We start from the raw sequence: 72,089 nt of genomic DNA on the forward strand, positions 1-72,089 counted from the left end.
CTTGAGACATGCATAGACTTGTGCCTATATATCTTCCCACTCTTTATTATTATTATTTTTTGCTAAAACGAGCTCAGTAAATGTAAATCTCCAAATGTAAAGAGATTTTGAGCTACAAAAGCCTGTAGCACATACTATTAATCGACTAGGGAAAAGGGAAAGCGACCAAAAATAAAGTGTATGATTATTTCAAAAAGCCAAAGGCTATCCCATCAAGGTGAAATATCAAACATCATTCTCACAATGAAATGTGATTGTTTCAAAAGGATCAAAAAGATCAAATGTTATGATTGAAATTAGAGCCAAATGTAAAGCTCCAAGTTATGTAATCAAGTCTTGCGGAATTTAATCAACCATCTTTTTGGCTTTATTCCGTGCCAAATTTGCTTGTATTTCAGTAATTAGTAACCTTGTATTTAGGTGGGATTATTGTAAGGGTAGTGAGTGAGATAGTGTGAAAAAATGCTCAAGAGTGTGCAAGAAAAATAGGGACTCACGACTGGATCTCGCGGGTGACTCGCAGTTTCAAGCCGCCAGAAGCTACACACGTGCCAGGCATGCCAGAAGTTGAAGCGTCATGCTAGCTGGAGCACTACAGGACAAAATAGGACAACTGGTCGTTTGGTTATCTCGCGGCTGGAACACGCGACTCAGTCAAGCAGCGAGGCCAAGCCGCGAGCCAGCCCTGTTGTGAAAATCCTGACTCTTCACATTCCATTCTCACCCTAGTATAAATACCCTTTATACCCACGAAAGAAAGAGAGCTTGTGGAGAGAATTTTGAGAGAGAAACCCTAGAGAAAAACAAGATTGATTCATCCACAATCTTCACATAAGAGACTCTTCAAATTCCTCTACTCTCTTCCTCTTCATTGTTAAATCCTTGAGAGGTTTTTTACCAAAACCTATTCTCACTATATCCATTACTATGAGAGAGCTGTTTGGTGCTTTGGGAAATAGTTAGAAAGGAACCAATTTCACATTGGTTGATGCTATGGTCAAGTAGCGGAATCCGGGAAGCTAGAAAAGAAATAGGTTCGATGCAACCTCGTTGGAGTAAGAAGTTTGGAGGGCTTAGGTACACTGGGTAAATTTGGCTTGGAGGGTCTATTGTTGTTCATGTATCCTAACTATATTTTCTAGTGGATTGTTTACCACTTGGAGGGCAGCGGAGAGGTTTTACGGCGAGAGCTTCGGTTTCGATAACACATCGTGTGTTGTCCTTGTGTTTGCATCTCTCTTCCCTTAATCTTTGCCATTTAATTTCTGCTGTGGATGTGATATTATTTTGTTTAGATTGTTTATCAATTCTGTATTAAGCTTATGTTCATATTTCGTACATTAATTGTTTGATATTAAGCTTGAATTGGTAATTTGTAAATTGGGGGGTCTAAACGTTCAATGGTGTTTTATACATTATTTGAACTTTCACATGGTAAACAACTCGCCCTATTTTCCATTATAAAAACCTAAATCAGGAATAGTCATGCCTAATTGTAGGAATTAAAGTTGGGAAACCTTGAATAATATGCCTAATCTCTTCCTCAAGCCCTATATTGTTACAATTATAGGTATATGTATCATACGTATTATATTATTAGTATATATACGAATAAGAAACTTTAACTAATAGAAATAGCTTGTACATATATTTTAGTAAGAACATGCGTATATTTGATATGTAACAATTATTTTAAATATCATATATTGCCTTAGCTTTCAATAAGTATAAGGTCGAAAGAGTGAAATTTGTGAATTAACTTAATTGGTGGCGTTCCCATAATTTTTTTTTCAAGTGTCAAGTTCCTTTTGTGAGTGCTACTACTCTTCCTACAATTCTGCACTTTATGAATTTATTTTCTTAATTTTCCTAACTATTATTGAATCCAAACAATTTTAGTGTTTTAACATAGCCAACCAAAACCCCATGAATCAAGATTCCTAAGCAAATGAATTAAGATTCCTAAGCAAATCTAAATATCACCCAAAAGAATGTATTAATTCCCAAAAAAGATGCCAACTCCAGCAAGAAAAGGAAAAATTGGAAGAAAAGGAACTTTAATTCGAAAAGGAACTTTAATTGGAAGAAATTTGTAATGAGATGGGAGGAAAATATGGAAAAATAAATAAAAGCCATATGCTAACCTCTTTGACCATCATAAACACCAAAGAAAGAGGTGGAACTGTCCAAATTTGGATAAACTGCATGCTACAAAAGAAAAAGAAAACATGGCAAGATAGCATAATCTATAGAAAATTATTGAGATTATGAGTCCACTCAATAGACCCACTTAAAAGGCAACCCAAAGAAGTCATCGAAAAATACAAAACAGATTTTGTTAGGCAATGTTTATGAAATAGAAGCAAAACAAACAAAATATAAAAAATAAAAATAAAACTCAAGCACTAAACAATTGATCACAAGAACACCCAAAGTCCTTTTCACATAATCACAAAAATCAGTATCTTTGTGAAGAGAGGCCAACCCCATCACCATGAATAAGAAAAACAATGATTAAAAAAGAGAAAATTACAGAGACATTGAAACCTGGTGATTGAAAAAAGAAAATTACATGGAGAAAAGGCCATGTCAAATTGAAGGAGTTTTTCCCCTCACTTTGATGGTTGATTTCTGCATTGCCTTACTCCTTACGTACAGGTTTAGGTTTAGGTTTTAAGAGATTTATATATTACTACTTACTAGCTGAATTTCCTTTAGGCTTATGTAATGTCAAAAAAACTAATAAATAAATTAATTAAAAAATTATGTATAAAATTGTGGGACTATCAAAGCTTTTCCCCTCACTTTGATGTTTGATTTTTGCATTGCCTTACTCCTTACATACAGGTTTAGGTTTAGGTTTTAAGAGATTTATATATTACTACTTAGTAGCTGAATTTCCTTTAGGCCTACGTAATGTCAAAAAAACTAATAAATAATTAAATTAAAAAATTATGTATAAATTATGGGACTATCAAAGTTTGTGGCAAAATATAAGAAGGTCAACAAATAGTCAAATATCTTCGGTTTTATAGTGTACTAGCATTATGCCCGTGCGATGCACGGCTTAATCAAAATTCATATCTAAATAATTTTTTTTATTAATTTACTTAAATAAATAATAAGAATAAATGAATATTTTACTTTTAAGTTACATAATGAATGCATGTTATGTAAGACTAAGGTATCATAAAATGCATATAAATATATATATATATATATATATATGTGTGTGTGTGTGTGTGTATATAATTGATTGGAAGATGGTAGAGGTACCTATATATATATATATATATATATATATATATATTTATATAAATGATTTTCAATAAAGTAGGAAGAAGGCACTAAAACTTGAGTGAGTTTCACCCTACTAAGTTTAAGTCAAGTGTGTTGCACACTATGTGTGTGTGTGTATATGTATGAAAACTAATCTGAATTTAACATTTATTATAGAAAAAAGGTGGTGTAGTCTTAGTTCTGTCTAGCTAATTCTTGTTATAATCCATTTGTGTAGCGTGTGTATATGCATGAAAAATTATTTGAATTTAACATTTATTGTAGAAAAGAGGTGGTGTAGTCTTACCCCTGTTTAGTTAATTCTTGTTATAATCCCTTTGTTTTGCAAGGACAGAGAGAAATGCATCTTTGGAAAAAAAAAAAAAAAAGTCAATGTATAATGTAAGGACAATTTTTGGATTAGACCCACTATGGGATTGGGTTTAAACCCAATAAGTCCAAACAATGAATTTATAGAGCATGGGTGAAAAAACTAGTTTTACTCTAAAAAATGGATCATAAAAGTTGCCGAATTAAGATTGTTAATCACAAGTAAAGTAAGAAAATCGGTCCTTGGCACAGCCTGAGAAGCTTATCTTATAATATCTTGTGATGAACAAAGTTACAAGAATCTACAATGTTATTGCCTAGATCTTATGATTTTTTCCGATCCCTCCTTTAGGTCACCTTCCCATGCTATATATATATTACAATCTTGATGTTATCCCTACCATACACATGTAGGTTGGATTTTAGGAGCTCCTTCTTGTCCCATCCAACACCTTCCAGAACCATCAAATAGTAGCTGTAAGGCTGCTTGGTCACTGTTCAGGTATCACCTCCACATTAATGTGGCCAGAGAGTTAGTTGGGAGGCATTTAATGTGGAGGTAGCAGCTTTTGAAGATATTTTTTGCCTCCCTTTACTTACCCCTTGTCCAACATCCAACTCCTAGTTGTGATGTAACTTTGAAGAAGGTCCAGGGTGATATGACACTCTTACTGACCTCAGATCCTTGTTCCCGAGATGACTTTTCTCCTCGACGTGTGTTGGACTTATCTCATGCTATCTTTATTTTTCTCTTTATACCATTCCCATTATAACCTCATTTGGCCATTCTCGGATTAGTTAATGTCCTCAGATTGGGCCATAGGTCCAATTCATACAGCCTTAATAATATTTCCTGACTAACTGGCCCTCACAATAGCCCCTCAAAATCTTGCTTTTCGACTCCTCAGGAGGAAAGGACGATTTTGATGTCCTCAGCCCATCCTATTTATGGTTTTATTATGTATTCCTGATTTCCTAAATGCCGTTTTACCTGTTCTAGGCACGCTCTTGATGCTTCGACGTCCATAGCGTGCCATCATTAAATTTGGCAGCACCTTTGTCCCCCACGTTCAACGGTAGGATGTAAATTGAACGGTGCAGAATTTTTCTAGTTTTACGAGCGGGAACTTTCTTGCTTGTAACTTCTGCGCCACTATAAATAGCTTTTCAAATCAATTCCTTTTCCTACTTTCAACAATCACACAGTCCTAGAGCTCATACACTGAACCTGTCTCTCTCTCTCTCATCTCTCTATGCATCTACAAATACTAGAAATTTGTCCAATGACCCTTTTTTTAAACCTGTAAGTTTTCTTAAACCCTCTTAATTTTCGTTTTAAACTTGTTAATTTTTCTTCAAAACCTCTTAGAAAAATGGGTAAGTTCAAACGTTTAATTGAATCTGAGGAGGGTATGGAAAGTTTTAGGGCTAAGTATAGGATCCCACTAACAGTGGGCATAAGATATGCCACCCAAGGGGAATGGGTAGATGCTAGGAAAACAGGAGAGGTGGTTATACCCATGATCGCCTTCATAGAGGGACGGATGACCATTCCTATGGGCCCCATTACTAGGAACTATCTTAGGTTCTTTAGATTATCTCTCACCCAGTGCGTCCCAAATATGTTTAGGGTATTGGGAAGTATAGAAGCTCTAAACGAGAGAATGAACCTAAATTTAACCCACCATGACGTGAATTGGGTATATAACTTACACCAACTAAAGGGACAGGGATACTACCTTAAGTCAAGGCATCCCGAAGTAAGGTTATTCCAGTGCCTCCCCACTTCAAACAAAAACTTAAAGGAGGATTTCTTAATTTTTTCTAGGGAATGGCACGATGGCCTACCCTGTCCGACTAAGGAGGGAAAACCAGGTGGGGGTATAGTTGTAGATTTATGTGTCTTAGTTTGCATTTCTCTTTTGTTTCCCAACATCCCTGTCTCTGACGAAATTTTATTCTAATTAGATGATTTTGTAGATAAGAGTTCTACTAAACCCAAGCTCAGTTTAATCAACAAAGAGAGTTTAGATAGGATCTTGTGGGTTGAGGTGTACATAAATGAAGCTGACGGTCGAGCAGCACACCTGATTCTCGGGTATACACCCCTTTCTCTTGCCTTCCAAGCCCCAAAGTACGTGATAAAAGCCAACGATCCTCGGCTCCACTGTATCAGTATTGCCTACCAAGGGTTTGTTGTTCTAGAGGGTACTTTTTGTTTCCATCCTTTCAATAGGAGCATCCTCATCTCAACTCACTCTTGAAGAAGAGGAAGAAGAAAGAGAAGAAGAGAAAGAAGACTTAGAGGGGATCGTAGACGTATCAGACTCCTCGGATGAATTCGAAGTGTTCAACCAGCCTTTATCTCCCGAGAATATACTAGACGAAATGGGTATCCAGAGGAAATCCTAGAGGAGTTTGATGGAATTAATAGAAGATCAACCCGAAAGAGGTGGACCGGGGAAATCCACCCAGTCTAAACTTCCTCCTCCTCCTCCCAAATCTCCTTTCCCTCCCTCTCAGCCATCTCTGCCTTCCAGGCCTGAACTTGCTGATCCAAAGAGGAAGAGAGAGCAGAAAGGCAAAGATGTGGTGAGGACTGGAAGATCTCGTCCTACTCGTGAAGACGAGGCTCAACAAGCTGCGAAGCAGCAAAAAGTTAGCCATGCGTCACAACGAGGCATGGAGAGGGCAGATACTTAGCCTTCGGAGTCTTAAGCTTGGCTCTCAGCACCCATGCTCGGTGATGAGCCCTTGAGAGATGATGCATCACTCAGGGACTTCAACGGAGGTATTAGGTGCCATGTTGCTACGGCCGTGGAGGAGGCCCTGTTACTTCCAAAGGATATGGCCGAGTTGCGGAATATCAGGAAGAACAAGGTTTTCCTCAATGCTAAGAGATACTTGGGCATGGTATGATGCTAACCCCCTTCTTCTTCTTTTTTTACTTATAATTATTATATATATATATATATATATATTTTTTTTTTTATTTGTTATATTATTGACCCTTTTCTTTTAGGCTATCCAAGCCACTTTCAGGCTTGAGGAGATAACCAACTCCTGCTACTAGCAACTGGAAGATGAAAGAAAGAGACGAGTAGCAGTTGTGCAAACGCTCAACATTGCTAATCAAAGCAATGTGGAGTTAAGGAAAAACTAGCTGATGAGGAACATGCCCGCAAGAGTGCTGACTCGGCTCTAGAGAGCGCACAAAGACAAGCCGAGGACTAGAGAAAGCGCCTACGTGAGGCCAATGATCAGTTGGCTGCTTCCAAAGAACAAATGGCAACCCTTAGGAAACAACTAGACGAAGCCCAAAGGCTCAAAGATCAGGCCGAAAAAGAAAAAGTCGAGGTGGAGAAGGCAAAGATAGAGGCCGAGAAGGCAAGGGATGAGGCCGAACAATATGGCTACGACATTGGAGTGGCCGAGGCCGAGGATACCCTGCGAGCAGCGGTCCCTGTCGTATGCCGAGCCTATTGTGCTCAAACTTAGGAAGAAGCTCTCAATCGAGCTGGGATTGAGGCTTCTTCTGAGCTGAGGAGGCCAAAAAACATCTATTTCCCTCCAGCCATACGAGCCTCAGACCTTCCTTCCAACCAAGATGAGGTGGCCTCTAAAGTTGTTAACCCCGTCGAGGAAGCTCAGACTCAAGATCCTCTTCCTCCCAGTCAACAGGAGCAGTCCAAAGGGCCTGAAGTTCCTAAAGATACCTCCTCTGACAAGGCCGTAGAGGCTCCTCAGGATGGGGCACCTTCCCAAAGTTTTGAGCAGGCTTTAGCTTCAATCACCATACCTGCTGGAGAAGTCGCCAAAGAAAAAGTGGTTCCTCCTGAAGCAGCTGACAAAGCCTCCAAGAACAAGCTCCAAATAAAGTTAAAACCATAACTCTTTATTTTTATATAGGGTAGCTACAGTTAATATAATGAAATTTCCCATTCTTTTGTTTAAGACAAGTTTTAATGAGATGTACACTGTTCCTTTCCCAATTCACATGGGTTATTATTATTTTGTCTTTTATTTGTGCAATTTTCACTTTGACTGTTATTTGTTCGTACATAACTATATGTCATAGAAGAGCGAAGTTTGCTAATATGAGGGAAGACACAATTTGACATATTTTAACTAAGAATCCGAGTAGATTATGACTATTAAATCTACAGCACTATCAAGACATGCTTTTAATTTATCAATTCTAATAAGTTTCCAACTCGGAGAAAATATCCAAACGTTTAAATAACAGGCAAGTCCAGGGTACCTTAAAATGCTTTAAGTGATGCTCATGGATTTTACTTTGGCTTATAAATTTGGTTATAACTCAGTTCAAGGAGTATTAATTTTCACTAAGTTTGTGGTCTGAGGAACCTCACATAACCTAGTTTCTGCTTAATACTTCAATAGATGTCAAGAGGTATTAATTTCCACTAATTTTATGGTCCGAGGAACCTAACATAACTTAGTTTCTGTTTAATACTTCAATAGATATCAAAGGGTATTAATTTCCACTAAGTTTGTGATCCGAGGAACCTAACATAACTTAGTTTCTGTTTAATACTTCAATAGATGTCAAAGGGTATTAATTTCCCCTAAGTTTGTGGTCCGAGGAACCTGACATAACTTAATTTCTGTTTAATACTTCAATAGATGTCAAAAGGTATTAATTTCCACTAAGTTTGTGGTCCGAGGAACCTGACATAACTTAGTTTCTGTTTAATACTTCAATAGATGGAGACACACATGATACATGATTGGAATGAATTAAAGAGAGACTAAACATGACTATATTCATTAATAATAATACCTCTATAGGTTGTTTACATTCCAAGGATGGAGTACAGTTTTCTCATCTAGATCTTCCAGAAAGTATGCACCTATTCCTGCCACCGAAGTGATACGATACGGTCCTTCCCAGTTAGGCCCTAATTTTCCCCAGGCTGGATTCTTGGTAGCCCCCAAAAATTTTCTCAACACCAAATCTCCTGGAGCCAATGGTCTTAGCTTTACATTGGTGTCATAACCATGCTTGAGCTTATGCTGGTAGTAGGCTAGTTGGACCATTGCGTTCTCTCTTCATTCTTCGATCAAGTCTAGATTCTTTTCCAGCAACCCATCATTGCTGTCCGATGTAAATGCATTTGTTCTTAATGTCAGAAAACCTGTTTCCAGAGGGATTACAGCCATGGCCCCATATGTCATTGAGAAAGGGGTCTCTCCTGTTGACCGTCGAGGCATTGTTCGATACATCCAAAGGACATGTGGTAGTTCCTCTACCCATTTTCCCTTTGCATTGTCCGACCTCTTTTTAAGTCCATTCACTATAACCTTGTTGATAGCTTCACCTTGCCTATTTTCTTACGGATAGACTAGAGTGGAATATCTATTCTTTATCCCCAAATCGGAACAGTACCGCCTGAAGGCTTTGCTATCAAATTGAAGGCCATTATCCAAGATGAGGGTATGAGGAACCCCAAATTGAGTAACGATATTCTTCCAGATAAACCTTTTGACATCCATGTTTCTAATATTAGCTAAAGGTTCAGTTTCGACCCACTTGATGAAATAGTCTGTGCCGACCAACAGATACTTTTTATTTCCCAGTGCCTTAGGCTCCGTTTGGGAGTTCATAAGGGAAGGGAATGGAATGGAATGGAATGGAATGTATTTAAGCAAGAGAAAGGAATGGAAAAGAATGGAATGGAATGGAATGAAATTAAGTAACCTTGATTGGATGTTTTAAAATGAAGGAATGGAAAGGAATGGAATGTAAGTAATTTTGTTTGGGAGCAATATAGAGGGAATGGAATGGATTCATTTTATAACAATATTACTATTAGACCTTTATTTTAAAATAAATAATTGAATATATAGAGGTATTTTGGGAGTTTTAGTAAAAAAATCATTAAATCTAATTTCATTCCTTCCCATTCCTCCCAATTTCGGGGGGAATGAAAATTTGAGGTTTTAAGGGAATAGAGAGGAATAAGTGTTCCCTCCTACTCATTCCATTCCCTTCTACTTAAACTCCCAAACAAGGGAATGAGCTTTCCATTCCCTCCATTAAAACTCCCAAACAAGGGGAAGGGAAGAATATTCTAAAATTATTCTTTTTATTCCTTTCCATTCCATTTCATTCCCTCCTCCCAAACGAGGCCTTAGGGAAAGGACCTACAATATCCAAGCCCCATTAGGCAAATGGCCAAGGGCTGAAAAAAGGGTTAAGAACTCCCCCTAACTGATGGATGTTTGGAGTGAATCTCTGACACTGATCACACTTTTTAATATACTCTTGTGCCTCCTTTTGCATGCTTGGCCACCAGTATCCTTGAGTAATGGCTTGGTGAGATAAGGATCTTCCCCCTATGTGACTTCCGCAGATTCCCTCATGTAACTCCTCTAAGAGTGACTCCGATGCCTCGGGATGGACACAAAGCAGATATGGTCCAGAAAAAGAATGTTTATACAACTTTTTATCCTCGGACAACCAAAACCGAGGAGCTTTCCTTCGTATTTTCTCAGCTTCTGACTTTTCTTCAGGCAATATATCCTTTTCAAGGAATCGCAGTATAGGATCCATCAAGCTCAGCCCTAACTTGATTTGATGGACTTGGAGCAAATCTTTCTTGGTTGGAGTAGGGGTACATACGTTTTCGACAAGTATCACTTGGGGCAAATCCTGTGCCGAGGAAGTGGAAAGGGTAGCCAAACAGTCTGCATGGGTATTTCCACTTCTAGGGATATGTGATAAGTCAAAGAATTCAAATTTCGTTTGTATACACCTAACTTGACCCAAATATTCTTGCATTCTTGTATCCTGGGCTTCCAGTTCCCCTTTTACCTGGCCTACGACCAGTCTTGAATCTAACAACATTTCCACTGCCTTTCCACCCATTTTTCGGACCATCGCTATTCCCATCAACAAAGTTTCATATTCTGCTTCGTTGTTTATAGCCGAGAATCCCAACCTTAAGGACTTTTCAATGGTGATCTCTTCGGGGGATATCAGAACTAGCCCCACTCTTGATCCTCATTGGTTTGCTGCCCTATCCACATAAACTTTCCAGGGTGAGGGGTATTGGGTGGAGATTAAGCCAACTGATTTTTCATCCATGCTATGCTGCTTCGCATCTATTTCTTCAGGAAACTCAAGAAACTCGGCTACTAGATCAGCAAGGACTTAGCCTTTCACAGAGGTACGAGGCATGTACTTGATGTCAAAAGCTCCTAGAATCGTACCCCATTTAGCAATCCTTCCGGTATAATCTGCGCTCTGAAGTATTGATTTAAGCGGTAATGGAGTTAGAACAACCACGGTGTGCACCTGAAAATAGTGGGGGAGTTTCCGTGTAGCATGCACTACTGCCAAAATAGCCTTCTCTAGTGATAAATAACGAACCTCGGCTTCATGAAGCGACTTACTTACGTAATAGACTGGTCTTTGGATACCACCATCTACTCATATCAAAACAAAACTTACCGCATGAGAGGCCACCGCCAGGTAAGCAAACAGAATCTCGTCCACCTCAGGACTGGACATGATGGGTGGTCGAGATAGGTACTCTTTAAGCTATTGAAAAGCTAGAACACACTCCTCGGTCCATTCAAATCCTTTCCACTTATACAGTAAAAGGAAAAAGGTTCTGCACCTATCTGCTGACTTGGATATAAATCAATTCAAAGTAGTGGTCATCCCAATCAGTTTTTGGACCTCATTGGGATTCTGAGGTGCTCGTAAGCCATTAATGGCCTTATTCTGATCTGGATTTACTTCAATTCCCCTGTGAGTCACCATGTAACCTAAAAACTTTCTTGAACCTACACCAAACGAACACTTGGATGCATTTAGGTGCAACTTATACTTCCTCAGAACTTCAAAGACGTTTGTGAGGTCTTCCATATGTCCCGATGCTGACTTGTTCTTTACAACCATATCATCAATATAGACTTCGATGCTCCTGCCTAGCTGTGGTTCGAACATTTTAGTCATCATCCGCTAATAAATAGACCTTGCATTTTTCAAACCGTAGGGCATTAATTTGTAGTAATAGTTTCCGATGGGAGTGACAAAAGCTATCTTTTCCTAATCGTTTAATGCTAACGGTATTTGGTGATATCCTTGAAAGGCGTCCAAAAAGTTCATCCGGGGATGACCTACCGTCGCATCCACCAATTGATCTATCCGAGGCATAGGGAAAGGATCTTTGGGACAGGCCTTATTGAGGTCCGTGAAATCCACACACACACACCATTTCCCAGTTTTCTTCTTCACCACCACTGTGTTAGCTAACCACTGAGGATATAAAACTTCCTTAATAGCCCCTACCTGTTTGAGCTTGGTTATTTCGTTTCTGACAGTCTCGGCATGTTCTTTTGACGGACACCGAGGTGGCTGTATCTTCAGGGTAATAGAAGGGTTAACATTCAGATGATGACAAATGAAACTTGAATATACACCTGGGGCTTCATATGCGCTCCATGCAAACACATCAACATTTTTCTTAAGGAATTCAACCAACTGATCCCTTTCCTGCATAGGCAGTTGAGCTCCAACCTGAAAGAACTTCTCCAGATCGTTGCCAACAACTACCTTCTCTAGATCTTCACATTTCACTTTGTCGGCTGGTGCATTGATAGGCAACACCGGAGTTTCTGATTACTATAAGCCATTATCAGCAGTGGTCGAGATTTCAGTCTCAGGCCAATGTTGGATGGCCGCTATCAGGCATTGTCTGGTTGTAGACTGATTTCCTACTATCTCCAACACTTGGCCACCAGATGGGTACTTTATCTTCTAGTGAAGAGTAGACAAAAAGAACGCAAGGTATGAAGCTAAGGTCTGCCCACAATGGCCGTGTAGGGAGAGAAAGCATCTACAACAATAAAGTCCACCTCTACCACGTCTAGGCTGGTTTGCACGGGTAATCTGATCTGACCTTTCAGAATGACCATTTTACCTTCAAAACTCACCAAAGGAGAACTGTAGGCTGTCAAGTCTTCAGGTTTCAGATTTAGCCCCTTATATAGGTCGGGATACATTATCTCAGCCCCGCTACCTTGGTCAATCATCACTCTTTTCACATCGTACCCACCAATCTTGAGTGTGACCACTAAAGCAACATCATGTGGCTGTATGGTTCCAAGTTCAAAATGTGCCCATTTTGATTCTCTTCGGCATTGAACTAGACTCTTCGGCTGGGTAACGGGATACCGACATTACCCTAGAGGGACAAGATCCGGTTCTCCCTAGGGCAACAAATATGACATTTATTGTACCGAGAGGAAGTCTTGAAGAAGCATCTCCCCGATTTTGAACCCGTTTGGCTTCCCCATACACTGGAATGATGCAGGAGTTGCTTTAATTTCCCTTCATGGACCAGCTGGTCTAAATGGTCCCACAAATTTCTGCAATCTTCAATGGTATGCCCATGGTCCTGATGATATTGGCAATAAAGGTTCTGGTTGCGTCTCATAGGATCTCTTACCATCTTGTTTGGCTATTTAAAGAATGGCTCATTCTTAATCTTCTCCAGCACCTGCTACATTGGCTCTCGAAACACAGCATTAACTACCTGGGTGTTGGCAGATCCTGGCTGCCCAACAAAATCTTTCCAAGGTCGGTTATTATTGTATCGATCCAACCTGAAATCCCTCCTCTCCCGAGGGTTCACCTTAGCCTTTCCTTTCCCCTGTAATTGGTCTTCTTCTACCTTTCTGTATTTGTCAATCCAGTCCATCAGTTGACGTACACTGGTAACGGGTTTACTAGTTAGAGATTTCTTCAAATCATGCTCGGCTGGAAAACCAACCTTAAAAGTGCTAATGGCCACATCATCGTACTCCCCTTCTATTTTGTTAAACATCTCCCAGTATCTATTTGAGTAAGCCTTCAGAGTCTCACCCTCCCACATGGACATAGATAGTAAGGATCCCAAAGGCCGAGGAATCCTACTACAAGTAATAAAGTGAGCACCAAAGGCTCAAGTGAGTTTTTAAAAGGAATCAATAGAGTTCGCCTTTAAACCGTTGAACCACCTCATCACCACTAGGCCCAAGTTAAATGGAAAGACCTTACACATCAAGGCCTCATCTTTGGAGTGAACGACCATCCTCTGATTGAAATGGCTGACATGTTCTACTAGATCTGTTTGACCATTATAAATGGTGAACGTGGGTTGATGGAATCGCCGAGGAAGACTTGCACCTTCTATATTTCGTGTGAATGGTGATTTAGAAACTTGACTCAGCGCCTTGTTCATGGCATCGTTCCCCAAGCCTTTGCGAGGCGGGCTCTTGTATCTACGTCTATGGTGGTACTCCTCATCATAGGAGAAAGCCTCGCTGGGCGGAGTTCTGGATCTCTGTCTATAACTAGCACCATTTGTCTCCTCAGAGGACGGCTCGGAGCTGGGCGATGAATGTCTTCACCGAGCGTGACGTAATTCCCTCTTCAATTCATCGATTTCACGTTGCATGTCTCTATTATCCTTTGCATGGGAAGCATGGCTCTTCCCTTGAGATTGATTTTTACTGGTATGAGTTGTGTGCACACTTCCTTCATGACCTCCTCTCCGTTTGAGGTTCCTATACAGATCGCCATGTTGGGATCCCCGTGATTCTGCCTGGTATAAATTTGCATCCACTTGGTGTGGACTTGTCACTGCCTGTTGTGGACCTGCTTCTTCCATCTTAGACTACGCACTCAAATCCTTTTCAAAATAGATCAAGCTCTTCCCACAGACAGCGCCAATTGTAAGGACAATTTTTGGATTAGGCCCAGTATGGGATTGGGTTTAAGTCTAACAAGCCTAAACAATGAATTTATAGAGCGTGGGTAAAAGAACTAGTTCTACTCTAAAAAATGGATCATAAAAGTTGTTGAATTAAGATTGTTAATCACAAGTAAAGTAAGAAAATTGGTACTCGGCACAGCTTGAGAAGCTTATCTTATAGTATCTTGTGATGAACACAGTTACAAGAATCTACAATGTTATTGCCTAGATCTTATGATTTTTTCCGATCCCTCCTTTAGGTCACCTTCTCTTGCTATATATATTACAATCTTGGTGTTATCCCTATCATATACGTGTAGGTTGGATTTTAGGAGCTCCTTCTTGTCCCATCCAACACCTCCCAAAACCATCAAATAGTAGCTGTAAGGTTACTTGATCACTGTTCAAGTATCTCCTCTACATTAATGTGACCAGAGAGTTAGTTGGGAGGCATTTAATGTGGATGTAGCAGCTTTTGAAGATATTTGTTGCCTCCCTTTACTTACCCTTTGTCCAACGTCCAACTCCTAGTTGTGATGTCACTTTGAAGAAGGTCCAGGGTGATATGACACTCTTACTGACCTCGGATCCTTGTTCCCGAGATGACTTTTCTCCTCGGACGTGTGTTGGACTTATCTCGTACTGTCTTTATTTTTCTCTTTATACCATTTCCATTATAACCTCATTTGGCCATTCTCGGATTAGTTAATGTCCTCAGATTGAGCCATAGGCCCAATTCATACAGCCTTAATAATATCTCCTGACTAACTGGCCCCTACATATAATATATAATAGCTAAGATATTAATCTTCAGAAGTGGTATCTCATACGGATTAGTATTTCAATTGTGGGCTTTGGTAGTTAGAAGTTAGCGCATAGTAGTTAATAATTAGAAAATTACTTTGAAATTTTTTTAAACCAATCCCTTAAAAAAGTTTTAGTAGAGTTTAAATCACATTAATAAATTATCTCTCTATTAATTTTTTTTTAAAAACATGTGAATAAAAAGTTACTGTAAAACTATTATTAGTAAACATTTCTTAAACTTATCTATTTAGCTTTGTTGCCAAATTTATATAAACTCTTTTATTTCTTTTTATTTCTTTTTTTTTTTTCCTGAAGAATATAACACAACCAAAAACCTATAAACAACAATGTACATTCAATATAAGGAATATAATAAAACTTATTCATAATTTAAAATCAAGAAATTAATACAAATTATAAATTAAGATATAAATTTAGAAAAAAAAAAACAAAGAATAAACCTGTTTTTTTTCTCTATCACTTTGAGAGATGAAAGTGTAAGTATGTAACTAAAACCTAAATCAATTATTGTAGAAGAGAATAAATGAGTACAAAAGTTCAATATTATGAACTAGGTTAAAATGTATGTGAGAACTTTTTATTAATTTTTTTGAAGTTAAATAAAAATAGCTTAAACAAAATGAAAAAGAATGCATACCTGTCATGGGATTTAGGCATTCACATATTGGAATAAACTTGACTTCAAAAAGGATATAAATAAATATATATATATATATATATATACACACACACTGGAGTAATATATAGGTAGAGTTTCATTTCATATAGAACTTAAAATCCTATTGGAATTAAGATTTCTAATCAATCTGTTTGTTTCTATCTCATAAATCCCATAAAAAGTGGAATTCATATGAAAAAAAAAAAAAAAAATTTTTTTTTTTATGGAAAAAAGGAAACTTTCTTTTATAACCCAAAAAAAAACCAAACGTTTTTTTTTTTAGAAGAATAAAGTTTATTATATATAGATACTTTTTTTTTTTTTTTGAGAAGAAAGATAAGGTGTTTGCTTTAAACTCAAATACTTCTTACCTTATTTACTTTTTTTTTTTTTTTTTTTTTTTTTTTTTTTTTAACTTCATCCAAAACATTTTTGATAAATTAGTATGAAGTATGAACACTAATTGTCTAAAAAAAAGTCACATGTGAAGAGAAAGATTTTGCTGTTGAATACGTAGCTATTTTTTAATGGTATTATGTTGTTGTTGTTTTCTTTATTTATTTATTTATTTTTTTTTTTTTTACATGTAGTAATATAATTAAAAAAAAAAAAGGATTAGATGAAGAGTTTGAATTGTAATCAAATTAAAAAATTTTATCAACTTATAAATTATAATAATAAAAGGATTAGATGAAGAGTTTGGATTATAATCAAATTAAGATTTTTATTAGTTTAGAAATTATAAGAGAAGAAGATAAGTATAAAAAAAATTATATTTATTTTTTAAAAATTCTAAAAATTTTTTTGCAACTTAGTGCAGCCATTTGGTCCAACCACGGCTTCTAAGCCTAACTTTTATTATATAGTATATGATATAGATAAGGTTCTATATATATATATATATATATATATATATATATATATATACACTATAGCTCAACAATGTTGTGCTCTACATTCTTTCAAGATGCTAAAAATGACTTTGAACTCAAAATTTTAAAAATCATTTTTGATTGACGTGATAAACCTATCATTCAAAAATTTATTGTTTGTAATCCCGACTTTTATATTGAGTAGTAACATCTAATTTTAAACAATTTTTCTCTTAAAATATACAACAATGGTGAATGGTTTCCTCATAAATTGACTCACACTACAAAAACATAAATTAAAATTTTTTAATCTAGTTATATATTCTTTGAAGAAAATGTAAACCATAAAGTGAATAAATTGTATAACGTATACCATCAAAATAAATAAATAAACAATTTATAAAAATACCCCTATGTAATAATTATACATGCAGGGGTGTGTAGCCAAATCGCTAGCCTGCCAAATCTGACCCAACTCAACCCAACTTGCCAGGTTGAGTCGGTTTCTAGAGCTTATTGGGTTGGGTTGGGTTACAAAATTTTTTTTGATAGTGAGTCGGGTTGGGTTCAAGTCATAAAATTACAAACCTGCCAAACCCTACCCGACTCGACCCGACCCGCTCATATATTTTAAAATATATTATATAATTAATAATTTTTTTAAAAATAATTAGCTCTTCCTATCCTATATAAAAGTTAATTAGTTCACACAAACTCTAGTAAATTACTATTGTTGTTTGGTCATTAGTGTTGTTTGCCTTTAAGGAGTTTCTTTGGGTTTTTTTTTTTTAATATTCATGTTTATATATATATATATATATATTTTGCTCAATTTAATAATAATAGTAATAAAAAAAATTGTCCAACCCATGGGTTCAACCTGACCCAACCCAACCCATGGGTTGTGTTGGACTTATGTTATGGGTTAGATTGGGTTGAATTTTTTTTAACCCACCATTGTGGGTTGGGTAAAAAAATCCTCTTAACCCAATCCAACCCGACCCATGCATACCCTTGCATGCATGTATAATTATTGTATGTAGGTATTTATATTTTATTAATTTCTTAAGTTAGTAGTGTGCAAGCTAACTGTAAGCCTCTAGCTAATAACATGAACTTAGATATTATTGTCAACTACAATCAAATATATTCTTAGTACTCATTGCACATATATTCTCAATATATACACAGACAGAGGGAGAGAGAGAGAGAGAAAGAAGCTTAATAGACGACAAGGGCAAGGGGTGGATTTGTACGAAATCGGAGATGGTTTGAACGGACAACAAGGACTTAGACAAAGAATCGAGCTACACAACGAGACTAGAACAATTTTGCACGGTTGCAGCATGCTTTAAGCGGCATAAGGAGGATAGATTTTAAGTGAAATACTAAGATTGTTTTTAATTTTTTTCCCTTTTTAGGAAGGTCTTGATTTAAATTGAGCATGAGATCTAAATATATTTGGGTTTACTTTCTTTTTTTTTGTTGGTGATGTGGAATTTGTTAAAGTTGTCTCTCTAATTGAATTTTGAGACAAAATAATAGGTTAAGTGCTATTTTTAAAGGTTCTTTGCTTTTTAAAATTTTAGAGAGACCGGAAAAATGAATTTTGGGAGGAATTAATAAAAGCTCAAGGGGTACACCCCCTAGCTCTGCCTCTAGGTGGGTTCAAAGATGACGCATGAGGAAAATTACAAAAAAAAAAAAAAAATCATGTTTGCTTCATGATAAATGACCTATCCACAAGAACAGGGTCTAGAATCTACCAAAAAATATGAAAGTTTTTACTAAACTGAAATTTCAACTTTTATATTTTCATTTACAGGCTTTGGGGCTAATTTAAAGACTTTGTAAAACTTGATTAGCAAGTAAAACTATTCTAAAAGAGATCATAATTGATATTACCCGACCATAATTTGACTAAAAACATTAAAAACATCTAAAATCAAGAAAATAATAACCCTAAACCTAAAATTTCAAAAATTACATTTAAATAAAACTAAAATAATAAATAATAAAAATTAAATTGTAGATTCTATCCTACATCATACACTTCCACTTGAAAGAACACTTTCCTCAAGTTGATAATGGAAATCTAAAGTCTTCCATGCCAAACGAATAAATATTTTGAATACTTCAATAATGTTGTCTTCTTTTCAAACTTCCATATCATCAATTGAGCAACTTAAAATTATTTTTCTTTGTCCTTCATGCAATTTACAAGATTCACCAAATAAGAGTCGGTAGTCAACCCAAATCTTTCAACCCTAATAAAATCAATGAGTTTTGCGTTTGTAAGGGTCATATTTTTATGTAATTGACATATCTTATGACAAAACGCGCTTTACTTGTGTTTAAGTCTTAGTTGTAGTGTGTTCAAGAACATCAAGAAGTACTTTTACAAGTGGTAATAGGTGGTATTATTGAAGACACAAGACTACTCAAGAAAAATTGAATCTACAAGTCTCAATACCTCCTTGATACTTGTTGATCTATCAAGACTTAATGAGGCTCAATACCTGACTTGAGACCTCTCGATCTATCAAGCTACTGGATTTCTAATATAGTTTGCAATGTTTTACTCTAAGTAGCTTTTGTTTGTAGGTTTGTGTAACCTAATAGGAGATCCCATTAAAAGACCGATTAAGCTCCTATTAATAAGGTGGTAGAAACAAAAAACCTTAATGCTTCATAAGATTTTCATATTGAAACCGTATCCTTCACTTATTGAACCTGTGAGTTCAGAAAATAGAAGAAAGCGATCTTGTTACGATTCTTGTGCGCTTTTAGGTTTTGTACCAAGCAAAGTCTCTGACACCAACAATTGAATATTTTGTTGGTGTTTAGTGTGAAACTGTTGCAAATCAACTACAACAACCAAAAGTGTAAGGTTGAATTTATTCAATCAAGTGTTGGCTTTATTCCGTGCCAAATTTGCTTGTATTTTAGCAATTAGATACCCTGTATTTAGGTGGGATTTATGTAAGGGTTGTGTGTAAGAGAGTGTGAAGAAAACTTAAGATGTGTGCAATCAAAAGAGTCTCACGATTGGATCTCACGGCTGACTCGCGACTAGCAAGTCACCAAAGTGGCAAATGTGTGAAGCATGCAGGGAATTGAAAGGTCACAACAGCTGGAGCACTACAGGACAAAATGTACAGTCTAGCCAGGTAGTTAGCTTGCGACTTGTTCCACTCATGAGGCTGAGTCGCTAGAATGCCCTGTTTGTATAAAAACTAACTTTTCACATTCCTCACATACACCACTATAAATACCCTTATGCTCACGAAATGTAGAGAGCTTACAAAGAGAATTTTGAGAGAGAAACCCTAAAGAAAAACAAGATTGACTCATCCACAATCTTTATCATTTGATCCTTCAAATTCTTCTACTCTCAACTTCTCCATTGACATATCCTTGAGAGGTACATTTAGCCAAATTCTTATCTCACCTTACCCATATCAATGAGGAGGTATTTTGGTACTTGGGAAGTAGTTCAGAAATGACCAATTTATTTGGTTGATGCAATGGGCTTATTGTGGGATTCGGGAAGTTAAAGAAGACAAGGTTAAGGGTAACCTTATCGAAGCAAGAAGCTTGGAGGGCTTAGGTGTATTAGGTAGATTAGGCTTGAAGGGTCTTCTGCTATTCATGTATCCTAACTTTATTCTTTAGTGTATCATTTGACCGTTTGGAGGGTGGCAGAGAGGTTTTTCGCCAAATTCTTCGATTTTCTCTTCGATAACACGTGCTGGTGTTATCTTTGTATATGCATCCCTCTTCCCTTACTCTTTATCTTTAATTGCTACTATGTTTGTGATTAATTATGGTATAGAGTGTTTTATCTATTTGGTTATAGCTTATATTCATCATTCCGCACATATCTTGTTTGTGTATAATCTTGTGTTGGTATTATTAAAATTGGGGGTCTAAACATTCATTAGTGTTTTACACACTAATTGAACTTTTAAAAAGGGTTACTGTGGAGTTAGTTACATACTGGAATCTGTGCAAATGAGAAATCTTTACAAAAACAAATCTGATTGGATATTGGAGCAAATGCTTAATTGTAGGTTGGTATTTTGGGATAGGCAAGTGGGGTAAGATTCTTTATACTTGTAACACTTGTTTCTTGAGGCTTTTGTCCATGAAGATTTTCCCCATTGTGATCAAATCGCCATGTCAAATTTATTTTTCGCTGCACTTAATTTAGTTTGGTGATTTGATTGTGCCTCCACAATATTTGCATGTAATTTGGAGAATTAATCAACTTAAGTAATTAAATTAATTAACCGGTATCAATCTATAACCCAACAATGTCGCCTCCCAAAAATTTAGAAACTTGAGATTGGCATTGATATGATTTGATTTCAACAAGATCTTAGACAGTTTTTCTCTTCAATTTTTGCCTCACAATCTTGTGCTTCACTATAATATTCATCAATTATATCAAGAACATCCATAGTTTCTTCATTGACTACTTTTGCACAAAATTGTGCAACTTTCAATGATAAAACTCGATTTTTTTTTCAATCTCTTCAATATTTTCTTTAAAAATTGGCTCTCTATTGTCCTCTCAAATCAATATTTTCACTTGATGATTTGAACTTGGATTTTATTAAATCATATGAACTTATAGCATTCATATGAATGCTAGAAGACCTGCATCTACTCTACTTCCATTTACTTGGAAAATTGAAAAAGGAAAAAAAACCAAAGGAATGGTTACCAAGGAAAAAGAAAGGTTACAATTACAATAATACAACTAGAAATCAATCTTTTGTGCATGAGAAACTTTACAAGTGCGATAAAGAGCAAGCATGCACTCAGAACTACAATAATGCATTACGCTGCTTCTTCTAAACTAGTAGTTATTTCTGTATATGTTTCTGGTCTACTAGAAGAAGTGCTAGATTCGCCTCTCCTTGGAACAAAAGCTGGTTGTTTAGGAGTTAGAACTGTTACGGTTTCACTATCAAGCATGGTAACAACATTTGACATGGTGGGACGATCACTTGGGTCTTCTTGTATGCATACGAGTCCAACATTTACGCACTTCGTAAATAGGTCTGCATTGCAAGATTCATGTAGAGTTTGGTCCATTATATCCAACACCTTGGTTTCTGTCCACAATCTCCATGCCTGAGACAAATTTGAAATCAAAATTGGTATGAAGTAGAAAATGACCAGAGAATGAATGATTTTAAAAAATTCAAGACGCTTACATAACCTATAAGGCTCATGGCTTGCTCTGATCGGTAAAATACAGTGTTCTTTTTTCCACTAATAATCTCAAGCAAAACTACTCCAAAACTAAAAACATCGGATTTTGCTAAGAAAACTCCGTCCAATGCATACTTCGGGGCCATATACCCACTACATTAGAGAAATTGTTATAAATAGGTTTAGGTGATTGAAAAATTTTCTACAATATATAAGAACCAACTTTCATAAGAATACAGTCTACTATAAACTTACTAAGTTCCGATTACTCTAGCTGTGTTTGATTCAGTTTCTTTGCCTCTAACAATCTTAACCAAGCCAAAGTTGGATATTTTGGGGTTCATCTCTTGATCTAGAAGAATGTTGCTAGTTTTCATATCTCTATGGATGATCCTTAATCTGGAGTCTTGGTGAAGATAAAGAAGCCCTCGAGCTATTCCCAAGATGATGTTGAAGCGCATCTCCCAATCCAAAAGCATGCTCCGCTTTGGATCTTACAAGGGTTTCCATTTTCCATTCAATAGAACAATATCGGCAACAATAACAAGTCAGCTTTTACTCAAACAAGATAATTTATCAATTACTAGTGGACACTAGGAATTTGGTTTAGGAAACCAACCAAATATAAATGAATCTAAGTTTTTATTTGGCATGTACTCATAGAGTAAAATCTTTTCATCCCTTTTTATGCAATATCCCCGTAGTCTAACAAGATTCCTATGTTGTAGTTTCGCAATCAACACCGCCTCATTTTTAAATACCTGTAAGCCTTGTCCTGAGGCAGTTGAGAGCCTCTTTACTGCCATTTCTTGGCCTCCTGGAAATGTACCCTAAGACCAAATTCATCAAGATCACAATGTTATTAATTACAATTACCGAGAACCTAGTTAACATGAACATAAATAACCAGGTAATGTAGATAAAATTACCTTATAAACAGGCCCATAGCCCCCCTGTCCAAGCTTGTTTGCATTTAAGAAACTATCTGTAGCAACTAATATGCTTTCCAAATCAAAAAAGGGTAGATCTATGTCTGTCTCACCTTCTTCTCTAAAATCACCTGAGTCTATCAAGTCTTTAACATGTTCACTGTTCATTGTGCGAAGTACTCTATTTCTTTTATCATTGTTTCTGTTTTCTGAGTTAAGAAGACAACAATATATGTATATTTAGATGATAATTACAGGAAACAAATCAAATGGTTTTACTTTGATCAAAGTGGACAAAACTATAGATTGTGCAAGGTGTGCATCATGCAAAGCAATTACCTTTCCTCTTGGCCATCTTTCGTCTCCACAAATATACAAATATAATGGTACTTGAGAAAGCAATCACACTTATAAGAGATACCGCAACAATCAAAGACAATGAAATCTTCCTTGATGAAGCCTCATCTACTGACCCAGGATTACCAACTACTTCTGACGGAGGAGTATCACCTTTACAAGAAAGAAACAGAACTAGTCTCACTTATAGGTAAAATATGAAAACAACTCTCCATCACTATGTTCTTGACATTGAACACTTGGCAATCAAAATGACAATAAGTCAAATTCAACAAATAGGCGTTTATATGGATAATGGATTGCTACAATTATTGAAATGTATCTTATAAGTGCAATTCATTAACATAGGAATCTTAAATTGTCAGTGGTGAAAAATATAACATATCCTAACCTTGATGAGTGCAATTCAAATTTGAGGAATCCCATCCGAAGTTTGGGAGACAAAGGTACATCATATTTCCATCTGTTGCTGCATCGCAAGTTGAATTAGGCCAATCCTTACAGTCAGCGGGTGAATTGCACATTGGCTCCTGCGGTGGCTTCCAACTAATCTTTACACCTCTAATATTAGATTTAATTTTCCCCGAATCTTTAAGGAACGAGCTGTTTACAAAAGGCAAGGACTGATTGAGCGACAGAACTCCCCCTAAATTTCTAGCATCACTATTATCTGCATGTTTCACTTCGATGATAAATTTTTGTTCACTTGGATAGGTACCATCGACTTGATAGGTGCCAGTAGGTGACTTGAAGCTTAGCTGGCCTGTGGAATTGTTGCATTCAAAGCTAATGTACATGGGATCATTGTGGATAGGGGATCACGTTTATGCCACAAGGCTCGCAGTTCCTTACAGTTGATTCTGCAAAGGTACAAAGTCTGGAATAGTAATTAAACATAGTCTGGATAACATATGGTAAAGATTTTAGTACTATGAATTTTTCTCTCTCTAGGAATTTATGTGTGTAAGGTTGAATTTATTCAACCATCTAATTGGCTTTACTCCGTGCCAAATTTGCTTGTAATTCAGCATTTAGTAACTCTGTATTTAGGTGGGTTTGATGTAAGGGTAGTGAGTGAGATAGAGTGAAGTTTGCTCAAGAGTGTGCAAGAAAACAGAGACTCGCGACTGGGACTCGCGGGTGACTTGCGGCTTCAAGCCGCCAGAAGCAGCACACGTGCCAAGCATGCTAGAAGATGAACGGTCATGCTAGCTGGAGCACTACAGGACAAAACAGGCCAACTGGCCATACGGTTATCTCGCGACTGGATCTCGCGACTGGATCTCGCGACTTAGTCAAGCCGCGAGCCACCCCTGTTTTGTAAAACCTGACGTTTCACATTCCTCTCCCACTCTAGTATAAATACTCCTATTACCCACGATTGAAAGAGAGCTTCCAGAGAGAATTTTGAGAGAGAAACCCTAAAGAAAAATAAGATTGATTCACACACAATCTATACCTTAGAGACTCTTCAAATTTCTCAACTCTCTTCCTCTCCATTGTCAAATCCTTGAGAGGCATTATACCAAACCAGGTTCTCACCATCATCATCATTGTGAAACTGTTGTTTGGATTTCTGGGAAGCAGTTAGGAAGGAACCAATCTTCATTGGTTGATGCTACGGTCTAGTAGCGGAATCCGGGAAGCTAGAAAAGAAAAAGGTTTGGCGCAACCTCATTGGAGCAAGAAGCTTGGAGGGCTTAGGTGCACTGGGTAGAGTAGGCTTGGAGGGTCTATTGCTGTCCTTGTATCCCAACTATATTTTCTAGTGGATTGTTTACCGCTTGGAGGGCGGCAGAGAGGTTTTACACCGAGGGCTTCGGTTTCCTCTTCGATAACACATCGCGTGTTGTCTTTGTGTTTGCATCTTCCTTCCTCTCTATTTTTACCTTTTCATTATCTGCTGTGGTTTTATTTTGTTATGGCTTAGATAGTTTTTAACCAATTTCATATTATAGCATATGTTAAGTTTCCGCACACTAGTTGTTTGACATATTGCTTGAATTGGTTAAGTTGTAATTTGGGGGTCTAAACGTTCAAAGGTGTTTTGCACACGTTTTTGAACTTTCAATTGGTATCAGAGCGGGTACACTTGTTGTGGTTTTATTACCTAAGTGTGATCCTAGACCCCTGTGTTGTGGTTGATTGTTTTGGTATATACCATGCTGAATTGTAGCTTAAGTGTTTGTGAAAATGACTCTATGCATATGTCTGAAAGGTGTCTTACTGATGATCTTGTAGAGTTGTTAAAATCTAAGAAACATGCTAGAGTATTTGTTCACATGCTGGAATATCTTGAAAATCAGAATCATGTATTACACAGTAGCATATCTGAATCTAAATCATTGATTAAGAAATATAAAAGAAAGAATAGAATGTTGTGTGAGATGATTGAGAATCTGAAAATGAAAAATCAAACTGAAAGAAGCATGAAAACTAATGATGAGTTTGTGTTTGAAGGTCAAGAATGTCTGTCACATGTGAACCTATTTGTGCATACCTCATTGAAGGTGTTTAATGCGTGTTTGTGGTATCTTGACAGTGGGTGTTCTCGCCATATGACAGGGGATAAGTCTCTGTTCAAGACACTCAAAGAAAAGGTCGGTGACTATGTGACCTTTGGTGATGGAAGTCATGCTCAAGTCCTAGGCAAAGGAACCATTGAGATACCTGGTTTGCCACTGTTGAAAGATGTGCTGTACATAAAAGGGCTGAAGGCGAATTTGCTGAGCATCACTCAAATTTGTGATGATGATTTTCTGGTACAATTCTCTAAGAAGGGATGTTTGATCATCAATGAAGAGGGGATTCAGGTTTTGGAAGGAAATCGGACTACAGATAACTGCTATGGAATTGTTCCCACGGCACCCATATCGTGTAGAAGTGCTCGTGTGGATACGTTGGAGCTGTGGCATCATAGATTTGGGCATGCCAACTTCAAACAAGTAGCAAAAGTTTCAAAACTTGAAGCAGTCGAGGGACTTCCTAAGTTTGGAAAAATGAAGAAGACCGTTTATGGTGCGTGTCAAATGGGGAAGCAAACTAAGGCAAGTCATCACAAGGTGAATGTGATAGCCACCTCTCGGTGCTTGGAGTTACTTCATGTTGATCTAATGGGGCCTACCAGAACTGAAAGCCTAGGGGGGAAGAGATACATTATGGTTATTGTGGACGACTACTCAAGATACACTTGGGTTGATTTCCTTAGAGAAAAATCAGAAGCTTGTGAGAGGTTGGAGATTCTGTGCAAGAAACTACAAAACGAAAAAGGGATTCCGATAGCCAAAGTTAGAAGTGATCATGGGAGGGAATTTGAGAATGCAAGATTCGAGTCCTTCTGTGAGAAGAATGGAATTAAAAGAGAATTTTCAGCTCCCAAAACTCCACAACAAAATGGAGTGGTAGAGAGAAAAAATCGTGTGATTCAAGAGATGGCAAGAGTCATGTTACTTAACAAGCAAATACCTCAAAAATTTTGGGGAGAGGCTGTCAACACCTCGTGTCACATTGGCAATAGGATTTTCTTTCGAATTGGTACAAAGAAGACTGCCTATGAGATATGGAATGGGAAGAAGCCAAAAGTGAAGTATTTCCGGGTGTTTGAAAGTAAATGTTATATCCTAAATGATCGAGAGAATCTTGGGAAGTTTGATGCGAGAAGTGATGAGGGTATTTTTCTTAGCTACTCTACTACAAGTCGAGCGTATAGAGTGTTTAACAAGAGAACAAAAACTGTGATGGAGTCCATAAATGTCAAGATTGATGATGCCTTACCTAAGGTGGAAATGATTGATGATGTAGAAGGACCGAGCACCAAAGAGGCCGATGTTGAGGTAGAAGCTTTGGATATAGAAGGTGAAGAACCTATACCAGAAGTAGAATCGACTCCCATCAACCCAAGAATGGAAACGAGATCGATGTCTAGAACATCAAGCCCTCTTACTCCTCCGGAAGTCCATCCTCCTATCTCTCGTAGTGATGAAGTTTCCACTTCAAAAAGGCCATCTTCAAGAGTTATCAAGAATCATCCGGAAAGTAATATCATAGGATCTCTTGATGACGGTCTTCGCCTTAGGAAAGGAAACATTCTGCTAGCCAATCATATAACATATCACTGTTATCTTGCACAGTTTGAACCAAAAAGGGTTGAAGAGGCTCTTCAAGATGAGAATTGGGTTGAGTCAATGCATGAAGAGCTGAATCAGTTTGTGAGGAATGATGTGTGGGAACTTGCTCCACGGCCTGAGAACGTTCATGTTATAGGCACAAAGTGGATTTTTAAAAACAAAACTGATGAAGATGGAGAGATAATTCGAAACAAATCTCGGTTAGTAGCTCAAGGATACACTCAAGTAGAAGGAGTGGATTTTGATGAATCTTTTGCTCCGGTGGCAAGACTCGAATCCATTTGAATCCTCATGTCCATTGCGTGCACCTTGAATTTCAAACTGTATCAAATGGATGTAAAGTGCGCATTTCTGAATGGATATCTAAATGAAGAAGTATTTGTTGAGCAACCAAAAGGATTTGAGGATCCTCATTTTCCAGATCATGTATTAAGATTGAAGAAAGCCCTTTATGGCTTAAAACAAGCGCCTAGAGCCTGGTACGATCGTCTTACACATTATCTTCTAGACAGAGGTTTCAAGAGAGGGTATGCCGATCGAACTCTGTTTGTCAAAAATGATGAAGATTATCTCCTTGTGGCACAAGTCTATGTTGATGACATAGTGTTTGGGGCAACCATCAAAGATCGTGCTACTGAATTTTCTGAGGAGATGAAGAAGGAGTTTGAGATGAGTATGGTGGGGGAGCTCACATTTTTCTTGGGTCTTCAAGTCAAACAACAGAAGGAGGGTATATTTGTATCTCAAGAGAAGTATGCCAGAAACATTGTCAAGAAGTTTGGACTAAACTCCAAAAAACATGCCTCCACCCCCATGAGCTCTTCCACTAAACTGAATGTGGATTCGTCGGGAGTTGAAGTAAGTCCTACATTGTATAGGAGCATCATAGGAAGTTTGCTCTACCTTACAGCCAGTAGACCGGACATTGCTTTCAGTGTGGGCGTTTGTGCCAGGTACCAAGCTAATTCGAAGGAATCTCATCTGACTGCTGCTAAGTGAATCATTCGATATGTGAATGGTACTGCAAACTATGGTCTGTGGTATTCAAAAGACTCAAATGATTGTCTTGCTGGGTATTCAGATGCTGACTGGGCTGGCAGTGTAGACAATCGGAAAAGCACTTCAGGCAGCTGTTTTTATCTTAGTAACAATCTTGTCTCGTGGATGAGCAAGAAGCAGAATTCAGTGTCTCTATCTACTGCAAAAGCAGAATACATCGCTGCTGGAAGTTGCTGCACTCAGCTTCTTTGGATGACGAAACTACTTCATGACTATGGAATTCCTCAAGAAACGATGTGTGTCTTCTGTGACAACACCAGTGCCATCAATCTTTCCAAGAATCCTATCCAGCATTCAAAGTCTAAACACATAGAGATACGTTACCATTTCATTCGGGATTTGGTAGAGGAAAGAGTTGTGTGTCTTGAGTTTATACACACCGACAATCAAAAGGCGGACATCTTCACCAAGCCTCTCGATGGTCCACGGTTTGAATCACTCCGTAAGACCATTGGTGTTGGTACAATTCCTTGACTCTCTTGTGTGTTGTGTGCTTCACATATTTATAATACGATATGTTTGCTTGTGATGGGGCGCACACTTCTTTGTTAGCTCTTTGTGCAACATGTTTATTGTTTGTTTGTCCATCTGTGGATTCTGTTGATTCTTTCTTTGTTTGTTCAATCATTTTCTTCTTTTATGTCAAAAATCCAAAAATCACATAAAAAAAAATTAGAAAATCAGAAAGCTTGATTGACTTTGTTGAGTTTTTTGTCTCAAAACTTGTTTTGCCTTGTACCTTTGTGCTAATGGCTTTGTGCATTTTCGAGCATTGCTTGTTTCTTTGCACTCATATCTATGTGGGAGAAATCTTGAAATCTTTGTGATTGTTGTAAATAGATCTTCAAACTTGTCATGAATGATTAGTGAATGTTTTTGTTGATCTTGAGACATGCATAGACTTGTGTCTATATATCTTCCCACTCTTTATTTTTGTTTTGCTAAAAAGAGCTCACCAAATGTAAATCTCCAAATGAAAAGAGATATTGAGCTGCAAAAGTCTGTCGCACATTCTAGTATTTGACTAGGAAAAAGGGTAAGCGACCTTATATTGAAGTGTATGTTTATTCAAAAAGCCAAAGGCTTATTCATTAAAGTGAAATATCTAATATCACTCTCACAATGAGAGGTGATTGACTCAAAAGATCAAATGTTATGATTGAAAGTGGAGTCAAATGTAAAGCTCCAAATCATGTTATCAAGTTTTGTGGGAAGTCATATATACATATTTCTATAATTGAGATTGGTCACATGGTCTAGTACTAATTGTGTATGCCTTGGTTGAATTGATCATTGAAGCTTCACATTAGACGAAGGACTATCTCATTGTTGATATCCACACACAACACACAAGTTTATGTTCAATAAATGCCATATTCATTTGTGTGATTGTACTTGATGAAATGTGTTTTCACATGCTCAATCTGTGTTAATTCAAGCACAAAAAGATTTTTGAGTATTTTAGGTGTTTTTGGAAAGTATTTTGTTTGAAAAATCTGAAAATTTCAAAAATCCTATTTTGCCCTGTTTTGGCGGCTCAGTCGCGGGTATGTCAAGTCGTGAGCCTCAGTCGCATCTTCGCTGGTCATTTTTGGCGACTTGTTCGCGAGTGGAAGGTCCAGTCGTGAGGTTCACTCAGAGATTTTCGCGGCTCAGCTCGCGACTCACTCGCGGGTAGACCTTCCATTCACGAAAAACACTTAGAAAAATTTTCAATTTTTCGTCCTGGGATGTTTTGGCGGCTTGATCTGGCGACTTTTTGGCGACTTGATCTGGCGACTTTTTGGCGACTTGTCTCAGTCGCGAAAATCGCATGTTTTGGACATACAGGGGCAGTTTTTAAACTTTTTGTTTTTCCCTCGATCTTTTTGTGACTATTCATTGTCTTTCTCATCTGCTCTTACCCATCACACCGTGTCTCCATTTTCGATCTCCATTGTTTGCCTCTTTTCAGATCAAAATCGTCGACTAACAGGTATGGTTTTTTTTTTCTGTCTTGAACTCTATTTTATTTGTTGTTATGGTTTTCCCTCTGGATTTTTCACATTTGATTGTGATTTTGTGTTGGGTTTTTAGCTCAACTCTTACTCTTTGTCCATGCTTAGCTTATGGAAGCTTGTGTTTCTGTTTTTGAGCTAGTTTATTTTGGGTGGTTTTGTTCTTCATCATGTGCTTAGCTAGGGTTAGCTAATTTTTGTCTGATCTGCTGATTGATGTCGTGTTTCACTATGATCCTGTGTGGTATCCTGTTGATGTGTTGTTGAATGTGGGTCCTTTTTTTTTTTTTTTCAGCTGATTATGTGGTTCTATTTGGACTCCCTCTACTGTGTAGTTCAATTTGGGCCATTTGTGTCCCTCATTCCTATTTTCTGACCATTTTCATCCAGCTATTAAGGTTTCTTCATTGTCCCTATATTTCCACTAACCCACTGCTAATAAAGTTTTTTTTTTTGGATTGTGTTCTGTCATTTCCCTTGTTCATAACGCAGACTGGTCATGTCACCATTCAAGAAAGCTGCTGTAAAAGGAGGTAGTTCCAAAGGGAAGGAACCAGTAATTGATGTTGATGATTTCCCACCTCAACCAAAAGGGACTCGCTCTTCATCAAAGAGATTCGATCCCGACAAGTTCAGATCATATGCAGCCTATCAGTCTTATGAGAATTTCTTTCTTCATGCCAAACCATTACTAGAAAGAGCTTTGGATCAGCCCTCACTTCATGACACTGACATTCCGAAATGGTTTGCTCACAAGGATTGGAATTACCTTCTCTCTGATCCGGATGACGCGTATAAAGAGTTGGTAAAAGAATTTTATGCTAACGCAATTGTGGAAGGAGATGAACTTAAGTGCTGGGTTCGGAAAAAGAGCTTTTCTGTCTCTCTTGCATATCTGGCAGAAATTCTTCACATCAACAGACCCATTTTCCGACATTCGTCGGTTTACGATGATCTCTGTCCTGATGTCCTGATGAGGAGCTTCTTAAAGAAAGTCTTGGTCAAGACTTGGAGTTCTCGCCCAATGGCAAATCCATCAGTGTTTCCTCTCTTTCTCCAAAACTGAGAGTGCTTACAATTGTAATGTTTCACAATTTGTACCCTTTATCAAGCACTGGGTATATAAACCTCGGACGGGTTTTGTTTATTCATGATCTAATCTCTGATGTGGAAATAGACATCTGTGCTCATATCTTTCATGTTCTGCGCAAAACGGTTCTTCGAACTGAGTCTCGGATATGCGTTCCTTTCTGCAGTCTCATTTCACGGATCTTGAAACTCAAGGGAATTTATCCAATGGCTGATGAATCTCCTATGTCCAAACCAAGTCCAATCAACATGCGTACATTCAATGCAAGCATTGGACATAGTCGGAAGAGAGCCAAACCAGAAACTTCTGCATCTCACGGTGACTCTCAGTTTAGCACTCTCTCCCTAGATGAGAAACTTGATCGAATTGTATCCTCTGTCCACGAGTTGAATACAAAGATGTCTGGGCTCACAGCTTCTCTACACCATCAAAGCACTCGGTGGGATATGAAGTTTACTTCTCTTCAAACTCAACTGGATCAAATTCAGAGAAAGCTGGAAGAGGATGACTAGCCTATTCCATGACAAAAAGGGGGAGAGATAGGCATGATCAGAGGGGGAGTGTCTTTACATTCTTCTTCAGTTTCAGATTTCTCTTTAAGTTGATATATTGTGTTTTGTAAACTGTTATTCAGGATGTTTAGTGTTTGTACCCATGTTCTTTTGTAAGCTTTTAGGGTTAATGTTTTATGCATAGTTTGTAGGCTATATGGTTTGTACCTTGCTTAGTGCAGCCTTTATGCTATGTTGAAATCAGTACTTTAATCTAAATGTTCTGCATTTTGGTTTATGTACTGTCACTCTTATGCCCTTGTAGGATTGTTCCTAGATGCATATGCCTTGTGTGATATGCATTGGTTGAGTGTTGAGCATACAAGTGTCTTGCCTTGTGCTTGTTAACTTGTATGTCCTTGTGTTCATTTCAAGTGTGAATGAGCACTGTGATCACTACCTTGTGGTGTTCACTTGGTTGATCAAACCATGGTTTATTTCTTAACTCCATCTTTGCTTGATCACATATTGCCTGTTTCATATGCATTTATAATTTTCTGCTTACAATGATCATGGTGTATTGTTGTGTTTCAGGAGTATTGTGTTCATATGATTCAAGTGCTTCACAGCTTCTAGAGTTAGGTGTGAGTGAGTTTTGTTCAACTGTTCCCAACTCACATGTTAAGTCTAGAGTCTGTTTTAGGGTTTTGTCACGGAATAGCCAAAGGGGGAGATTGTAAGGTTGAATTTATTCAACCATCTAATTGGCTTTATTCCGTGCCAAATTTGCTTGTAATTCAGCATTTAGTAACCCTGTATTTAGGTGGGTTTGATGTAAGGGTAGTGAGTGAGATAGAGTGAAGTTTGCTCAAGAGTGTGCAAGAAAACAGAGACTCGTGGCTGGGACTCGCGGGTGACTCGCGGCTTCAAGCCGCTAGAAGCAGCACACGTGCCAAGCATGCTGGAAGATGAACGGTCATGCTAGCTGGAGCACTACAGGACAAAACAGGCCAATTGGCCATACGGTTATCTCCCGAATGGATCTCGCGACTTAGTCAAGCCGCGAGGTCAAGCCGCGAGCCACCCCTGTTTTGTAAAACCTGACGTTTCACATTCCTCTCCCACTCTAGTATAAATACTCCTATTACCCACGATTGAAAGAGAGCTTCCAGAGAGAATTTTGAGAGATAAACCCTAAAGAAAAACAAGATTGATTCACACACAATCTATACCTTAGAGACTCTTCAAATTCCTCAACTCTCTTCCTCTCCATTGTCAAATCCTTGAGAGGCATTATACCAAACCAGGTTCTCACCATCATCATCATTGTGAGACTGCTGTTTGGATTTCTGGGAAGCAGTTAGGAAGGAACCAATCTTCATTGGTTGATGCTACGGTCTAGTAGCGGAATCCGGGAAGCTAGAAAAGAAAAAGGTTCGGCGCAACCTCGTTGGAGCAAGAAGCTTGGAGGACTTAGGTGCACTGGGTAGATTAGGCTTGGAGGGTCTATTGCTGTTCTTGTATCCCAACTGTATTTTCTAGTGAATTGTTTACCGCTTGGAGGGCGGTGGAGAGGTTTTACGCCGAGGGCTTCGGTTTCCTCTTCGATAACACATCGCGTGTTGTCTTTGTGTTTGCATCTTCCTTCCTCTCTATCTTTGCCTTTTCATTATCTGCTGTGGTTTTATTTTGTTATGGCTTAGATAGTTTTTAACCAATTTCATATTATAGCATATGTTAAGTTTCCGCACACTAGTTGTTTGACATATTGCTTGAATTGGTTAAGTTGTAATTTGGGGGTCTAAACGTTCAAAGGTGTTTTGTACACGTTTTTGAACTTTCAATGTGAAATCGTATGAGATTTTCACTCACTTTGAATACAACTCTATGATTGTAGCACCCAAAAAATCTCCTCCTAGACAAAACTCTAAATTCATTTTCCCTTATATATCCCTCACGAATAAAGAAAAATATCATTTTTTTTCCCTTTTGCTCTTACACACTTACTATTTTTCTCTCAATGGGGGACTTTTTTTTTTTTTTTTTTTTTTTTTTCTAATCATAAAACTCCCCTAGGCTGCATTTCTCTATTTTTCTCTTCTTGTACTACCTTCCAAGTGAAATCCATTTTTTGCTCTCTTGGTTTCACATTCAATTCTATATTTTTTTTCCTCCCCCCACAAGGAGGACACTTGGATCAAAGCCATCAAATCATTTGTAATACTATCTATTTATAATACTTTAATTCCAATTTTGTACAATTAATATATTACTTCTTTGACAATGAATAGACTTTCCTTATATTTTACGGAATAATCTTTTCTTTCGCACCAAAGAAACCCAAAAAATAACCAATTTAAATTTTCTTTTTTCAAAAAAAAAACCCAGTTAGCTTTTCAAGTCACAATTATAATTTAAGGCAATTTCCAATAGGTGAGGAGTTGGACTAGCATAGGCCACAAGAACAAGAGAAATAAAATAGTAAGTGAGAATGAACATTTATAGAATACTATTGAACGTATTTTCTCTATATCTTTTGTATAGGCCTAGTGCTAATTGACTAAAAGGAATAAATATTCCCGGATTTAGACTAAAATTAAGGGTACATTTGGTACACTGAATGTAGATTACATTAGAAATAGTAATCTGTATTACTGGAAAGAAGACATTGTAATGGAATAACTATTACTATTCATAAGTTTGGTTGTTACATATGGAAAGCTTGTAAAAGATGATGTATAAGGAAACTTTATATTTTTGGAAATATATTAATTTTAAAACCTATTATATATACTAAGGAATAGCTATTACATCCATTTTAAAGAGGAATAGCTATTCTTCAATTTAAAGAATAATCATTCCAATGTAATAACTAATCTATGTGATAAAGATGCAACCAAATGACTGAATTGCTATTACACATGAATAACTATTCCATTACAAGAGCTATTACAGCATACCAAACGTACCCTAAGGACTGTAATGTTTATTGTCCTTGATTTTAGGTCAATCAGGATATATGCAATAAAGAGAGAGATATTAGGATATACATAATAAATGGGAAGACCTTATTATACGAGAAATTTTTAAGTACTCCCGGAGCACAAAGAATGGTGTTCCCTCCTCTTACATTTATAGTAAGGTCCACTCATTAAATTCATGGTGAGATCCACCATGAATGTGAGACGAGTACCATTCCTTTGTACTCTGGGAGTACCTATGAATTTTCCCTGTTATATTAACACTTTTTGCCCCTTTTGTACGAAGAAGTGCAACATGCAACATCAGTTCATCAGGGACTAGAAGCAGTAATTAATTTTAAAGATATAAAATATATATTAACAAAAGAAAGATTAGCGCTATGAATTTAAAACAGAAAATCTTATTATACACTCCTATTGCACACTTCTCTTCTTCTTCATCTTCTCCCAAAAAAAAAAAAAAATGCTTTTAATTAAATTGTTTTTCACAATTTTAACTAAAATAATGTTTTTATGTGTGATAGATTGATAGTGTGTGTACAGTAAATGTATAATAAGGAGTGTATGACTATCATTACTTAATTTAAAAATTCATGTCCGGTAGAGGTGGTTTCTCACTTCCTTTTCCAACTCAATGATATCAATGCTCTGTTAATTTCAAAAACTACATCTATTATATTAGCCAATTCAATATGTATGAGTGCAATTCAATAACTGAGTTAGTTCCTGCAAATACATATTTCAATTTGTGTTGAAGTTTGTGATTAGTTTAGTTTGTTTGTATCACTGTGTACATAAAACTACATGTAGTAGTTGTGAGCAAACGATCTGTAGTCTTGTAATGTACATAATTAGTTAGCTTGTTAGTAGTGTAGATGACACATGTATTGTAGCTATAGGTTGTATAGTTAGTTGACTTTTCTTCTGTTGCTGTTACCTTTTTTTCTCTTCTCTGTTTCTGATGTATAAAGACAGAGCAAACTAATTATCTAATATAGAAAATTCATTCCTTCAATCTTTGCTTCTTGCTCTCATTTCTTTCTCTGTGCACTGAGCATTCCACCATTGAAGAAGCTTAGGTTTATGAATGATTTTCAACATGGTATCAGAGCTTGAACTAACCTCAGAGAATCAATACGTTCATCTGGTATTCTCTGAACTTTCTTAGTTCAATTTCTCTTTGTAGTTTCAATGCTTCCTCACGAATCAAGCAGATTTTCATCTGTGTTCTTTTGATTCTTGCAATTGCACTGTTGTTTGTATTCTGAATCTTGATCTAGGGTTTTCAATTGCTTGATTGGAAATTCGTTACTTGATTCTTGATTTAGGATCCGTCAATTGAACTTGATTCTTGATTTAGGGTTCATCAATTGAACTTGATTCCTGATTTAGGGTTCTTCAATTGATTAATTGTGGACTCTGTTTCTTTGATTCTTGGATTCATTTTTCTGAGATTGCTTTTGTGATCAAGAAGGTTTCTTGGTTGGACTCTTGGATTCATTTTTTCTGAGATTGTTGTTTGGATTTTTTTTTTTTTTTTTACGCTGCAAATGGCTGACAATCCTTCTAGTTCTTTTGTACCCATTGTTCAACCATGGGAAAACCCCTCTAGTCCTTACTTCTTGACTAGTAGTGATAATCCTGGTGTATCCCTTGTTGTGGAATGACTAACTGAAGAGAATTACAATACCTAGAGTAGGGCAGTGTTGATCTCATTAGATGCAAAAAACTAAGGTTGGGTTCATTGATGGTTCAATTCCAAAACCTCAATCACCTGATCATTCATGCTATAGAGCTTGGTGTAAATGTAACAGCACAGTGTTAGCATGGTTATTCAATTCAATCTCAAAGGATTTACAGCCCAGTGTAGTGTATTTCAAGACAGTAAGGGAGGTTTGGGTTGATTTGCAATTTAGGTTTTCCCAAGGTAATGGACCTAGGATCTTTGAGTTGAGAAAAGAGGTCAGTTCTTTGGCTCAAGAAGATATGTCTATCAATGCTTACTACACTAAATTCAAGGGAATTTGGGATGAATTCACTGCCTACAAAAATTGTACTTGTGGTCATCAAGTGGAAGATTGCACAATGTCTTTTCTAATGGGGCTGAATGACATCTATTCTGCAGTAAGGGGACAGATTCTACTCATGGATCCTATTCCTCCTTTGAGCAAGGTTTTCTCTCTTTTGCTGCAAGATGAAAGGCAAAAAAAGGTTGGAGCTAGTAAGAAGATTCAGGTTGACACAGCTGCAATCTTGGCAGCTTTTGGAAATAAGAACAATGGCAAGAATTTTAACAAAAACAAGGCTGGGAGACCTCAGTGTACTCACTGTGGTGCCATGGGACATGTGGTAGATAAGTGTTACAAACTACATGGTTACCCACCTGGCTATAAATTCAAGAATAAGGTTAGTTCAACTACTTTTGCCAACAATGTCATTGCTGTTGAAGAAGGTTCAAATGAAGGTGTGTCTCCGACCAAGGCAGAATACCAATAGCTGATAGGATTATTGAATTCTCAGTGTCATTTTGGTACTCAAGCTCCACCAGAAGCTATTGTAGAGACTCCTCAGGTTGCCAATATCATTGCACAGCCTTCCATTGGACTTCAAGGTCATGAGTTTTTAGGTATTTGGTCCTTTCCATCTCTAGAGTATTCTTTGTTTTCTTCCACTATTAATACTTCTCACCTCAATCCCACTGATTGGATTCTAGATAGTGGGGCCACGGATCACATGGTCCATTTACTCTCCTTTTTTAAAACAATTACTGCTTCAGTCCAATTTTCAGTTAGATTACCTAATGGAGACATGGCTAGAGTTACTCACATAGGGACTATACAAGTGTCAACTTCCTTATTACTTGAAAATGTCCTTTGCATTCCATCTTTTTCTTTCAATCTTGTTTCCATAAGTAAATTGACTCACAATCCTTCATGTTGCTACATTTTTCTCTCTCATTATTGTTTCATACAGGACTTGCAGCTTTGGAGGATGATTGGGTTGGGTAAAAAGCAAGGAGGTCTCTATACTTTGCAAAATTCTACTCAAGTTGCTTTGCCCAAGTCTGTTTCTGAAGTTTTGTCCAAGTTGTCTTCTCATTTTTTTGCTAATAATGTCCATTCTTGTTCTTCTATTCCTACAAAGGATGTTTTTAGGTTGTGGCATTGCAGGTTAGGTCATCCTTCTTCACAAAGACTAGCTTTGATGAAAACCATTGTACCTGCTTTCAATTCTTGCAATGACAATAAAATTTTTGAGTGCAATATTTGTCCTTTAGCTAAACAAAAAAGGCTACCTTTCCCTCATTCTGTGACTGCATCCTCTTCTTGTTTTGATTTAGTCCATGCTGACATTTGGGGACCTTTTTCAAATCCTACCTTGACTGGTTCTAAGTACTTTCTTACCTTGGTGGATGATTATAGCAGGTGCACTTGGGTTTACTTAATGAAAAATAAATCTGATGCATCCTTACTGGTTCAATCTTTTTTTAACATGATCCTTACTCAATTTAAAACACCCATCAAGATACTTAGAACTGATAATGGTCCTGAGTTTGCTATTAACTCTTTTTATGCTTCTAAAGGTGTTGTTCACCAGCTGTCTTGTGTTGAAACACCACAGCAAAATGTAGTGGTTGAAAGAAAACACCAACACCTTTTGAATGTTGCTAGAGCATTAAGGTTTCAAGCAAACATACCATTGAAATTCTGGGGGGATTGCATTTTGACTGCAACATACCTTATCAACAGGACACCTAGTCCATTTCTACAAGATTTAACCCCTTATGAAAAATTGCTGGGTAATCCTCCTACTTATAGTCTTCTTAGGGTATTTGGTTGCTTGTGTTTTGCTTCCACATTGCATAGGAATAGAACCAAATTTGATCCTAGAGCCAAAGCTTGCATTTTTCTTGGTTATCTTTTTGGTTCAAAGGGTTACAAACTGTATGATTTGTCTACTAAGTCATCTTTCATCTCTAGGGATGTTGTTTTTAGGGAATTTGTGTTTCCTTTTAAACATTGGACATCTAGATTTGTGTCTTCCTCTCTTCTCATCAATCATTCTATGTTTCCCTCTTAGCCACTAGTTTCAGATGGTTCCCATAGTCAAATACCATTGGTTTCCGCAGAGTTTTCCCCTCCCTTCTCTACTGATGACATTGCTGTTCCCCTTGATGAGTTTCCTGATTTAGTTCATCCTGATCAGGCAGATTCTACTGATAATCAAGCAGATTCCAGTCCTACCTTTATTTCTGATGTTCCTCTTCTTAATAATGATGCTCCTGCCCTTTCTCCCATTCCTACTGCCCCTCTTAGAAGGTCTAATAGACCTTACAACCCTCCTACTTACCTACATGATTACCATTGCAACTTGGTTTCTGCACATGTATTGGCCTCACCTTCTCTCACTCAATCACATGAATCCAATGCTTCTAGTAATTCAGGTATTCTTTATCCTCTTTCTTCCTCCCCTTTCATATAGCAAATTGTCCACTCCACATAGACTATTTTCTGTTGCCTTCTCTGTTGCTAAGGAACCAAATTCCTATGCTCAAGCCTAGAAAGATACTTTGTGGCAAACTGCAATGAAGGATGAAATTGATGCTCTTCAAGCTAATCATACTTGGGTCATGACTAAGTTACCTCCTGGTAAAGTACCTATTGGTTGCAAGTGGGTCTACAAGGTTAAACTCAAGGCAGATGGTTCCATTGAAAGGTACAAGGCCAGATTGGTTGCCAAAGGCTTCACCCAAATTGAAGGGGTTGATTTTTACGAAACTTTCTCTCCTGTTGTGAAGTTTGTGACTGTTAGAACCTTGTTGGCTTTGGCTACTATCTATGGTTGGCATCTCACTCAATTGGATGTCAATAATGCTTTTCTCCATGGGGATTTGGATGAAGAGGTATATATCCTTCCTCCACCTAGTTTTGGGAGCAAGGGGGAGGTGTGTAGGTTAACAAAGTCCTTATATGGGCTTAAGCAAGCCAGCAGGCAATGGTTTGTAAAATTGTCATCCATCATTGTTGACCTTGGTTTTATTCAATCAAAATTAGATTATTCTGTTTTTATTAGGGTTAATAAAGGTTCAATCATCATTCTTTTGATCTATGTGGATGATATACTAATTGCTAGTAATGATGTAGATACAGTAAATGCATTCAAGCAATTCCTAGACAATGAGTTCAAACTCAAAGACCTAGGCACTTTGAAGTATTTTTTAGGTCTTGAAGTTGCTAGAACTACCAAAGGACTGTCCTTATGTCAAAGAAAATATACCTTAAAGCTTCTGTCTGACACTGGATTATTGGCAAACAAACCTGCAAAAATACCAATGGAGCAATCTGTAAAGTTTAGTAGTGCTATTGCTGAAGATGTTCCTGATCCTGCTCTCTATAGAAGGTTAATAGGCAAGCTGCTTTACTTGACACTCGCAAGGCCTAACATTTGTTATGCAGTGCACAAATTAAGCCAGTTCATGACTACTCCTAAAGCGCCTCATTTGCAAGCTATTTACAGAATTCTTAAGTATTTGAAAGGGAGTCCAGGACAAGGCTTATTTCTTTCTACAAAATCGGAATTAAGACTTAAGTCTTACTGTGATGCTAACTGGGCAGCATGTCCAGACACTAGGAGATCAATTTTTGGGTTTTGTATTTTTCTTGGTGACTCTTTGATCTCTTGGAAGTGTAAAAAACAACATGTAGTGTCAAGATCTTCTGCAGAATCAAAGTATAGGGCTATGGCAACAGTAACCAGTGAGATTGTATGGCTTATAGCATTACTCAAGACTTTTGGTTTAGATCACAATCAAGCAGCTTCTCTTTACTGTGACAGCAGGGCAGCCTTGTACATAGCAGCCAATCCCGTCTATCATGAAAGAACAAAACACATCAAAGTTGACTGCCATTTTATTAGAGAAAAAATTCAAGATGGTACACTCAAAACATTCTATGTTCCCTCAAGACATCAAGTTGCTGACTTCTTCACTAAAGCACTTGGGCACAAACAGTTTCATTATCTTTTGTCCAAGATGAACCTAAATAATATATATGGTTCATCTAGAGGGGGAGTGTTGAAGTTTGTTTAGTTTGTGATTAGTTTAGTTTGTTTGTATCACTGTGTACATAAAACTACATGTAGTAGTTGTGAGCAAACAACCTGTAGTCTTGTAATGTACTTAATTAGTTAGCTTGTTAGTAGTGTAGATGACACGTGTATTGTAGCTATTGGTTGTATAGTTAGTTGACTTTTCTTCTGTTGCTGTTACCTTTTTTTCTCTCCTCTGTTTCTGATGTATAAAGACAGAGCAAACTAATTATCTAATATAGAAAATTCATTCCTTCAATCTTTGCTTCTTGCTCTCATTTCTTTCTTTGTGCATTAAGCATTCCACCATTGAAGAAGCTTAGGTTTATGAATGATTTTCAACAATTTGTAAAAGGAATAAATACCTATATCGGATTTTGGAACGCGGCCGAAGATGTTTTGACTGTTTTCATACCCCTCTTGAAGTTCATTTATGTAAGGTTGAATTTAATCAACCATTTTAATGGCTTTATTGCATGCCAAATTTGCTTGTATTTCAGCATTTAGTAACCCTGTATTTAGTTGGGCTTGTTGTAAGGGTAGTGAGTGAGATAGAGTGAAGTTTGCTCAAGAGTGTGCAAGAAAACAGAGACTCGCGGCTTTGCCTCGCGGGTGACTCGCGGCTGCAAGCCACTAAACGCAGCACACGTGTCAAGCATGCTGGAAGGTGAACAGTCATGCAAGCTGGAGTACTACAGGACAAAACAGGACAACTGGCCATACGGTTATCTTGCGACTAGATCTCGCGACTCAGTCAAGTCGCGAGGTCAAGCCGCGAGCCACCCCTGTTTTGTAAATCCTGACGTTTCACATTCCTCTCTCACTCTAGTATAAATACCCCTTTTACCCACAAATGTAAGAAAGCTTCCAGAGAGAATTTTGAGAGAGAAACCCTAAAGAAAAACAAGATTGATTCACCCACAATCTATACATTAGAGTCTCTTCAAATTCCTCAACTCTCTTCCTCCCCATTGTCAAATCCTTGAGAGGCATTTTACCAAACCTTGTTCTCACCATATTCATCACTGTGAGAGGGCTGTTTGGATTTTTGGGAAGCAGTTAGGAAGGAACCAATCTTCATTGGTTGATGCTACGGTCTAGTAGCGGAATCCAGGAAGCTAAAAAAGAAAAAGGTTCGGCGCAACCTCGTTGGAGTAAGAAGCTTGGAGGGCTTAGGTGCACTGGGTAGATTAGGCTTGGAGGGTCTATTGCTGTCCATGTATCCCAACTATATTTTCTAATGGATTGTTTACCGCTTGGAGGGTGGCGGAGAGGTTTTACGCCGAGGGCTTCGGTTTCCTCTTCGATAACACATCACGTGTTGTCTTTGTGTTTGCATCTTCCTTCCCTTTTATCTTTGCCTTTTATTATCTGCTGTGGGTTGTGATTTTAATTTGGCTTAGATAGTTTATCCAATTCTATATTATAGCTTATGTTCATTTTCCACACACTAGTTGTTTGACATAATGCTTGAATTGGTTAATTTGTAAATTGGGGGTCCAAACGTTCAAGGGTGTTTATACACATATTTGAACTTTCATTTGGTATCAGAGCGGGTACACTTTTATTGGTTTTAATACCATTGTGTGATCCTTGACTCCCTTTTGAGATGGATCGGTCTCAATCCCTAAATGCACCTCCATATTTTGATGGTAGTAATTATGCTTTTTGGAAGGTTCGCATGAGAGCATTTCTTTGCTCAATTGATGAATCTGTTTGGGATGCTGTTGAGATTGGTTGGACCAGACCTGAGGCAGCCAAATCCACATGGGATAAGGCAGCACTCGCTGCATCTAATGCTAACAGTAAAGCACTCAATGCTATTTTTTGTGGTGTGTCTCCAGATGAATTTCACAGGATCTCCCACATTACCGTTGCCAAAGAAGCATGGGAGATATTGGAAACCACCTACGAAGGCACGAAGAAAGTGAAAGATACCAAGTTGCAAATGCTGACCACTCGGTTTGAGGAGCTCAAAATGAGTGAGGATGAGTACTTTGACTCTTTCTATGGGAAGCTAAATGAGGTGGTTGTCAGTAAGTTCAATTTGGGGGAGAAAGCGGAGGATTCTAAAATTGTAAGGAAGATCCTTCGATCATTGCCGGAAAGTTTTCGTGCTAAAGTGACAGCGATTGAAGAGAGCAAGGACCTTGATGACATCAAAGTTCAGGAGTTGGTTGGTTCTCTTCAGACTTATGAGATGTCACTGCCCAATCAACGGAAGAATAAATCTCTTGCTCTTAAGACCATTAATGAGAAGGTGGAGGATCATGACTCATCAGGAGAAGATGTGGTTGACAAAGATGTTGCTTACCTTGTTAAAAATTTCAGAAAATTCTTGAAATTCAAAAATAATGGCAAATTTGGTGATAAAGGAAAATTCCAAAGTTCAAGAAGTGAGAAAAGGGAATTCAAAAAGAAAGATGGAAAAGAATCCCAACCTACACAAGGTGTCACTTGTTTCGAATGTAACGGGCATGGACACTTTAAGAAAGAATGTTCGAATTATTTGAAATCGAAAGGCAAAGTGTATGCCACAACATTGAGTGACTCGGATTCATCCGACTCAGAATCTGAAGAAAGCTGTGATGGAGATGAGAACTATTCAGCTTTTATGACTATTGCTCATGTTGAGTCTTTAGACGAGTTGAATCTGCTTGTACGAGACCTTGGAGAACATAGTGATGAAGAATCACTGGGAATTGTTGAAGAATCAGATGCTGAAGAAGATGAAAGTACAGTCAATCTTCAAGAGAATTATAACTCACTCCTGGAGAAGTCGGGTGAGTACACAAGGGTGGCCAAGGCTGCTGTGAGAAAAATGAAGAAGGCAAAGGAGGATTACAAAAGTCTCTTAATCCGATATAGGGAGGCCAAATGTGAGATAGAAACACTGAATGGTGAGCTGTCAGAAGCTTACACAAAAGTGAGATTTCTTGAGTAAGAGGTTGTGCAAGCTAATGCTAAAATTGAGAGGGTCACCACCAAAAAGCTAGATAATGTTATTTCATCTCAAAAGAGCTTTTCAGACAAATCCGGATTGGGATATACCGGAGGAAGTAGCTCATCTGGAACTGTCACTAAAGAAGTGAAGTTTGTAAAGGCTAAAGATCCAGTTGTAGTTGACCTTACTGCTGAGAAGCTCAAGATGGAGGAGAAGAAGAATGTGGAGAACCAACGGTTGTTGAATCCTTGTAATCAATATGTGGGCAGGTCTGAATCTCGTGCCAAGTCTCGTCCACGACCACAAAGAGGTCCTAGATCAACTTATGTGTGTCCTCATTGCGGACTTCAAAGGCATACTCGACCAAATTGCCAAAAGCTGAGAGCAAAGAATAGTGCAACTCCTCAAAGGTCAGGAGGACCTAGAAATGATAGAAGAAATTGGGCATGTGAACAATCTAGAGATCAAAATGGTGATCCCGGAATGATGAACGTGATGAAGATGATTGGTGCATTCACCAACTGCTTGGAAAGCATCTCACGAAGGTTTGAAAGCCCTAACTCCCGTACCCAATCCTATAAGGAAATCACCCCAAACGCAAGTGACGTGTGGGTGAAAAAGGGTACTCATGCATAAGCATTACAACATGTCCATGCATTAATACTTCCTATGCTTTGCGACGATGTTTGTTTGTTTGCTTGTTGTTTTTGCTGTTGGTTGTTTGCTTGTCTACTTGTGCATACTTTTAATTTTTTTGTTTTTTTTTTTTTTATCAATATTTTTCTTCTTTTATGTCATAAATCCAAAAATCACATAAAAATTAGAAAATCAAAAAGTTTGATTGACAATGTTGAGCTTTTGTCTCAAAACTTGTTTTGCCTTGTACCTTTGTGCTAATGGCTTTGTGCATTTTCGAGCATTGCTTGTTTCCTTGCACTCATATCACTGTGGGAGAAGTCTTGAAATCTATGTGATTGTTGTAAATAGATCTTCAAACTTGTCATGAATGATTAGTGAATGGTTATGATGATCTTGAGACATGCATAGACTTGTGTCTATATATTTTCCCACTCTTTATTTTTGTTTTTGCTAAAAAAAGCTCACCAAATGTAAATCTCCAAATGAAAAGAGATATTGAGCTGCAAAAGCCTGTCGCACACTCTAGTATTCGACTAGGAAAAATGGTAAGCGACCTAAAATTAAAGTGATTGTTTATTCAAAAAGCCAAAGGCTAGTTCATTAAAGTGAAATATCAAATATCACTCTCACAATGAGAGGTGATTGTCTCAAAAGATCAAATAGATCAAATGGTTTGATTGAAAGTGGAGTCAAATGTAAAGTTCTAAGATATGTTATCAAGTTTTGTGGGAGGTCATATATATATATTACTATAATTGAGATGGATCACATGATCTAGTGCTAATTGTGTATGCCTTGGTTGAATTGATCATTGAAGTTTCACATTAGACTAAGGACTATCTCATTGTTGATATCCACACACAACACACAAGTTTATGTTCAATAAATGTCATATTCATTTGTGTGATTGTACTTGATGAAATGTGTTTTCACATGCTCAATCTTTGTTAATTCAAGCACAAAAAGATTTTTGAGTATTTTAGGTGTTTTTGGAAAGTATTTTGTTTAAAAATTCTGAAAATTTCAAAAATCCATTTTTGCCCTGTTTTGGCGACTTAGTCGCGGGTAAGTCAAGTCGCGAGCCTCAGTCGCGTCTTCACGGGTCATTTTTGACGACTTGTTCACGAGTGGAAGGTCCAGTCACGAGGGTTACTCAGAGATTTTCGTGGCTCAGCTCGCGACTCCCTCGCGGGTAGACTTTCCAGTCGCGAAAAACACTTAGAAATTTTTTTCAAACTTTTGTCTTTGAGTGTTTTGGCGGCTTGAACTGGCGACTTGTTGGCGACTCTCTTCAGTCGCGAAAAATGCGTGTTTGGCAAAAATAGGGGCAGTTTTTAAATCTTTTTCAGCTTTCCCTCGAACTTTTGTGATTGTTTATCTTTTCTCTCAACTATCTCCTTCCCAAACACTCTGTGCTCCCATTTCCAAACTCCATAGTTGCGTATTTTCTGCTCAAAATCTTCAAGTAACAGGTATGGGTTTTCATTCTTGAACTCCTTTCTACTTGATTTTGTGTTTTTCCCCCTTGATTTTTTGCATTTGTTTATGTTTTTGAGATGGGTTTGTGTTTCGGCTATTGCTCTATGTTCATGCTTAGCTTGTGGATGCTGTTGCTTGAGTTTGAAATTATTTTAGTTGTTTCCTTTTTGGTCTTCATCATGTGCCTAGCTAAGTGTTTCTTTTTATTTTATCTGAACTTATGCTGATGAGCTAATTCAAAATGTTCCTATTGTGGATGTGAAGTTTACTGTGTTGAATGTGCATGTTCTATTGTGTGAATCTATTGAGAGCATCTGTGTGTTTTACTATGCTATTTATGAGTCATGTCTTTCTCATCACATTGTCTTTAGGATTTTTTCTATCTCTGCTGCTTTAATTCTCCCCTGCATTCTCCCTGTTGTTCTTGTGTGTCCACTTTTTAAGCCTGTACATCAGTGTGGTTGATTTCAGTAGCATGAGGTTTAATTGTTTTAGTTCATCTGAGTGGAGGCATTTTTGTCCTTGTCACTAACAAAGTTCTGTTTTGTTCTACACATGTTTTGTACTATGTTGTTGTGGCCTCTTCTGATTGTTCACAGATGGCTCCCTCACCTCAGAAGAAAAAAACTCCTACAAAGAAGGCTGACAAACGATTGAAAATGGATTCTAATCTGTTTAGGTCGATTCAACACTTTGAGAGATACAAGGATTTCTTCTTGAAAGCAGGAATTATTCAAGAAAGATTTGTAGATTTGGAGGATTTAAGAAACTCCTTTATCCCCAGCTGTTTTGAAGGGAGAGGATGGGAAAAGCTTCTGAGTGATTTCCCTGTAGTGTGTGAACCCCTGATTAGGGAGTTTTACTCAAATGCTGTGATAAGGGAGAATGATTTAAGCTACTGGGTTAGAGGTAAAGAATTCACTTTGGATGCACATGTCATTGATGATGTGCTAGGGCTTGAAGGATTAGAAGATCATGAGTTTGTCAATTACAAAGATAGGATTGTATCTATTGAAACTATTCAACTAAAGATAGGTGGACAGAGAGAAGAGAAATGTCTGAATACCATAGCTTTTCCAGTGGACATGAGGTGTCTAACAATAATCATGATGTTTAACCTATATCCCATAAAGAAGTTGACTACAATCAACCATGCAAGAGCAATCTTTTTGATGGATTTCAAAGAAAAGACATTCATTGACATCAGTTCTCACATATATGACACTATTGTGGATGAGACTAGAACAACTTCTAGGCCAAAACTGATCTTTCCTAGTTTGCTAATGAGGATCTTTAGAAAGAAGGGTGTTCCAATCTCTTAAGACATCAGTCCCATGTCCACACCCTCTGCAATTAACAAGCTTACCTGCAAAAGGATAAGTGTTAGGCTTCCAGGAGAAGAAGATGAAGGTGATGAAGGAGAGGGTGTCCCAATGGAGATTGAGGCAGAGGCAGCAGGGCATGCATCAACCACAACACCCAAGAGGAGTGGCAAAAGGACTAGAGTATCAACTTCTTCAGATACACCTCCAAATGCTTTTCAAATCATTCTGGAACGACTTGATGGGATCAGAGGAGTCCAGACTGAGCACTCTGAGAGGATGAGAGCCATGCAGGACTAGATTGATATTTTGTCTGCAAAACTTGACAGCTTCACCACCCAGCATGGACAGTGACCTTTGGCCATTCCGGTCAAAAAGGGGGAGATGTTCTTTCTGTTGTTGATGAGATTGTTGAGAAGTAGAAAAGCTTTTAGGGTTAATGTTTTTATGCATAGTCTGTAGGCTTTATGGTTTGTACCTTGCTTAATGTAGCCTTTTATGCTATGTTGAAATCAGTACTTATATCTAAATGTCTTGCATTTTGATTTATGTACTGTCACTCTTGTGCCCTTGTAGGATTGGTCCTAGATGCATATACTTAGTGTATTATGCATTGGTTGAGTGTTGAGCATACAAGTATCTTGCTTTGCTCTTGTTAACTTGTATGTTCATGTGTTCATTCCAAGTGAGAATGAGCACTGTGATCACTACCTTGTGGTGTTCACTTGGTTGATCAAGCCATGATTTGATTCTTCACTTCATTTTTGCTTGATCACCTTTAGCTTGTTTCATACGCATTTCATGCTTTTCTGCATACAATGATCATGGTGTATTGTTGTGTTTCAGGAGTTTCATGTTCTTATGATTCAAGTCCTTCACAGCTTCTAGAGTTAGGTGTGAGTGAGTTTTGTTCAATTGTTCCCAACTCACATGTTAAGTCTAGAGTCTGTTTTAGGATTTTGTCACAGAATAGCCAAAGGGGGAGATTGTAAGGTTGAATTTAATCAACCATTTTATTGGCTTTATTCCGTGCCAAATTTGCTTATATTTCAGCATTTAGTAACCCTGTATTTAGGTGGGCTTGTTGTAAGGGTAGTGAGTGAGATAGAGTAAAGTTTGCTCAAGAGTGTGCAAGAAAACAGAGACTCGCAGCTTGACCTCGTGGGTGACTCGCGGCTGCAAGTCGCCAAACACAGCACACGAGCCAAGCATGCCGAAAGGTGAACAGTCATGCTAGCTGGAGCACTACAGGACAAAACAGGACAACTGGCCATACGGTCATCTCGCGACTGGATCTCGTGACTCAGTCAAGTCGCGAGGTCAAGCCGCGAGTTACCCCTGTTTTGTAAATCCTAACGTTTCACATTCCTCTCTCACTCCAGTATAAATATCCCTTTTACCCACAAATGTAAGAGAGCTTCCAGAGAGAATTTTGAGAGAGAAACCCTAAAGAAAAACAAGATTGATTCACCCACAATCTATACATTAGAGTCTCTTCAAATTCCTCAACTCTCTTCCTCTCCATTGTCAAATCCTTGAGAGGCATTTTACCAAACCTTGTTCTCACCATATTCATCACTGTGAGAGGGCTGTTTGGATTTCTGGGAAGCAGTTAGGAAGAAACCAATCTTCATTGGTTGATGCTACGGTCTAGTAGCGGAATCCGGGAACGTAGAAAAGAAAAAGGTTCAGCGCAACCTCGTTGGAGCAAGAAGTTTGGAGGGCTTAGGTGCACTGGGTAGATTAGGCTTGGAGGGTCTATTGCTATCCATGTATCCCAACTATATTTTCTAGTGGATTGTTTACCGCTTGGAGGGCGACGGAGAGGTTTTACGCCGAGGGCTGCGATTTCCTCTTCGATAACACATCGCGTGTTGTCTTTGTGTTTGCATCTTCCTTCCCTTTTATCTTTGCCTTTTATTATCTGCTGTGGGTTGTGATTTTAATTTGGCTTAGATAGTTTATCCAATTCTATATTATAGCTTATGTTCATTTTCCGCACACTAGTTGTTTGACATAATGCTTGAATTGGTTAATTTGTAAATTGGGGGTCTAAACGTTCAAGAGTGTTTATACACATATTTGAACTTTCAATTTAGATCATCGATCCAAATCCAGCACAAATTGGTACTAGTAGAAGTATCACCTCTTATTGTGCTGTTTACAGTCACCACATATGAACAAGCCTGACACTAGCAATTCTTTGCGCACTTTCTTTTGCATTCTTTTACATCATTTACAGGGAAATTATTTTCCGGACTGCGAACTTGTGTCACATTTAAGCTCAAGAAAGTCGACCCGCTATTGTCACATCTTGAATTTCTGATGCACCCATCAACAAAATTTTGAGAAAACCAGCTGTTAGTATCAGTTGGTTTCGACCCTGGCAAACATTTGCACGTGAACCAATTGTCGTTATTGCAGCTACCAGATTTCCCACAAGCGTTGTAAATGCTACATTGGTCTTCTGGCGCCTTCCATTGTGAAGACCAATTACCCTTCGTGGTATCCCAGATTAGATATCTTAACTCCCCGCTGTAATCCATCACCAGCCTTGCATTACTATAATTCTGAGACGGTACTATTTTTGCTTGGTTTTTGAAATATTTAGAACTCGCATTCGTGTTAAAGTTTGATAACAAGTTGGCTATAGGATAAGGCATTTTATCTGAGCTCAAGGACTTACCTGGGATCCGACTTTTCCATTAATCAACCAGTACATTTGTGATAGTGTAGAATCCCACTCCTAATTGATCTAGCTTAAACGTGAAATTTCCATTCATAGGGTCACCAGGGTCTGTCCATGAAACCAATTCAATGATTTCATCCATCTTCATGCCTGGAAGAAATGTATCAGTTGGATGATAAAGCTCTCCCACAGACTCATTGCTGACTGATCATCCTCGCTTAAGACCAGGTTTCCAGAATCCAAGAGCTTCACAGTCCGATTTGCGGGCGATGATTTAGCAAGACCTGTAGACCAAGAACTTTTTCTTCCATAACTCGAAGTATCCAATACCATGAGGTTTCCATCTTCTGCAATTACAAACTTTCCATTGGAACCGTTTAGTATTGGTTGCTTTCGGTTGGCAACCCATACAACTGCTTTATCCCATTTGTAATACCGTATCCCGACGAACCTTTCCGAGTTAGAGCTTTCCATAGGGGTAAAGAATCCAAGTTCGAACTTTCCTCCAGGGGAGACAAGAGTTGAATCGTTGTCAGTGATCCACTCGCCATGCTTCAAAATATCTCTAGCAGAGCAAAATACATGAGAGGAACACAAGAAGGAGATGGAAGATGGAAAGGAGTTTGCAGACATTATAAAGTAATGGTTTTTATCCTGATTTGTGAGGAAATTATGCAGTGTTGATGTGTTCTGTGAATAGTTGCTTTGCAGACGTTATAGATCAGCTGCAAAAGGTTTCGCTGCTAGTCCACGCACATTGGCTTTGTACAAAAATGCCCCCAATGTTCTTACTTTTTAACCAAAATGCTTCATGATAAAAAAATTTATTGTGTTCACTTCACAAGTATAAATATTTGTGAGATGTGAAGGGTAAGGGTCGGAGTTAAAGTCTCCAGGAGGGAGTTTCACACACATATTCACTTAGATTAAACTAGAGTAGAAATTCTATCTTGTATAAAAAAAAAAAAAAATTCGTTTATAAAAATTGTTGGAAAAAAAAAGTTTTGGCAAATGCATTATTAAAAAAAAAAAATAGTAAATTTTTTTATAGTTGAATAAGAAATTTGAGATTCAATCTCCATTTGCGTCGAAAATCAATCGCCATTTTAATTTGATGATAAAGAACTATTATAAAAATCAAACCTCAAATCTTGCATGATATAATCTCTTTGGACTTTAGACCCCATCAATGAAATCCAGTTAATGTTTACAATTAAAAAAATAATAATAATAAAAAAAACACTCTCTCAAAAAAAAAAAACCTTAACTCCATCCTATTGTAGTAGGATTCTTTATTTATTTATTTGTCAATTTAGGATATAAACTATTGACATGTAGCCCTTTAAAAAAAAAAAAACTATTGTCATGTAGCTAATTGCCTAATTTGACTTGTTTGTACCTTCTCTCTTAGCCTTTACTTTTAACGATTTTTTTTACTAAGTCATTAAAAAAAATTAAAAGGTTAAAGAGAATGGAGGTTACTGCAACAGCATAAAGGTTTTTGTCTTAAACTCGTTTTTGTGGTAAAGAATTTGAAGGCTACAGGTTGAAGACGACCAAGTGGGCCTGTCCGCAGATCCACTAGCCGAAAGGGCTAAAGTGACAGCCAATGAAAAACCAAAAAGGGGTTCCACAATAGTTTATTTATTTAACACTATTATTTGTATCTTTGTTCTATTAGAGCCAAGGATGTCAATACCGTACTGGAGGCCGTATCGGTTTGGCTATCGGTACGGTATATTTCGGATACCGGTCAATACCGGTGTACCGTTTCGGGTTTACCGTTATTTTTATATTTATAAATATATATATATATATATATATGTATGTATGTATGTATGTATGTATGTGTCTGTGTATATATATTATAATAAATATAAAAGTTTACCATAAAACATTTCCTCAATTCAGAACTAATTATTCATGGTTTTAGACTTTAGTATCAATTAAAAGGGAAAAAAAATAAATAAATAAAATAGAAAGCTTAAAAGTTACCATTGCATACTAAGAAAACAAATAATACTAATAAGTTAATGCAAATAAGTTACTATTCTGTCCTAACAAAAATTCAAAAATTACAAAACTTAAAAAAAAAAAAAAAAAAAAAAAAAAACTTTTTTCTGTACCGACCGGTATGCTCGGTACCGGTCGGTATTGCCCGAAATTGGCCGGTACGGTACGGAATCGATAACCTTGATTAGAGCATCTCCAGGAGCATGGCCATCCAGGTATATTAGCTATAATATAGAGAACTTGTGCACTGTGGATGCTCCAACGGATTCGGCAAAGTCAGTTTTTTTTGGGCTTATGAATAGTAGCCCATAAAGTCTGATGGGCTATTGTTCATTCTTCAAATTCTTAAAAAAAAGAATAAATAATGAATGAAAAAATAATATTTAAATGAGATAGAGAATCTGTTGTAAAGTGTATTTGAAAAGTGGGTAGGCAAAGCTAAATGTCACTGTTCATTAGCCAAACAGTATAAAAATTTGGCTAATCTGCTAAAGATACTCTTAGAGTGCACTGTGCACAGTGTGCAGTGTACATATGTCGCTTTTGGGATCCTTGTCTCCTTTGAGATGTTTATGTTTTTTTTTTTAATTTTTTAAATTTTTTATTTTTTATTTTTTTATGCATATTAACTATTAAGTCTGTTACATTCGGCACACCAGTTTTTTCTTATTAAAAAAAAAAAACCTAAGTACATGATCACCTCAATATCATGGTCAGTAATATATTTTTGCAACTAGTTGCTAACTCATGTGATACATTGGATAGGAAAAAAATGTGATACATGGGAAATCTATTAATTATATATATAAAAAAAATCCAACAATGAATGAAGAATTTAAATTATCACTTATACAATGTTGTTGACAGTACCAAACAACCTTAAAAACCCGAGACAAACTCAAGTAATGGATTTGAATTCACAAAGAAAGAAAGTCTTACCTAAAAAAATATATTTAATTAGTAAATAGAAAAATCAACTAAAATAGTCTAATTTAATATAGAGATATATATCTCTTTATATTATTAGTCATAATTTATATAATTTTTTAAGATTTTTCAACAACTAATATATCAATACCAAACCCAAATCTCTATCCAATAATAATAATAATAACAACTACATTTTCTAGAATATTATAATTATAATATGAACCTAAAAAAAATGAAAAAAAAAAAAAAAAAAAAAAAAAAGAAGAGGAAGAAGAAGAACACGTTGACAAAAAAAGAAGAGAGAGAAATATGACATACATATCACATGGAGGGGCTCAAAATTGAAATGAAATGTGGGCTGACACTTTCAACTCCCACCCTTATTTTCAATGCTAGTCACATGCTTGGGCTCATAAAACTAAAAGTCAGTACAAGAGAAAGCAAAAAAATAATAGTGAAAGAGAAATTAGTCATGTGGAGGGGAGGACTGAGGACACTTATCTTTGCTCTATCAGTGTGCACAATAAGAAATTAATCATGATCCAGTTATTTTGGGGAAGGAAAAGGAGATTGGTAGGAGAGATTTTTTTTATTTGCTCTATTAGCTTGCACAATAAGAAATTAGTCATGATCCGGTTATTTTGGGGAAGGATAAGGAGATTGGTAGGAGAGAATTTTTATTTTTATCAGGTTCTAATTTTAGTCTTCAGAAGAAGTATCATGTGGAGAAATAGTAGTTTCTCAAAAAAAAAAAAAAAAAAAAAAGGTGGAGAAATGGTAAGAAATGGTTTTTTTTTTTTTTTTTTTTAAATAGTGCTAACTTGGAAAATGTGAGAGCTTCGAATCCTATATGGCAAGCTCTAAAAATGTAATCTTATATATAAAAAAAGAAAAAAAAAATCTAAGTAAAATATGTTGTAAGAAAGTTAAAAAATAAAAAAAAAGAGTCAAACATACGTTAGAGACTTTGGTTTTATAGTATACAAATTGCTAATTCATGCAATGCAAGTGAATAGCTACTAGATAAGTTTTAGGGAAAAAAAATTTTATTTATAAGTTTTTTTGTGGGAATGAATAAAAAACATAATGTTGTGTATCTAGATTAGTTTGTATTGTATATATAGGTATATACAAGATAGGTTGTAATTAGGGCTATCCACGTGTTAGTTTGAGTCGGGTTTGTGCCCAATCCGAAACCGACCTGCCGAAATTGGGTGGGAAAAAATTGCACCCACCGCCGACCAGCCGGAGTAATTGGGTCGAGCAGTTCAGACCATCAATAGGTGGTGAGCGGGTCAGTCGGAGTCATAGATCTAAGGAGATGGTGAGAAAATGGTGAAAAAAACACAGATCCGACGAAGAAACGCAGATTCCAACGATAGTTTTCTTGATTCTGGAGATATTTCCCTTAGATCCGGTGAAAATATCGTCGAATTTGATGAGATTTTGCCAGATCCGGTCAAAATCTCACCGGATCTAAGGGAAATATAGCCAGAATCTGGGTTTCTTCACCGGATTCTAGAAAATTATCGCCGGATTCTGGAAATTTTGGCCGAGATCCGAAAATCTTTGGGTTGTTTCAGGTTTTTCGGGTTTTAGGGGAGGCAAAATGAAACCAACCTGCCAGAATCATCTTCTAGTGGTGAAGACCCGCCAGAGCAGTCAGGCCAGCTGGATTCGGGTCAGATCCGGTCGGTTCTTCTAGTGGGTTGGGTTACCGGATCAATCTGGATAGCCCTAGTTGTAATATATATACCAAAAGGTGCTTATTGAAAGGTCATAATCATTCAAATTGGATATACAAAAATGTGTTTATTGAATGAAAATGTGCCTACTAATCGAAAATGTGCTTATTGAACAAATATGTGTCTATTGACCGAAAATGTACTTGTTGAACGAAAATGTGCTTATTGACTAAAAATGTGTCTACTAAGTGAAAAGTACACTATTGAATGAAAATGTGTCTATTGATTGAAAATGTGTCTATTGAATATAAAGGTGTCTGTTGAAGGGTCATAATCATTTAAGTATAAATAGTGGTTCATATTTATTTGATAATTTCTTCTCAACTTTTTCTCTTTTGTCTAATGTAGCAACAATAATACAAAATCTAAATATAATCCATATTAGCTTTTAATTGTAATCTAATTTTATGTAAAGTGTGAATTTTTTTTTTAATTTTTGGTGCCAAGTGACCTATTTATAATATTCAATACGGAATTCAAAATAATCATTTTATCACTATTACTGTTAAAAGTATTTATGTGTAAACACTGGTTACATTCTAATTTAATACTTAAGATATATGATTTGAGATTAAAAGAAATAGAAATGTGAGAAGGAGCTTAAGATTAAATAGACAAAGCAATTAGCAATGTTTGTGGTGGGCCTTTCTATACTTCTGGGTTGGACTAATTCCTGCCACACTCTGGCCTAATAGTTCTGGGATAGAAGAGTCGGGACTGGCTTGATTGAAACTCACCCCAAGCTAGCTTGTGCACAAGCTAGGACCCCTTTGCTAAGATCTTGGTTACATGCCCACGACAGAGGATGCTGTCACAAAAAATGTTACAGCGGAAGGCACATAGTATAACAGGATAAGAAAGACATATTTACTGCTAACCAAAGATAATATTTTAACCACTTTCTCATTAAGAAAAACACAGCAAGGTGAGTACAGCAGAAATAGGTTAGCGACAATAAAAAAAAGGAATAATGTTAATGCTTAATCAAACAATAGGAAAGGAAGGGAAAAATTTTTTTTGGGGGGGGGGGGGGGTTAGTGTTGCTGCTTGGTTCCTCAGCAGGTTTAAGTCCAAAAAGGGAACCAATCTCCAATGTGGGCAATCTCATAGGTTGAAAAAATGGGCCTAAAGGGTTTATCCTTAAATCTTTTAATCTTGCTAGAGTGTAGGCTGTTGAGAGCGAGAGAAGGAAGTAGCCTATTGGTGCATGCCCCTATCTCACTCTTGCTTCCTCACTTCACTTTTTGTCCTTCCTATTTTTCCATACTCCCCATTTTTTTTCTTATTCCTCTATTCCCTCTTTTCTTCCTTATTTCCCGTTGTTTTCCTTCTTGCTATTTTTTTTCCTCACTTGTTTTTCTTGGCTCTCTGCTTGCCTCCCGTTGTTCTTTTTCCTCCTCTTGCTTACTTCCTTCCCCTGTTCACTGTGCACAGCTAAGGCATTTTTATACTGCTTGCCGCGATGAGTTTTACTGTTCTACCTCTCAACTACTTTTGGCCTAGTGTGGGTATCCTTCCCAAACCACCCACTAATTTGTTGGCTGCCCAGCCATCACCACTACCCTGTGTTGGCCATGCCACATTCCATTCCAAGAAAAAAGAGTTTTGTTTTGTTTTTGTGCTTTACGTGGCATTCCCATCTAGATAAGGGTTGGGTATTCTCTCTTACTAACTCCTATGGTATGCACCTAGTGATTCTAATGATTCTTTCCTTCTTTTGGGTGGTGTGTCATCCCAACAGGACATTTCCCCCAAAAGAACTAGAGTAAGAATCTTAGAATAGACTCCCCCCTTCTCCCCACCGCTAAACCATACCCTCTTTTACATTTGACCCATGGCCTACCGGCCCTATATTGGCTGGGTACAAGTGGATGATGCATGAGCCTTGTGCGTGCTCCATTTTCATGTGAGTTTATGGCTTGTCTACTGTTCATGCATTTGCCATTGCCTAGGGGTTTGTCTAGTCTTTGCTGCATGTTCTGCTACTTATTCTTAACCTCTTGTGGCGTGGATGAGTCACGGGGTCTTCATTCTTTGCACCTCGTTTCTTCTTTGGGCTAGGTCTTGCTTGGGTATGGGCCCTTCTTCCTTCAGTTCGGCCCTTATCTCTCTTTACTTCTGGTTTGTGGGTCGACTAACGTTCTTGCCACACCATTTCGTTGCTTCTGCCATGTTACCACTTGGCTTGTGCCTATTGCGTGTCTTTTGGGCCTGCCACACACTTTTTCTCTTATTCAATTCACGTTGTCAAGTTTTTTTTGCTGGGTTAATTTTCATACCATCTCGGGCTTCCTTGGCCCAACCCACTTTATTCCTTTGGACATCCTTGGCCCATTCCATTCTTACATTCATTTGGGCTTTCACTACATTTTTTGGGCTTTCCCAACCCAATTTCCATTTCCTTTGCTTTTGGGGTTTGTTGGCCTTTGTACCAACCCCATTTACTAATTCCTTTCTTTGGGCTCCTTCAACCCATTTTTGCTTGCTTTCCATTTCTTATAATTCTCATGAGCATACTACTTCCTTCTTTGGACTCCCTTGGGCCCGTTTGCTTTCTTTGGGGTCTTTTTACTATTTTATAGGCTTGTGGACCATTATTCCTGCCATTCGGGCTTAATGGTTTTTTCTCACTTTACTAATTTTGCTTCCTTATTCCCTTCTATATTGTTGGGCTTCTTCTTGTTACTACTACCTTCTCTGAGCTCCTCTCATTGACTCGTGGTACGATAGCCATGCCCATTTTCCGGTGGTGCCAGGTGATTACTTACCTCTACCTTCGGGTCGCATGTGGCTCTTTTTTTGCCACCACAATACGGAGGTATCTTGGGCCCTTTGGTTTCCTCAATCCCCGATCTCGACATACGCTAAGGCACTTCACTCCCAATGCTCATTCTCTTTGAATTTAGGTGAGTACCTCTTTGGGTTGGATGGAATAGGTAGATAAAGAGTTGTCCGACATGGGTTTCATGGCAGCGTTGCAGCAAGCCGGTATGTTAAAGGCTGTTGTTTTGTCACACTGCTTGTCCAACTATAGGGACTTGTTCAATCTTCGCCATTTGGTTCGCCATTGGTGTGCCGCTACCCATACTTTCTTCCTTTCTTATGGCAAGATCATCGTGACCTTGGAGGATGTGGCAAATCAACTAATGTTGCCCCTTCTCAATAATGTGGACCCAAGTACTATAGAACTCTCTCCTAAGAAGGTGGCCATGGAGGCCGAGTTGAAGAAAGGGATAAGTGATAACACAAAGTTGTCGCATTGGATTGGGGCTTTCTCCATGTAGTTCGCCGCACGACCTTTGTTGCGTTCTGGCTTAGTAAGTTCATCTTTGATTCTCACCCTCATTATGCTGTAAAATCCCTTTATTTCCGATTAGCCATAAAGATATTTGCCAGGGTGAGTCTGCCATTGGCCCCTATGTTTTTGGATCATTTGTATGTGTAGTTAGAAATTTTGCAGAGTGATGAGAAGTAGGTGAGTTTCTGCCATATAGTCACCACTTTCGCTCACAGTGCCATCTTGCAGCGTCTGTTGCGGAAGCGTTGTGCTAGGCATTTGGCAAAGTGCAAATCCATCCGTTTTGCTAAGGAGAAGTGTTGTTCATGTCCAAAGGTTATTACTGACTTTTGTGATCGCTTTGTATCTAATTTTTCATTGACTTACCACTGGGTTGGGTTGAAGTCATTTGGGCATCTTACCATGGAGTTTTTTGATAAAGGAGTTGGTTTTTGTTGGAGAGCATACAGGAATTTAGGCGCTGGTAATACATGTGCTGACTCAGTCATAGGCCCTTTTACTGACACTACTGGGACCACCATCTCGTTGACTGCTTTTGATGAGAGGGGGATTACATACTTGGCAGCCATTAATGCTGAATGGCTGCCTTACCTTGTTGATGAGGGGATCTGGTTTGTGCATTATTCTACCAACAGACTGAAGAGGAAGTTTGGGCTAGATCAGGATATTCCCGATGATTTCTCTGCCATTTTAGAGTCTGCTAATTTTGTTTAACCATTCCTGTGACCTAGTGCCTTAAAGTTTTAGAGCAGGCGTTTTACAACAGTCACCATTCTAGGTTCACAGAGGGAGGGTATTTGTACAGCCGTGATGCATAGGTATTAGCAAGCTGTGATGACTTCATTTAGGTAGGAGTTATTGGGCAACCATGGGTTTTCTCTCGTTCCTCCTAATGGTTTCCATGCTATCATCTCTGCCAACCCTTGGTTACTTCTTCCCACAAAATCCGTGGTGGCGTATGCTTGGAAGCAGAGTCAGTCTACTATATTTGAGTGGCAGGCAAAGGAAAGGGGGTGACACTTGTATGTTGGTGAGTAACCCCACGGGTTGGGAGAAGAAGGTGAAGGTTGTGAACCTTCCTGCGCTTGCGAAGAAGGGCTCAGTGTCTCAGTCTGCCAAGCTTAAGTTTGCCAAGAGAGGTGATGACTCTTCCGAGACTTGTTTCGACATCGTTCCCTATGAGGGCAGCCTTCCTCCCATAGGTATATATAATCCTTGAGGGTTCTCCTCCTCCTTTTGCTTGTACTCGTTCCAACAGGCAAGCCCAAGCCTGCTGCTCCACAGCCATCCACAGATGCTCCCCCTTCTAGTAGGACCCGAGGCAGCAAGAGGAAGACATCTCCACCACCTCTGTCAGCCACCACTGAGAGGAGAGTATGTTATCTCTAACCTTGCTTCTTTTTCATTTTTTTTCTTATTCATGAGGCCTTCCTACGGCCAACCCCACATGCGTACTTATTTATCTTCCCTCTCTTTGTCCCCCCCCCCCTCTTTTTTTATTACTTCTTGGTAGTCTAAGCATAAAAAGGATACTTCTGCCACCCACCCTATCTTGCTTGACAAACCTGAGTTGGAGGTACATGCTTTCCTTTTGCATGCATTCCCATTGCCAAGTGTTACCACATAATATTGACTTTCTAGTGCAGCCTCCTGAAAAACCTCCTCTATTCCAGCTCTCCAGCAAGCTAGGCTTGAAACCAGGCAAACAATTGCACATTATGTCATTCTTACTATTACAACTAGCGAAATTTCCACAAGCATTGTAAACATTGCATCTGTCCCTAGGCTCCGCCCAAATCAATATGCATGTCCTTCTGTATGGACACCTAAAGTGGGCATGTCCTTCTGTATACCTCAGAATGATTGTAACATCTAGGAGTTATGAAGTAATGGTTTAGACCGTTACTCTACCCCACTAAGTCCACTATTCCACTCAATATTAATGGAGTGGTGTGTATATAAACACCAAAAGTGGTACCCATTGTACGGTGAACGAATTCTACATTTCTCATAGTGTTTACAGAGTGTTGTGAGGCTCTTAGGTTGTGGGTTATGTTTGCATCACTCTAGTAGTGTGCAACACCGTTAGAGAAACATTTTTGGTTTTTGGGTGACACAAGCTGGAATTCAAAACGTGTTTGGATAGCTAATCTGTGTGAAGGCTAGCTCTAGACAGCATAGAACAATCTCAAAACTCCTGTGTGATCATCGGTTTAGGCCAAGAAAGGTATGCTGAAAAACCGATTACTTGTATTCCGCTGCAAGTATCTATTTCTTACATTGGTATCAAAGCATTTATAGGTTGTTCTCGATGTCAGAGGCATATATGATTAGTTCTTAATGCGTTTTATGCTTCTGTGATATGCTATGAATTTCAATGCACCTCACATGGCCTTTAATGACAAGTTTTGATTCTGAGTATTTCGTGCCTTGAAATTAATATATGTTGTTTATATTACATGTATTAATATTTATCTTAAGTTTTGTAGCAAATCTCTAAGTGTGCCATGAGATATAGTTTAACAAAACTTAGAACACCGAAACTTTAAGAACAAAACTACTCTTATATGATTTCTATTTGCAAAATATGATTTCATATTATTAATCTATGTGTTATAAGCTTTAAATTGATATATGGTACGTTAAAAATGGACTTGAAATGAAGAAGATATGAAACTTTGAAGTATATGTCTGAAACTCGTTTTTTACTAAAAGATAACTGATGCTGGAGGTTGAAGACAACCACGTGGGCCTGTGGCAGTTCCACTTGCATTAAGGCCAAAAGTGACAGCCAATCAAAAATCACAAGAGGGTCCCATAAAATTTAATTATACACGTGTAATAGTAATACACACCACTCTTTTGAAAGTAGTGTAAATGTACAGTGCCTATGTGCCACATTTTTTTTTTTGGGATCCTTGTCTCTTGTGAATTGTTTTTTTCAAAAAAAAAATAAGCCTACTGCATCGAACATACCAGGTTATCAAAAAAAAAAAAAAAAAATTATAACATTTAAAAGCATGACAACGTGAATATGTTTTTGAATAATGTTTCTAGTTTAAATAACATGAAGATGAAAGATTTATTATTCTTAGATTTAAAGAGCTACTGCATTTTACTAATGATGATACAAATTCTAGTTGTGGATATATTTTTAAGAAATATTTGTATAAATATCAATGGATATTGGGACATTCTTAAATTCTATGGAATTGATATAATTTCTAAATTGTTTAATTCCATGATTATTTATTAGTGAAGTATGGTATATTTACACAACGTTAAATATTATATTTAAGGATTTTTTTTTAAATGACTATAAAATCCAAACTATTTTATTAGTTAGCCAAAGTTTGAAACTATTTTGGTATCTAACAAATCGAGTCTAGAGGAGTCGATTTTGGTGTATAAATCGAGTATATTGCACTCGATTTTCCATTGCACTGCAGCTGAGCTGGAAATCGAACACAAAGGACTCGCTTTTCCTTCATGAAAATCGAGCACAAAGGACTCGCTTTTGTTTTATGGAAAACGACCCCTCTGAACTCGATTTCAGTTCAGCCAAAACTAAACTTACAAGGATTTTTTTTCTTATTCTTCCTTTCCTTTTCTTTCCAAATGCCGTCCCAAGCCCCAAAAACCCATAAACAAATCAAATCCAAAACAAAAAATCAAACCCACTCTCCAACGTGTTCTTCTCCACTGGAGTGGCGGAGAAACCGTGTGTCCGATCCAATTTCCATCGCCTGAGTTTGGCAATTGGCTAGAAATCGCCTGGGTTTGGTAATCCGCACCTGGGTTTTTGAATTGGCGCCTAGGTTTCTGGGTTTGGTAATCACACGTCCGATCCGATTTCCATCGCCTGAAGCTTTCGCCGCTTGGGTTTGGTCAGAATCGGCGCCTGGGCTGCTAGGTTTTTCTTTTTCTTCGTTGTTCATCACGTTTTGATCCTCTGCGTTACTAAATCGAGTCCATAGGGCTTGGTTTCCATGAACAAAAACCGAGTTTATTAGACTCGATTTCCAAGCCTACATGGACGCTTCCTCCAGCTCAGCTACTGGCACAAACCCAAAATCGACCCTAACGTGCTCGAATTGTTAGAAACCAAATTAGTTTGAAACGTTTCCTAACTAATGATATTGTTTGGGTTTTGTAGTTATTTTCTAAAAAATCCCTTATATTTAACTCGACCAAAGAAATAATTATTTCTTAGTGAAATAATGAGATGCCTATATGAATTGTTCTCATGAGTTTAAATTTTGATAGTATGTTTGGCTTATAATTAATTGATAATATTGGTGAATTATTTTTGTGGGTACTTGCCCCACATTAAGTAGTTTTTGTCCGCTTTGGGGAGCCAAACCCTCACGGATTTGTCACGAAGGGGTGGGAGTCAAGGATCTTTACCATTTTTGGCTTTACACATTTGTCCCACATCGCCTAAGTAACCCTCCCACTCATGCTTTATATGCCCTTGGAGCTTGCATGTGTAGTAGTGGTACACTCATACAAGCTTCAAAGGCATATAAAGCATGAGTGGGAGGGTTACTTAGGCGATCTGGGACAAATGTGTAAAGCCAAAAATGGTAAAGATCCTGGACTCCCACCCTTTTGTGACAATTCCGTGAGGGCTTGGCTCCCCAAAGCAGACAAAAACTGCTTAATGCGAAGCAAGTACCCACATTAAAAGGGCCTGTAGTAGTGGTACACTCATGCAAGCTCCAAGGGCATCTAAAGCATGAGTGGGAGGGTTACTTAGGCGATGTGGGACAAAGGTGTAAAGCCAAAAATGGTGAAGATCCTGGACTTCCACCCCTTCGTGACAAATCCGTGAGGGCTTGGCTCCCCAAAGCGGACAAAAACTGCTTAATGTGGGACAAGTACCCACAATTTTCAATACATATATTTAGTAAATATGTTTAGAATTGAAATATGGAATAGTGAGAGTATGGTTGAGTTGCATTATCTCCTATGCATAATTTTGCACAAATAGATTAAAATTAAGCTTAGTAATAAACACTAGTGGCTCAAGAGATGATTAAGAAACTTAGCCAATTTTCAATCTTGCGACATGTGTTGATTATCTAAGTTTATTTTAGATCGAACGTCAAAATTTTTGAAATGTGTGTGTAATGTCCCATTTGTGAAATTCTGTAGTGAAATGGCTTCCAAAGGTATAGTTGCTAATCTCAATAAAGGAGAGAAATTGGATGGTGAAAATTATAATATTTGGCACCGCAAAATCCAGTATGTGCTAAATAAGCAAGAAGTCCTAGAGACTCTAACTCATTCGTTGAGTAAACCCGATGAGGGAAGCACTGAGCAACACCAACTTGATCTTGCTGCTTATGAAAGTTGGTGTAAGAAGGATTTGTGTGCGTGCTTTACAATGCTAAGCAGCATGCACAATGACTTGATTAGTGAATTTGAGCAGTATACAACTGCACAAGACATGTGGAAAGCTCTAAAGCTAAGATATGGAGGGACATCAGCCATTAGACTGCATGGCTTAACAATGAAATTTGATTCATATAAGATGCGGTCTGAACATACAATGAAGCAGCATCTTAGGGCGATGTCCTCCATGATTCGAGAGCTCAAATCAACTGGAAATAATCTTACTGACGAACAACAAGTCCAGGCAGTGATTCGTTCACTACCAAGTTCATGGGAGACGATGTGTCAAAACTTAACACATAATGAGAACATCAAACATTTGATGATGTGGCTCATCACTTGGAACTTGAAGCTGAGCACCTTGAAGCAGCCAAGCGGATTAGTTTTGTGCACATGGTTGAGACTAGCTCACGTAAGGCATCTAGGCCTAAACGTAAGCAACCTGATTATGCTCTTGGACAAGAGAGACCTAATGGGCCACCGCCTAAGAAGGCTAAGTTTGTCAAGCGCAATACTAGAGGAAAGCACGCAAAGAAGGACAAGTCTAAGTTGACTTGTTATAATTGCGGAAAGAATGGACATATTGCTCGTGAATGCACTGAGCCAAAAAAGGTAACACCTAATCCTACATCTCACCATGTTTTTGTAACTAGTCATGTCCTTGTTGCTAATTCTGCTCCTATGTGGACTGTAAACTCAGCGGCAATAGAACATGTAGTGAAAGATAGAGTGGGATTTGTGGAGTACCGTCGGATTCCTGTTGGGTGTAGAGATATTAAGGTAGGAAACAGAGCTAGCGTGAAGGTACTTAGAATTGGTACCTACAAGCTAGAATTGCGAGGTGGTCGCACTCTGTTGCTCCATGACGTGTTGTATGCTCCAAAGATCCGAAGGAACTTACTTTCCATAGTTACTTTGTTAAGACTTGGTTTTCGGTTTATTTTTTAGAATAATTATGTTTTATTGCATTTAGGAATAGTTTATTATGGTCATGGTTTTATTTCAAATGGTTTTTTAATTTTGGATGTTGAACATTATAATAATGATAGTTTAGTTTTTTTGACTTCATCTGATAATGCTTCTGATAATTCAATTATATGGCATGCTAGGCTAGGTCATATAGGGCAAGAGAGGATGACTAGGTTAGCTAGAGAAGGCCTTATGGGCAATCTCGCTAAGGTCACTTTGTCCACATGTGAACATTGTCTTATGGGAAAGTCAAAAAGAAAACCATTTGGAAAAGCCACAAGGGCATCTTTTCGATTGCAACTAATCCACTCTAATATATGTGGTCCAATGAATGTGAGGGCAAGGCATGGAGGTTTCTATTTCATCACATTTATAAATGACTATACACATTACGGTCATGTCTATTTGATTTCTCATAAGTCTAAGGCTTTAGATTGCTTCAGACGATACATGAGATTGATTAAGAATCAATTAGACAAGAGCATTAAGGCTGTAAGAATTGATCATGGGCATGGGTATCTATCTGAGCAATTTAAGGAGCTCTGTGATGAAAAGGGAATTGTAAGGTAGTTAACAATGCCTTATACACCACAACAAAATGGTGTGGTGGAAAGGAGAAATCGAACACTGCTAGAGATGGTTAGGTCAATGATGGTGCAAGCAAACTTACCGATTTCGTATTGGGGGGATGCACTTTTGACTGTAGCCTATATACTTAACCGAGTGCCCTTTAAATCAGTATCTTCCACACCTTATGAACTATGGACTAGTAAGAAACCTGACTTGAATAACTTGCGGCCATGGGGTTCAATAGATTATGTTCACAATACTTCTCATAGATATGGGAAACTAGGGCCTAGAGGAAAGAAGTGTATCTTTATAAGATATTCTGAGCATTCCAAAGGCTATGTGTTGATAGGTGAACAACCTGATGGAAGTGTAACTGAATTGGAGTCACATGATATTGATTTCATTGAAAGTGAATTCCCTAACATAGGTGAGGTTGAAAAAAACTTGACTCTTTATGAAATGATGGATCAAGAGGGAGGCGCCCTAAGTAGACTAGTAGAGGATAACGAAGAAATTCCTGAAACTTCTAGAGATAGTAGGAGCGGCTCACAACCCAATGGGAGCACACCACTAGAAGTTGATCCACAACAACCTCAGCCACGTAGAAGCAATCGTGGAAATGTTCCTCATTGTCGTTTTGAGATTGAGGGGGAAGCTTTCATGATTGCTTCACAGGATGATGATGAGCCAAAAACTGTGCAAAAGGCTCTCTCATCTTCTGTTAGTGATGAGTGGATTAAAGCAATGAATGATGAAATGGAGTCTATAAGGACTAATCAGGTTTGGGATCTGGTAGACCTACCGTCAGGGCGTAAAGCAATTGGGAACAAATGGGTTCTTAAAATCAAACGCAAGGCAGATGGGTCCATAGAAATGTATAAAGCTTGATTAGTGGCAAAAGGATACACTCAAAAGGAAAGTGTTGACTATGAGGAAACATTTTCTCCAGTTGTGAGGTTTGCCTCTGTTCGGCTCATTCTGGCCATTGTTGCAAACTTAAATTTGGAATTATACCAAATGGACGTTAAGACAGCTTTTCACAATGGAGAACTAGATGAAGAAATCTATATAGATCAACCTATTGGCTTTGTGACCAAAGGTCAAGAGCACAAAGTGTGCAAACGTAAGCGATCCATATATGGTTTAAAGCAGTCATCTAAACAGTGGTATCTGAGATTTCATCGAGCCGTTTTATCGAATGGGTTTATGATGATCGAAGAAGATCACTGTGTCTACTTAAAACAATCCAAAGGAAATTTCATTATTTTGTCATTGTATGTCGATGACATATTATTGGCCGGTAATGACATGGAGATGATTATCGCCACAAAATGGTGGTTGTCCTCTAACTTTGAGATGAAGGACATGGGTGAGGCAGATTATATTCTAGGGGTTAAAATCCTTAGGGATCACTCAAAGAAACTTTTAGGTTTATCACAACAAACCTACATTAAGAAAGTTCTTGAGCACTTCCAAATGCATAACTGCAAACCCATAGATACTCCAGTTGCCAAAAATGAGAGCTTAAGCCTAGATATGTGTCCTAAGACTAAAGATGAAAAAGAAAAGATGGCTCGTGTTCCTTATGCTAATGTAATTGGAAGCTTGATGTATGCAATGATGTGTACTAAGCCTGATATATGTTATGCTATTGGATTAGTCAGTAGCTTTCAGTCTAATCCAGGACTTGCTCATTGGAAAGCCGTCAAGAGGATAGTAAGGTACCTAAAAGGGATAGTGGACTACGTCCCTTGTTATTAGGGTTCAAATTTGCGTATAATTGGCTATAGTGATGCTGATTGGGGTAGTGACCTAGATGAATGCAAATCTACATCTGGATATGCTTTCTTGCTAAATAATGGCACCATCACTTGGACTAGTAAGAAACAACCCTGTATAGCATTATCAACTATGGAAGTAGAGTATGTAGCATGTTCAGCAGCTGTTCAAGAAGCAGTTTGATTAAGGAGGTTCTTTCAGAATCTTGAGGTTGTCAAGGATGCCTCAAATCCCATTACAGTACATTGTGATAACATGACAATACTTGCCTATGCTAAAGATTCTAAGTATCATGGTAGAACCAAACACATTGATATACAATATTACTACATTCGAGACATGGCTACTCATAATGAAGTGTTTCTAAAACACATTTCTACAAGCCTCATGATTGCTGATCCTCCTACAAAGCCTATAGGAAGTGATGTCTTTCATGCTCATGTTAGGAGTTTAGGGCTACGTAGAATATGATGATATGTTGTTTTTAGTTACCATTTGTTGTACTCTTTTGGGATATTTTGTTTTAAATACATATGATGTTATTCAGTTAATAATATGTATGTTTACACACACATATACCATATGATGAGTTCTGTGGTATAAAAGGTATGTCGACAAACTTAGGTCATCTCACTCACACGAGCGATCACCTCTGGCACTTGAGTAGTGAGCAAAGATGAGACATTGTGTCATTCAATGCTTATGTAGCATATATAGATGGTTGGCACAAACAGATGTCGTCTTAGTTGGGACTAAGATGAGGTCTATAATATATTTATCTTGATTAAACCGTACATGGATAGCTCATGATCCATGTAGCCTGTGGTTAGCCAAATGCGAGACCTTATTTGATGCCTAAGGTGGTAAGCGAATAAAGGACTCGAGTTAGGCGCTTGAGTAGTTACTAGACTAAGGTTTGTACGGTGTATTGAGTTAAGACATACGCTCTCACTTAAGAGAACTCCACCGTAGCATGTATTTCATACTACATGTGCTTGCTCGACCAAAAGTGGAGGTGAGAGAATAAATCCCTGCTTCTTCACCATGTGAGTCCTATGGATTTTTCATTAAGATCCTACTTATGCCCTTGTTACTTTTGACTATGTCATGAAATTGAGGTTTTAATGTTTGCTACTTTGGCATGTTACCTATGGCCATGTTGGATTCGGTCTAAAAGGACATTGCTGGGAAAGCGATTGGACCAAAGTTGAAGGACATGAGTGCAAAGGGAAGACTATTTTTTTTTTAACACATCATTATCTTTGTACTCACTGTTGACAGGTTATAGTGCTTAAGGTAGTGAAATAATTGTGAGTACATCTAGATGGTTATGATGGATCAAGCATAAGTCTGAGTATTAAACTCAAGAGGGGTTAGAGATGCTTGATTCAATGTGTTAATATATGTCTAGGCATAACGAAACACTTTAGGGATGTTGTTATGCTGGTCTTGGTATAAGATTTAGTATAGTGCTCCTAAATTTGTTTTTTCAGGTGTGCTTGGCGGTTGCACAACCTATTTGCCAGTATGAATGCACTGAGAAACACATTGAGAGATGGATAATAGGGCCATGCCCACAGTGAATGAGTGGGAGATGTTAGAAACTGAAAAGAATATGGATGGACACCCAAAGTGGACATGTCCTTCTGTATACCTCAGAATGATTGTAACATATAGGAGTTATGGAGTAATGGTTTAGACTGTTACTCTACCCCACTAAGTCCACTATTCCACTCAATATTAATGGAGTGGTGTGTATATAAACACCAAGAGTGGTATCCATTGTACGGTGAATGAATTCTATATTTCTCATAGTGTTTACAGAGTGTTGTGAGGCTCTTAGGTTGTGAGTTATGTTTGCATCACTCTAGTACTGTGCAACACCGTTGGAGAAACATTTTTGGTTCATGGGTGACACAAGCTAGAATTCAAAACGTGTTTGGATAGCTGGTCTGCATGGAGGCTAGCTCTAGATAGCGTAGAACAATCTCAAAACTCCTGTGTGATCATCGGTTTAGGCCAAGAGAGGTATGTTGAAAAACCGATTACTTATATTCCATTGCAAGTATCTATTTCTTACATGAACTTATAGCATTCATATGAATGCTATAAGACCTGCATCTACTCTACTTCCATTTACTTAGAAAAATGAAAAATGATAAAAAAGCAAAGGAATAGTTACCAAGGAAAAAGAAAGGTTACAATTACAATAATACAACTAGAAATCAATCTTTTGTGCATGAGAAACTTTACAAGTGCAATAAAGAGCAAGCATGCACTCAGAACTACAATAATGCATTACGCTGCTTCTTCTAAACTAGTAGTTATTTCTGTATATGTTTCCGGTCTACTAGAAGAAGTGCTAGATTCGCCTCTCCTTAGAACAAAAGCTGGTTGTTTAGGAGTTGGAACTGTTACGGTTTCACTATCAAGCATGGTAACAACATTTGACATGGTGGGACGATCACTTGGGTCTTCTTGTATGCATAGGAGTCCAACATTTACGCACTTCGTAAATAGGTCTGCATTGCAAGATTCATGTAGAGTTTGGTCCATTAAATCCAACACCTTGGTTTCTGTCCACAATCTCCATGTCTGAGACAAATTTGAAATCAAAATTGGTATGAATTAGAAAATGACCAGAGAATGAATGATTTTAAAAAATTCAAGACACTTACATAACCTATAAGGCTCATGGCTTGCTCTGATCGGTAAAATCCAGTGTTCTTTTTTCCACTAATAATCTCAAGCAAAACTACTCCAAAACTAAAAACATCGGATTTTGTTGAGAAAACTCCGTCCAATGCATACTCCGGAGCCATATACCCACTACATTAGAGAAATTGTTATAAATAGGTTTAGGGGATTGAAAAATTTTCTACAATATATAAGAACCAACTTTCATAAGAATACAGTCTACTATAAACTTACTAAGTTCCAATTACTCTAGCGGTGTTTGATTCAGTTTCTTTGCCTCTAACAATCTTAGCCAAGCCAAAGTCGGATATTTTGGGGTTCATCTCTTGATCTAGAAGAATGTTGCTAGTTTTCATATCTCTATGGATGATCCTTAATCTGGAGTCTTGGTGAAGATAAAGAAGCCCTCGAGCTATTCCCAAGATGATGTTGAAGCGCATCTCCCAATCCAATAGCATGCTCCGCTTTGGATCTTACAAGGTTTTCCGTTTTCCATTCAATAGAACAATATCAGCAACAATAACAAGTCAGCTTTTACTCAAACAAGATAATTTATCAATTACTAGTGGATACTAGGAATTTGGTTTAGGAAACCAACCAAATAAAAAAGAGTCTAAGCTTTTATTTGGCATGTACTCATAGAGTAAAATCTTTTCATCCCCTTTTATGCAATATCCCCGTAGTCTAACAAGATTCCTATGTTGTAGTTTCGCAATCAACACCACCTCATTTTTAAATTCTTGTAAGCCTTGTCCGGAGGCACTCGAGAGCCTCTTTACTGCCATTTCTTGGCCTCCTGGAAATGTACCCTAAGACCAAATTCATCAAGACCACAATGTTATTAATTATTATTACCAAGAACCTAGTTAACATGAACATAAATAACCAGGAATGCAGATAAAATTACCTTATAAACAGGCCCATAGCCCCCCTGTCCAAGCTTGTTTGCATTTGAGAAACCATCTGTAGCAGCTAATATGCTTTCCAAATCAAAAAAGGGTAGATCTATGTCTGTCTCACCTTCTTCTCTAAAATCACCTGAGTCTATCAAGTCTTTAACATGTTGTTCACTGTTCATTGTGCGAAGTACTCTATTTCTTTTATCATTGTTTCTGTTTTCTGAGTTAAGAAGACAACAATATATGTATATTTAGATGAAAATTACAGGAAACAAATCAAATGGTTTTACTTTGATCAAAGTGGACAAAACTATAGATTGTGCAAGTTGTGCATCATGCAAAGCAATTACCTTGCCTCTTGGCCATCTTTCGTCTCCAGAAATATACAAATATAATGGTACATGAGAAAGCAATCACACTTATAAGAGATACCGCAACAATCGAAGACAATGAAATCTTCCGTGATGAAGCCTCATCTACCGACCCAGGATTACCAACTACTTCTGACGGAGGAGTGTCACCTTTACAAGAAAGAAACAGAGCTAGTCTCACTTATAGGTAAAATATGAAAACAACTCTCCATCACTATGTTCTTGACATTGAACATTTGGCAATCAAAATGACAATAAGTCAAATTCAACAAATAGGAGTTTATATGGATAATGGATTGCTACAATTATTGAAATGTATCTTACAAGTGCAAGATATCATGAGAATGTTGAGGAGGAATTTTGAAATTCTAGGGAAAAATAAATAAAAACTACCAATTTCTAAGTAAGGAAAAATTAATAGTTATTACAAATGGAAAATAAAAGCTTTTGGAAAGTAGGATAGTGCAAATTTTCCTAGCATTGGGATCAAGTGTAACTGGAGCAGAGAGTGGGTTTGACTAAAACAGGGGGAAAAAAAAAGAACTCAGCAGGATAGAAGGGAATAAAAATCCTATATCTTGTTCTTAGTGATCCATTTTATACTTCATTAATGGCAGTTGTCGTGCTTACATTTTTTATCCCTTACAAAATAGCTAAAGTTTAAAATTGAAAAAAAAAAAAAATCTGATATACGACATGCTACAACCATTAGTAGAGCTAGAGCATAATGTGGATTACTAATAATGAGACACTGGATTTTTATCGGATAGAGGCGTCCTTAGCAAAACCATCACATTAGACTTACTCTTTCTTCATTAACATAGGAATCTTAAATTGTCAGTGGCGAAAATATAACATATCCTAACCTTGATGAGTGCAATTCAAATTTGAGGCATCCCACACGAAGTTTGGGAGACAAAGGCACCTCATATTTCCATCTGTTGTTGCATTGCAAGTTGAATTAGGCCAATCCTCACAGTCTGCGGGTGAATTGCACATTAGCTCCGGCGTTGGCTTCCAACTAATCTCTACACCTGTAATATTAGAATTAATATTGCCCGGAGCTTTAAGGAACGAGCTGTTCACAAAAGGCAAGGAATGATTGTGCGACAGAACTCTTCCTAAATTTCTAGCATCACTAATATCTGCATGTTTGACTTCGATGATAAATTTCCTTTCACTTGGATAGATACCATCGACTCGATAGGTTCCAGTAGGTGACTTGAAGCTTAGCTGGCCTGTGGAATTGTTGCATTCAAAGTTAGAGTACA

General features: G+C 37.7%; 1 protein-coding gene and 1 pseudogene across 2 annotated transcripts in view; both read right to left on the reverse strand.

Moving 5' to 3' along the window:
• Positions 1-21,531: 21,531 nt before the first annotated feature.
• LOC115956794 lies at positions 21,532-50,783 on the reverse strand (annotated as a pseudogene).
• An 18,224-nt stretch (positions 50,784-69,007) lies between these two features.
• LOC115954680 (G-type lectin S-receptor-like serine/threonine-protein kinase At4g03230) overlaps positions 69,008-72,089 on the reverse strand; it is a 7,419-nt gene continuing 4,337 nt past the window's right edge. For both annotated transcript variants that reach the window (XM_031072601.1, XM_031072600.1), the window contains 7 exons: positions 71,685-72,089; positions 70,798-70,968; positions 70,456-70,667; positions 70,147-70,357; positions 69,783-70,020; positions 69,530-69,680; positions 69,008-69,446 (listed from right to left, as the gene is read on the reverse strand). The exon at positions 71,685-72,089 is cut by the window's right edge and continues 84 nt beyond it. In XM_031072601.1, coding sequence (XP_030928461.1) covers positions 69,150-69,446; positions 69,530-69,680; positions 69,783-70,020; positions 70,147-70,357; positions 70,456-70,667; positions 70,798-70,968; positions 71,685-72,089 — 1,685 coding nt within the window. In that variant the 3' untranslated portion in view covers positions 69,008-69,149. The remainder of the gene's footprint in view (positions 69,447-69,529; positions 69,681-69,782; positions 70,021-70,146; positions 70,358-70,455; positions 70,668-70,797; positions 70,969-71,684) is intronic.

This window comes from Quercus lobata, chromosome 8, assembly GCF_001633185.2.
Source record: "Quercus lobata isolate SW786 chromosome 8, ValleyOak3.0 Primary Assembly, whole genome shotgun sequence".
Lineage (NCBI taxonomy): Eukaryota > Viridiplantae > Streptophyta > Magnoliopsida > Fagales > Fagaceae > Quercus > Quercus lobata.